The sequence below is a fragment of the Pleurodeles waltl genome, chromosome 6 (genome assembly GCF_031143425.1).
Source record: "Pleurodeles waltl isolate 20211129_DDA chromosome 6, aPleWal1.hap1.20221129, whole genome shotgun sequence".
Classification (NCBI taxonomy): Eukaryota; Metazoa; Chordata; class Amphibia; order Caudata; family Salamandridae; genus Pleurodeles; species Pleurodeles waltl.
In genome coordinates, this window is record NC_090445.1 from 486,186,935 (window position 1) to 486,259,023 (window position 72,089).

The 72,089-nt window shown below is 47.2% G+C and overlaps 1 protein-coding gene across 1 annotated transcript; it reads left to right on the plus strand.

The window, feature by feature from the left end:
* Positions 1–4,873: 4,873 nt before the first annotated feature.
* LOC138301630 (adenosine receptor A3-like) lies at positions 4,874–48,329 on the plus strand. The gene is made up of 4 exons (XM_069242144.1): positions 4,874–4,901; positions 7,477–7,789; positions 46,327–47,027; positions 48,208–48,329. Exons 1-4 carry the CDS (start codon positions 4,874–4,876, stop codon positions 48,327–48,329), a joined length of 1,164 nt encoding a protein of 387 aa, XP_069098245.1.
* The last annotated feature ends 23,760 nt before the right edge of the window (positions 48,330–72,089 follow it).

Genomic DNA, 72,089 nt, shown 5'->3' on the forward strand with positions numbered 1-72,089 from the left:
CTCTGGGCATGTGCACTTCTGCAGCATCACTGGATATACAATTGTTGCTGCCACCATTCCAGCTGGACTCAGCCCTCATGACTTCCAGCTCTTTCAATTTAAGCTCGTAAGCATAAATCATTTTTTTAATCTCTAAGTTCCTCCTCCTTTCTTCCAACTCTTCCCACTCCCAATCGAGCTTTTTCAGCTCCCATTGGTACTCCCTCTCTGCCTGTCTGTCCTGTAACTCTTCAGGAGTCAGACCCTTGGGTGACACCCTGCCATCCCTCCTGGGGACCCTCCCCCCAGGCGTAACAGGTTCCTCCACTACACCACTGTGTATCCTCTGCACTTCCCCCCCCATATTCTCCTCCTCTGTGTGCCTTCCAGCCTTCTTGATTGTCACCCAGGCCCTCTGTGCCTGTTGCAGCTCCCCCTCCCTGGTGGAGCTCTCAGTGGGACAGTCAAGATCTTTAAGGAACTGTTTCAATTGAGCAACTGAGTACTCCTTCAGTTTCTCCATTTCAAACACAGCTCCAGCTGTTGCATCTCCAGATTGAGACATGATGGTCACAAGTGCAAAGTTCCAAAAGGCAGAAAAAAATAATTTCCCAATGAAGTAAAAAGAATCAGTCAAGGGATCAGCAAAATCATGGAAGTAGAATAAAAAGAGTCCTTAAGAGAAAAATCAAAAGATCACCAAACAAGTAGTATGTGGTCACGTAGTGGTCTGAGATCAAAACAGTAGTGTACACTTAATTACTGTATGTCAAGCACAAATACAAGTCCAATCCCGACCGCTGGTCACCAATGTTAGAAATGGGGTCTCTGGTTGACAGTCAGGTTACCCCCTGTTCAAGCAAGGACCCTCACTCTAGTTAGGATAAAAGAGAATCACCCTCAGCTAACCCCTGCTTACCCCCTTGGTAGCTTGGCAGAGCAGTAGGCTTAACCTCAGAGTGCTGGGCGTAAAGTATTTGTACCAACACACACAGTAACTTAATGAAAACACTACAAAATGACACAACACCAGTTTAGAAAAATAGGAAATATTTATCTAGACAAAACAAGACCAAAACGACAAAAATCCAACATACACAAGTCAAGTTATGATTTTTAAAAGGTTTAAAATAAAAAGAGTCTTTAGGTAGTTGTAACAACACACTAGCGCTGCTAGAGTGTAAATGTACCTGGTTTGCGTCAAAAATAACCCCGCACGGACGGTGTGCGTCGAAAATAACCCTGCACGGTTATATGCGTCGAAAACAGCTCGGCACGGCGATGCGCGTCGAAAAAGCCAGCCCCGCGACGGTCCGAAAGTCCCGCGGCGCAGGTTGCGATCTCTCAGCCTTCGTCAGCGATGCTGCGCGTCGTTTCTCCTGCTCCGGGCGTCGCTTCTTCGGTCGCGTTTCCTGCGGCGTCGTTTCTCAGCTGCGGAGCCGGCGTCGCGTCGTTTTCTCAGCCGCGATCGGATTTGCGTCGATCTTTTCTCCGCACGGCGCTCGGTGCGTGTATTTTTGTCCTTAGGCTGCCAGCCTCTCCTTTCAGGGTCCCAGGAACTGGAAGGGCACCACAGAGCAGAGTAGGGGTCTCTCCAGAGACTCCAGGTGCTGGCAGGAAGAAGTCTTTGCTATCCCTGAGACTTCAACAACAGGAGGCAAGCTCTACATCAAGCCCTTGGAGATTTCTTCTTCAAGATGGAAGGCACACAAAGTCCAGTCTTTGCCCTCTTACTCAGGCAGAAGCAGCACTGCAGGAAAGCTCCACAAAGCACAGTCACAGGCAGGGCAGCACTTGTTCCTCAGCGATCAGCTCTTCTCCAGGCAGAGGTTCCCCTTGATTCCAGAAGTGTTTCTAAAGTTTGTAAGTTTGGGTGCCCTTCTTATACCCATTTTAGTCTTTGAAGTCACCTTCCTTCAAAGGGGACTCACACCTTCTTGTGAAATCCGGCCTTGCCCAGGCAAGGCCTCAGACACACACCAGGGGGTTGGAGACAGCATTGTCAGAGGCAGGCACAGTCCTTTCAGATGAGAGTGACCACTCCACCCCTCCCTCCTAGCAGAGATGGCTAATCAGGAATGCAGATCCCACCCCAGCTCCCTTTGTGTCACTGTCTGGTGTGAGGTGAAAAACAACCCAACTGTCAAACTGACCCAGACAGGGAATCCACAAACAAGGCAGAGTCACAGAATGGTTTAAGCAAGAAAATGCTCACTTTCTAAAAGTGGCATTTCCAAACTCACAATCTCAAAATCAACTTTACTAAAAGATGTATTTTTAAATTGTGAGTTCAGGGATCCCAAACTCCACATGTCCATCTACTCTCTAGGGGAATCTACACTTTAATCATATTTAAAGGTAGCCCCCATATTATCCTATGAGAGAGAGACAGACCTTGCAACAGTGAAAACGAAATTGGCAGTATTTCACTGTCAGGACATATAAACCACATTACCATATGTCCTACCTTATCCATACACTGCACCCTGCCCTTGGGGCTACCTAGGGCCTACCTTAGGGGTGCCTTATATGTAAGGAAAGGGAAGGTTTAGGCCTGGCAAGTGGGTACACTTGCCAAGTCGAATTTACAGTGTAAAAATACACATACAGACACTGCAGGGGCAGGTCTGAGACATGATTACAGAGCTACTTATGTGGGTGGCACAACCAGTGCTGCAGGCCCACTAGTAGCATTTGATTTACAGGCCCTGGCACCTCTAGTGCACATTACTAGGGACTTACTAGTAATTCAAATATGCCAATCATGGATGAACCACTTACATACAATTTAAACAGGAGAGCATATGCACTTTAGCACTGGTTAGCAGTGGTAAAGTGCTCAGAGTTGAAAAGCCAACAGCAACAGAGGAGAAAAATATAGGAGGCAGGAGGCAAAAAAGTCTGGGGATGACCCTGCATAAGCAAAAGTCCAACATTCACCCTGAAAAGTGTTGTGATTATGACTTGAAGTAAGTGTTCATCAACTCATCTTCATTCCCCTTGCAGGAAGATCAGTTAGGGAGGTCCCATGAAGTTAAATAACTTCCAAAGCACCTCAGCTGTCACAAGCAAATGCTTGGTGACATTTGGAAAGGCCCATCCTTGTCAACATAGACAGGCTGGCATCAAATCCAGTGAGAGGTATACTACCCCAGAACTGGCTTGGATGACCACAGAGGAGTGGGATGCTCATTTCCCTGGCCACACCTCTGGCTGGGTGCACAGGCTCTACACAATAGAAGAAGGGTTTCGCCTGCTTGCATTTTGAAAGTTAGTGGAACTGTTTACAGAAGGAAAAGAGGAACTGCTGGAGAAGTGGGTAGGGTTGCCCCCAGGAACCTCTAACTTATTGGATAGTGAGTGCCCATGAGTCAACCTCACTCACCTGCTGGTGACAGGCATAAATGTAGCATTTCCAGGCACTATCCTTAAAACAATTACTAAAGCTGCAGAAGATGACTAGACCTGATATTTGTGACCCAAAAGGAGTCTTGAAGGACTGGACCTGCTCCCTTTTTACCTAGGTGAAGAAGTAGACTCTGAGGGTCATTCATCTGACCTTGTGTGTGTTTACAGGAATACAATAAGCTGCAAGAGACCTTTTCTGTGAAGTATCCAGTTGACCACTGGCAACTGGACCTGAACTAGACTTTGTTGATGTCCTCTGTCTGGCCCTCTGAGAATGTCTAAGTTCCTCCCCACCCTCAAGGTTTGAGAAGCCTTTGAACTATACGACTCTAGTTTTCTGAGCAGCTGAAGAACGCTTGAAAACATTTAAAAACATTCACTCCAGAGGTTCAGGGGGACCCCCTGGAAAAAGTACCCAAGCCAACAGTTCCACAACATCGAAATGAATTTTAGCTTCAGCCCAGTCAAATCTCTGAGCGGTTCCAAAAAACAACTAAGCCCCACATGCATCAATACATATTGACACAAACAGCTTGGGGAAAACCCTTTCTTACATCAGACCCTTCAAACATTGTTCGCAAGAAATCAGCAAAGCTCCAGGGCCCCACAGGTACCAACTTAGTTCAAGTATCCTACTCTCTGAAATGTTAGCAGCAGCCCACTAAATGCCCTTTCTGCACTGGGAATTAGAAGAAATGTTAAAGCCTTTCTTTCTGAAGTGGGCGTAGCAACTTTTTCAAACTTTTGGACTTCAATTATTTTCTCTAGATCCAATCCACTGGTTTATATGACAAGAGTTCTGTCACGGGCCGGCCTCAAAATTGAACCTAGGTGCCAGCCTACTGCAACCATAAATTATTATTGGTGGTTTGGGATTTTTGGTGATATTTCGATTTAAAAAAGAATTCACATCTCCAGTTTTTCCTATTGGATTGTTTGTCATTTTGTTTATTACATTTTTCAATATTTTCCTAATTCATATTGGGATTTTCATTGCTTGGTGTTTTGACTTTATTGCATGAATATGTCAAACATTGCCCTACTTAAGAATTGCCCTACTTAAGCCTGTCGGCATTTTTCATAGTTACCAGGTGGGTGATTTCATGTTAATATAGTGACTGATCCTTCACCCTGACAAGAAGAGTTGCCACCTCAAAAAATAATCCACCTTCTTACAAAACCCATCTTGAAATATAAATGTTTCTACAAAACAACATTAAATATATAAAACATAAATACAGTAGTTGATAACAGACCAATGTTAGTAAAATGAGGCAAAATTAAAACAGGAGAAATCCAGCAACAAGTACAGAGTTTGTCAGATTTGGTGTGTCAGTTTTGACCGCATGAGAACTTTGTTCTTCAATGCTAACCACAGGTTGCATTGTATATGAATCATTTCCCATAGGCCCTCTTCAGGTGTCAGGATGATCAGGAGTGAAAGGGCTGACCTCATATAACTCACCAGAAAATGTGGCCGGAAAGAATGCAGAAAACACTTTCAGCGGCAGTAGGTTAGTAATCCAAGGAGGTCTCAGAACTGACAGCTTTCCCCACCACTGCACCCTCTTTAATGCTACCATCAACACGTGCATGCGTTTGAAATGAACTATTATGATTCATGCGAATGACAGAAACCTGGCTTCCTTTGAAAAGATTTTCCGGAAACCTATAAAGACTTAAAACGCATTGCCTCCCTTCTGAATCCAGTCTGAGCTCTGCTTGATCTGATCTGCTTATTACCAAAGAATTTGTGACAGAGTGTCTTTCTCCACAGCTTTTACCTCAATGCTCTGGGCCAATTAACTCCTTGACATTATGGTTCTGTCACCTATCCACTAAAAAAAATGTCAGCAGATCACCAATTTTCCACATTTAACACAAATGTCAAACCTTACTCCAGCAATCTTTACATACACAATCTCTCCACCTTTCATCACCAATAATATTGTTTCTTAGCATATGAACCATATAACTGCCCTCTGTCCTATTACAGTTTTCTCATAAAGCTCATCCCTGAACAGATGGTATCCCTTGCATTTAGCCAGGCTGTGCTATATATGGTGAACTCAAAAGCGAAACACCCCCAAACTCCTCTCCGGACTAGCTGCAATGTAGTCTGTCCCACCAGGACAATGATCTGCAATAAACTTCATCCTCAATTATTTTCTCCCTCTAAGTTACAAAACTATTTTCAAAATAAGACTGGCTAACAGAGTGGTAGGGGTTGATGTATTCTACGAGTTGAACCTAACTTCACAGAGCTACCTAAGATAGCATACTGTAAATGTAAATATGTTGTCATCCTATGAGTAATCAACCCTAACATTTCATTAACAGTAGTATTAGCCATTTACATCCAATTATACCATATATTAGATCACTCATTGGCAAATTCCACCCAACACAATTGTGATTGTGGAAGACATTAACCACTAGACTCACGAGACCATGTTGCCTTTGCCATCAGGTAGTGAGCAGCTCAAGACACATAGCTTTGGGGCTAACATTTACTAAAACAGTGATGCCTACAACTTGTATGTCGAACCAAAGATCTGGTCAGACTGCTCATTCTTGTTTTTTCTCTCATGTCTCTTGTTGACAGAGCCCTGCACCAAATTGCGAAAAGCACACACAGGAACCATCTTGATAGCAGTTCCTGCTAATGCTTTAAAAATGACCACCAGCTTGGAAGTATTTTCTAATTTTGGTGGACAGCATCTCTACTAGAGTGATGGAATAATTTACTCCATCACCATGTCGGAGAAAAAGGCCGTCATATAGAAATCGGCCCCTTTGTTCCGTATGCATTCTTCATGATTTAAATGAAAGGATACATGCCCCTTGTACTAGCTGATTTGAACATAGATAAAATTAAAATAAGAAACATGAAACAATGAAAAGTGTTTGTAATGTTTTTCAATGTTGTATTTACAAAATCGTGATATTCTGAAGGGACTATTGCAAAAGTGTGAGGGTTGGAAGACAGAAAAGGAGATGTGGCACTGGGGGCGGGCGGGGTCAAATGCAAATAAGTAAAATAGAAATTCTTTCTTTCCTTATAAAAAAAAAAAGGCGCAGTGAGAAGATACAAAGGGGCATAGTTATGAGCCCCTAGCACCACTGTAGTGTCACTTTACATGACGCTCCAGTGGCGCTAACCTCTGCTCCATATTTACAAGGAGGTGTACTGGCACTTTTTGTAGTGTTGCACCTCCTTGTAAATATAGGGCCCTCAATGCAGTTATCTGCGTCAGAGGGGCATTCAATGGGTGTTGCTGTGGGCGTGCCACAGCAAAACCCATTGCATTTTGATGCTGTCTCAGATTTACGAGATTTCGTAAACCTGGGGCAGCACCAAAATCTAACGCCACCCCCAGGGGTGAAATTAGCAAGGCACAATGAGGAGGAATACTGTTTTTTTGCTTTTTCTATGCATGCTGCATAATGTAGCACACATAGAAAGAGCAAAATGCCAGAAATGATTGTTTATGTGAGGGAAGGTGTCCCTTCCCGCATGTAAACAATCACACCCCTCAACACAGACATTCTTGCACGATGGTGCAAGGATGCCTGCGTTGGCACAGGCAGCTAAATTTAGCACCATTGCGGGGGACAACACAGGGGTAAGCCATGTTCACTTAAATATGGCGCATCCCTGCGTGGTGAAAATGACGTAGCGCGGCTCTGCCAATTTTTTTTGGGGGTGCAGTATCACACTCCGTCATTTTCCCATAAATATGGGCCAAAGTTCATAGTAAAATTAAATGTAACAAATATTTCAATATTTGTACAGCTATTTGTTAATTAATCTCTATAATTTTTAACTGTGCATTTCATAATATTATATTTATCGCATATCATCTATCAATATTGTTTTAAATTAACCATGTGTTTATTTTGCCTTTACAGTATACACCATCTGAATATGCATTCTTTGGATTCCATATGTATTTATATAACTTCGTAGCTCTTATTCATGGTTTTGTTGTCTCATTCAAGCCATTATTTTATTTCTTAAGACTTCATAGAGTATTGGAGTTCTTTCAAGAATGGTCAATGACACAATTTCTTTGACCAATTTGCAAGCAGTTTACATCATGATTGAATCGCTTATTGCAGTATTTGCTGTTATCGGAAATATACTGGTGATCTGGGCAGTAATGCTGACTCCCGGCTTTCAGAATACAACATTTTACTTCATTGTGTCCCTGTCCATAGCCGACGTGGCAGTGGGTTTCCTAGTTACTCCTCTGGCCATCGTTGTTAACCTTCAAGTCCGGATTCATTTCTACGGCTGTCTTTTTATGTGCTGCCTTCTGATCATATTCACACACGTATCAATTCTCTCTCTGCTGGCTATTGCAATTGACAGGTATCTGAGAATAAAAATCCCCACAAGGTAAGATACAGCAGTTTTATTTATAATCTTAAATAGATAAACATTGGTATTTTTCTCTTTCCCAGTGCACAAATGCTTTTGCTAATCGTAACTGATGGTAATGTTTAAAGTAGGTGAAAATGTGAACTGTTGCTTCAATTAAAATGTTGGACTACCCACTTAAAGTTTATCAAGTGTATGTCAGTGACAGAGATTTTAAAATGTATTAGCTGTTTCTTCTTGCTTGGCTTGTTTTGTTCCTAGGCAAACCATTATGCTTATTAAGCAGTGGCTAAATCACAAAGAAAAGCAAAAAAGATCCTGGCATGTTAAACATTACAAAAGATTAATAATGGAAAATAAAGTAAACATCAAGCACCTAGCCTACCAACTATTGATTATTGCTCCATCAACAAGACAAACACAAGGCAAACGTCTAAGATACCATTTTGGGGGTGTGGTAGTGGAAATATAGCCTCCAGTGGCTTAGCTGCTGTAGGACAGTATTAAATAAAGCAGAGTAAACGTGACAGATGACACATTAAAGGTAGGAAAGACCTTCAACTTTAGACAAGCTGCACATCACTATGGATACAAAAATAAAACACGCAACCGGGGACACTCACCTGGGACAACTAGAATTGTACACCCGATACCATCAAACCACAGTCCCCACAACCCATCAATGAAGCTGCACACAATGGACCTTGACGAAGCAGAGAGTCTGCAAGAAGACGTTACCCTTATAGAATTGCAGTTCTTATTGGCGCACACAGGATCACTGAAGGAGAAGGTGAGTGCAAAAGGGATGTTCAAGCTAAAGACAATTCACACCTACACGGATGAGAAATGCATTCAGAGTCCAACTCATCAAGAACACCATCATTGACATCCTGCAACTCATTGAAGGTCACATCACACCCAAAAGAAAATTGTCACGTGGTAGCCAAGCCATACTGTTCTACTAGGCTTTACACAGATTTATCTTAAACGCAATTGACATCAAACGACCACCCTTCTGCAAGGTTGTATTGTCAAAGGTGTAAATCTAATGCCCTAAATAGCCACTTCCTATTCACCAATAGAACACACTTTACACCTGACTCTTATACCCCACAGAAATTACAACAACCAAAGAGTTATGCATACAACATCAGTGGCCAGGTTCTCGCTGTAACAATGTAGGGAACAAAGATGACAGCGACAGCAATCAAGAAACCCACATGCACTCCTTCATGTACTTAACCACAATGGATGTACAAACCTTAACATTAATTCAGTATATGACACCATCGATGCTTCAGCATGTATTCTCAGGAATGATCAGACATACGTATGGGGTATCCACTTGCTAGAACAGACCACAAACGGGCATATTATTCTTGTGCACAATATTTCAATCACTCACAACTCTAACTGCCAACCACGATACCACCAGTAAACATGGCTGAGGACACTCTAATACAAACTGGCTACTAGGGAATACAGAAGATGCAAAACAGCAAGGCAGATGAGCATGCCAACGTTACCTGCTAACCTGGCATGCCAGCTAACCACACCTGAGTGTTTTCATGAGGTTTCAGCTATATTTCATATTGTATTTTAAGTTGGGTTTTATAAGTGAAATTCAGGTTTTTTAACATACAATAAGGTGTTATGAACAAATTGAACCATAACTTCATATTTACTGTGGTTTTAGATGATACAATGGCTATTTAGATACATGTGGTGGGTGGGTGATAGGTGTGGTGTTTAATGATAATTCCTCTATATTATGTTGAAGCCTACCCATTGTTTAACATCGAGTTCAGCCTGGATTTGATTTCACTTGATATTATAAAGTGCCTAAACATGTAAACGTGTCTTGGCACTAAGCTGTAAAGGAAGACGGGGAGGAACATATTGCTGGAATACGTGATTTTTTTTTAAGTATGTGAAATTTCATAAAATTAGATTCAGATCGGATAGTCAGAGGGAAACCATTCAAGGCCTGTGCTGTTCTATTAGTGAAGGAGCGATCCCCAATTTTTATTTTATGACACTTAGGTAAGACTACGAGATGAGAAAAGGAGAAAAGGAGAAATGCAGTGGTATGGTCAGGAATGTCTACAGAGCAACTGGGACATCGAACTATTGGATGGGACACCATGAAGGATCTTGTGCAAAAACAGAGTGCCTTGAATACACATCTTTAGCAAAGAGGAAGCTAGTGAAGGTTGGTTAAATGAGAAGAAATCCTGGCAGATTTAGGAAGGTGCTAAATGGGCACCCAAAGGTGGGTGGAGAGGCTTTTGAATAACACATTGCAGTAATATAGTTTGCCCATTACGAGGGACTAGACAAGAGTTTTCTTAGACAGACTAGAAATAAGATGCAAGAGTTTCCTCAGAGCCTCCATGGTGAAGAAGGAAGTGGCTATAAGTTTGTTAACTACTTCAAAGAAAAGTTTGGAATCAAAAAATACTCCTAAATTGCAGAAACTGAGGTTGTGAGATGGACAAATGCTCGGAGACTGACTCCACTAGTAAGAACCACAGTCCTATCAGTATTAAGCCTCAAAGAATTGGCAATTATCCAACTAACTCGGGGAAGCATTTACAATTGTCCTGGACTGAATTCTGCCCACCTTCCGGGAATACAATGCTTTTGGTGTAATCTTTACAGGAGTAAAATTGAAAGTCATAAAAGGTTATTAAATCAGTCAGAGGTGACACATACAGATTGAAAAGCGTGGGGCTCAGGACAGAGTCCTATTGGTCCCAGCAGCTAATCTTTTTCAAAGTGGTAAGGTACGGTGGCAGATAAATGGCCTGAATGCATGAGCTGGGGAAAGATTTAAACCAAACTACAATATTACCTTGAAGGTCCCTCATAGTGAGACTATTCAGGTGCATTTTGAAGGAAATACTGCCAAATACTACTTTCAGATCAAGAGAATGAGGGCAACAGAACCACCAGAATCTAAGATTATGCGAATGTGAATGCAGGTGGCCTTACCTTGGTTCTAGCGCGTAAGGTAGGGTGCAAAACTGATTGGTAAGTATTGAGTAAAATATTTTCTACAATGTAACAAGAGAGCTGGCAATTGACACAGCTCTTGTGCAGCGAGGGGTTACTGCAGGTCCTGACCACAGAACAGGCCCTACGCAAACCCTACTTGTTCTAACCACCAGACCCATTTGCTTCAATCTTGTACAACTGTGGTTTTGCCGTAGGCAACCAACCTCTCGTTTATCCAACCGCCAGATGCCCATTCAGCTTGCAAGTTAAAACCAATTCTGGTATTGCAACTTTCATGCAAATCCAGCAAATGATGCAACAGTTATTAGCAACTCAAAGCTTATAGATCATCCTTTAACTTCACCTCTCATTTTATATCGGCATGAGTACGGTGATCTTGTCACTGAGCTCAAAGTCACATACGACCAGAAAACAAATAAGATACAGACTGCAATTTTCCTAGATGCGTTAACTGGTAGCAAAGTTAATAGCAAACAAACAATTTTTTACACCGCCATTTATATATGACCTGTTTGAAAGGTCTGCATTCAATAAAATATGTAAATAAGTGAAACGTGGCAAGTGTGTGTCTAATTTTGTGCAGGTCTATGGAATGGCACCAATCTTATGGGCGAATTAAAGACTATTTGACCCTCCTTTTAACTATGCCTCCCCTTAAATCGGATTGAAACCTGTAGTCCCCGCACTGCGCTTAATTTGCAACTAGCCTGTAAACCTTCATGCAGAGTCATTAAAAAGTTTTCATCAAATGAAAACTCTTATAATTACCCCTTTTAACCATGTTCCCTTGCTAGATTTCCACGAAACTCAAAATATAAAGAATAAGCTAAACATGCCTGCCAAGTGGGGTATGGTTTCATAATAATGTGCCATAGTATAAGAATTTTAGCATTACCCTTCCCCCGTTGGTCATTTTCAGTGGTGCTAACATTTTGCTTGGAAACTGTAACTGCACTTTAACTGTGCTTTATTCAGTGTGTTTCTGAAATGTGTATTAAACATATGTTATGGTTTTATACAATACTAACAATAACTTTTCTTTTCTTTTCTTTTTTAATAGAGAAAATGTGTAGTTATTTCTGATCAAATGCACGGTCTTTGGCCAAACATTGCATGGATTGGTCCATGTGTCAGCCATCAAAGAAAGATCTAGTGGTGACTGGGCTCCTGATCATGACAGACAGTACTTTAAGGGTAAGTATTGGTGGGACTGAAATCGTGGATCAAAAGAACTTTCTGAATCCTACACCAATACCTACCCTTCAAAGAACTCACATAATAACGGTGAGCCCGTTCACCACTGGAATTGTTTGTGGTGAATGAGGCCTAGCAAGTGACGAAGCATAACACCCTGGCGGAGGCAGGGGAGGATAGGGGTGAAGTCAGGCTTTCCAATTTTTTGTGAATCTCTTTGGTCCTATTCATTGCGCGAGACATAACGTGGATCCCAGATGATGGGCAATACTCTATTAAATCTCTTTGAGACTAGTCACTTTTGCATTTGGTGCTTTTGGAGTATCGATAGGAAGAGCACAAACGTCGAGAGCCCTCTTTCTTCTTGTTCCCCCTAGACCCCTCTTCCTGTCCCCCCGTACCCCTCTCCTTATTTGGGAAATCATGTCCATTTTTTGTATGACAATTAAATCACCCCTAAACAAAAATGCAGCTTTCTACTGAAGAGTAGGGAATCACACTATCGAAAGCAGCCTAGATGACTGCCCTCATGAAGTCTGTAATTTTATTGATCTTTCAAGCAATATAACTATATAATGATGCAGAGAAAATTAACTGAAAGTTTTTAAGATCATGAGGGTACAGAGACAGTTTCATAAGGAACGGACTAACTGGTGTTGCTTTCCATTCCACTGAGATAATACATATTTCTAGAGGGCCTGCCAACATATCAGTCAAAGCTTCTGCCTAGATACCAGCCCCCTTCTTAAGAAATTGGGCAGGGCTGATATCAAATGCTATCCTAATAGTCTGTAAGCAATTTTAAAGTCTTTTGAAGGAGAGGAGCTCAACACTGGCTAGAGTGGACCTATGACACGACTGTAGTTGAAGGGATGGTATCACATTGTGTTGGACCTGGCCCTTTTGCAGGGTCATCCCCAAACTTCTTGCATCCTTTATCCTATTTTTCTGACCTCCTGCTGTTGACTATAGGACTCTGAGCATTTTATCACTGCTGATCAGTGCTAAAGTGCAGGTGGTCTCTCTTTTAAAGTTGGTATGACTGACTTACACATAATTGGCACATTTGATTTACATTTATTTCCCTTGTACTGTGGTATCACCCACAGAAGTAGCCTTTCAAACCTGTCTGTCTCAGGCCTGCTAGTACAGGGCCTGCATGCACAGTCCACTGCCACAGGGACCTGTCATCTAAATTTAATTGCCAGGCTTGGAACTCACGATTTACTGCATATAAGTCGCCCCTAATGTAGGCCCTAGCTAACCCTATGGGCATGGTGCTATGTATGTAGGAGGCAGGACATGTGCCTGGTTGTGTGGCTGTACTAGTAGTGACAAACAGCCTATGTGGTTTCTCACTGTGTGAGTGCTGCCTTGCTCATAGAATTGAATTGGAAATGCCCTGCCTTATAGCTAGGGGATGTTGTCTGATCTATGAAGGGTAGTGTAGGCATGTTTGGTATGGTTGTAATGGAAGTGGAAAATGCTGCTTACTGGTGTAGGTGGATTTTTTATTGCCATTATAGAAATGCCACTTCTAGAATGTGAGCATTTCTCTGTGCTTATGAGTCTGGTGTTTTGCAGCTTGACTCCGGTCTGTGTTTGGGGCAGAGTGACAGCTGGGCTTTGTGCATACGTTTCAGACAACCTGTACACAGGGAATGGATGGAGGTGTCACAGAGGTGCATCAGCATATTGAATGGTCTCCCTGGGCTGAGAGAAGGAGTGGCGGGGCACACCTGCATTTGTAAAGGCTGGGCCCTGGCCTCATTCAAAGGGCTCATTTACCCCCAAATGATGTCTGGAGCCAGTGCTGGAGGAGAGAGGAGACACTCCTACAACCAGTTGTAACTGGATGGAACCACCTCTCACCCTCTTTGAAAGTGTTGTGAAAAAACGGAGTACAGGGGATTTTCTTCATGTTGAAAGACACTCTGGAACAACTGAAATGGACACAGAATGCTGCTAGAGGGACCCCCCAGGAACCGCCTTAGACTGCTACTGTGCTGACCTGTGACCTGCTGGGTCACTTGGAGGAATTGTCTGACTGCATCCTACTTGTGCTAGCCTGCTTTTGGGCCCTACCGGCTTGTGTTCCACTTGTGTCCCCAGGGACTAGGTGCTGTCTCCCCTGTCCCTCTAAAAATACTTGTTTTGCAGCGTGAGGACAGCGCTGTTCGTGAAGGCTCCTGTAATGGAGCAAAGTGCATGAGGAGCTCTTTCTTTTAGTTGGTGGAATGCATGGAGTAGGTGTGAGAAAGTAGCCTCTTTCTAGCCTTGTTACCCCCACTTTTCGTCTGTTTGTGAGTATATGTCAGGGTGTTTTCACTGTCTCACTGGGGTCCTGCTAGCCAGGGTCCACTGCTCACAGTGAAAACCCTATGTTTTCAGTATGTTTGTTATGTGTCACTGGGACCCTGCTAGCCAGGACCCCAGTGCTCATAAGTTTGTGGCCTATATGTATGTGTTCCCTGTGTGATGCCTAACTGTCTCACTGAGGCTCTGCTAACCAGAACCTCAGTGGTTATGCTCTCTCTTCTTTACAAATTGTCACTAACAGGCTAGTGACCAATTTTACCAATTCACATTGGCATACTGGAACACCCTTATAATTCCCTAGTATACGGTACTGAGGTACCCAGGGTATTGGGGTTCCAGGAGATCCCTATGGGCAGCAGCATTTCTTTTGCCACCCATAGGGAGCTCTGACAATTCTTACACAGGCCTGCCACTGCAGCCTGAGTGAAATAATGCCCACATTATTTCACATCCATTTTACACGGCACTTAAGTAACTTATAAGTCATCTATATGACTAACCTTCACCTGGTGAAGGTTGGGTGCAAAATTAATTAGTGTGTGGGCACCCTGGCACTAGCCAAGGTGCCCCCACATCGTTCAGGGCAAATTCCCCAGACGTTGAGAGTGCGGGGACACCATTATACGCGTGCACTAAACATAGGTCACTACCCATGTATAGCGTCACAATGGTAACTCCGCACATGGCCATGTAACATGTCTAAGATCATGGAATTCTCACCCCAGGGCCATTCTGGCATTGGGGGGACAATTCCATAATCCCCCAGGTCTCTAGCACAGAACCCGGGTACTGCCAAACTGCCTTTTCAGGGTTTGCACTGCAGCTGCTGCCAACCCCTCAGACAGGTTTCTGCCCCCCTGGGGTCCAGGCAGCTGTGGCCCAGGAAGGCAGAACAAAGGATTTCCTCTGAGAGAGGGTGTGACACCCTCTCCCTTTGGAAATAGGTGTGAAGGCTGGGGAGGAGTAGCCTCCCCCAGGCTCTGGAAATGCTTTGATGGGCACAGATGCTGCCCATCTCTGCATAAGCCAGTCTACACCAGTTTAGGGATCCCCCAGCCCTGCTCTGGCGCAAAACTGGACAAAGGAAAGGGGAGTGACCACTCCCCTGACCTGCACCTCCCAGGGGAGGTGCCCAGAGCTCCTCCAGCGTGCCCCAGACCTCTGCCATCTTGGATTCAGAGGTGTGCTGGCACACTGGACTGCTCTGAGTGGCCAGGGCCAGCAGGCGACGTCAGAGACTCCTTCTGATAGGCTCTTACCTGTGTTACTAGCCTATCCTCCTTCCTACGTAGCCAAACCTCCTTTTCTGGCTATTTAGGGTCTCTGCTTTGGGGAATTCTTCAGATACCGAATGCAGGAGCTCATCAGAGTTCCTCTGCATCTCCCTCTTCACCTTCTGCCAAAGGATCGACCGCTGACTGCTCAGGACGCCTGCAAAACCGCAACAAAGTAGCAAAGACGACTACTGCAACCTTGTATCGCTTCATCCTGTCAGCTTTCACGCCTATTTCCTGGTGGTGCATGCTCTGGGGGTAGCCTGCCTCCTTCTTGCTCCAGGAGCTCTGAAGAAATCTCCCGTGGGTCGACGGAATCTTCCCCCTGCAACCGCAGGCAACAAAAGACTGCATCACCAGTCTTCTGGGTCCCCTCTCAGCATGACGAGCGTGGTCCCTGGAACTCAGCAACTCTGCCCAAGTGACTCCCACAGTCCAGTGCCTCTTTAGTCCAGGTTTGGTGGAGGTAAGTCCTTGCCTCCCCACGCTAGACTGCATTGGTGGGTACCGCGTGATTTGCAGCTGCTCCGGCTCCTGTGCACTCTTCCAGGATTTTCTTCGTGCACAGCCAAGCCTGGGTCCCCGACACTCTAACCTGCAGTGCACAACCTTCTGAGTTGTCCTCCGGCGTCGTGGGACTCCCTTTTCTGACTTTGGGTGGACTCCAGTTCACTCCTCTTCTAAGTGCCTGATCCGGTACTTCTGCGGGTGCTGATTGCTTCTGTGAGGGCTCCCTGACTTGCTGGGCACCCCCTCTGTCGCCTCATCCAAGTGGCGACATCCTGGTCCCTCCTGGGCCACAGCAGCATCCAAAAACCCTAACTGCGACCCTTGCAGCTAGCAAGGCTTGTTTGTGGTCTTTCTGTATGGGAACACCTCTGCAAGCTTCTTCATGACGTGGGACATCCATCCTCCAAAGAGGAAGTTTCTAGCCCTCTTGGTTCTTGCAGAAACCAAAGCTTCTTCCATCCTGTGGCAGTTTCTTTGCACCCTCAGCTGGCATTTCCTGGGCATCTGCCCACTCTCGACATTGTCGCGACTCTTGGACTTGGTCCCCTTGTCTTACAGGTACTCAGGTCCGGAAATCCACTGATGTTGTTTTGCTGGTGTTGGTCTTCCTTGCAGAAACCCCCTATCACAACTTCTGTGCTCTCTGGGGGTTATAGGTGCACTTTACACCTACTTTTCAGGGTCTTGGGGTGGGCTACTTTTCTAACCCTCACTGTTTTCTTACAGTCCCAGCGACCCTCTACAAGCTCACATAGGTTTGGGGTCCATTCGTGGTTCGCATTCCACTTTTGGAGTATATGGTTTGTGTTGCCCCTATACCTATGTGCTCCTATTGCAATCTACTGTAACTTTACATTGCTTGCATTACTTCCTTTTGCTATTACTGCATATTTTTGGTATTGTGTACATATATCTTGTGTATATTTGGCATCCTCATACTGAGGGTACTCACTGAGATACTTTTGGCATATTGTCATAAAAATAAAGTACCTTTATTTTTAGTATATCTGTGTATTGTGTTTTCTTATGATATTGTGCATATGACACCAGTGGTATAGTAGGAGCTTTGCATGTCTCCTAGTTCAGCCTAAGCTGCTCTGCTATAGCTACCTTCTATCAGCCTAAGCTGCTAGAAACACCTCTTCTACTCTAATAAGGGATAACTGGACCTGGTACAGAGTGTAAGTACCCCTTGGTATCCACCACAAGCCAGGCCAGCCTCCTACAGTAGGGCTCTACGCTTCAAGATCGCTTTTTCGTGTCTCCCCAATGGAGAAATCACCGCCATGACCTGGGGAGCCTGAGATGTCGGAGTGTGTCCAAAACGTGCTCAGTAAGGTAGCCCCAGGGCTCGAGAAGAGTGAAATCCAGAGTCAGTGTGCTTCTGGTGGTGCCCCCAGGGTTAGGTTTTAAGGGGAGAGCACCCCCGAGGCACGAGTGGGTCCCTCATCTTGTCTTCACTTCTGCAGCCCGGGAGGGTCTGACAAGGAGGCTTGCACACCGTGTCAGATGCGGACTCATTGCAGGTAGGGTGAAAGCCTCATCTGAGGCCCCCAGCTCCACCAGCTTCCCTATCTAGATTGTGAGAGTCGCGGGTGGGGTGGAAGCCTTATCAGAGGTCCCCCTTTCCACCGGGCCCCCATCTAGATTGTGAGATTCGCAGGCAGGCTGGAAGCCTAATCGGAGGCCCCCGCTCCAGTGAGCCCCATCTATATTATCAAAAGTACAGAGTGACGATTGGAGCACTCATGCCCACACCAGCAGCCAGGGGAGCCGCCACCTGGCTGTGAGCCAATGAGACGAGGTGGCCCCCGAGTGTGGAGTGGGGTCACCCATCCCCACCCCCTGTTTTACCCCTGAGAGGAACGTCAGAGCTCCCTGGGAGACAGGGTAGACTGCATCTTGTGATACTGTTTCTACATTTTGTAAACAAATGTTTCCCTGGCATGTGCAGCTCTATTGTTATTTTCTGCGCCATATGAAGTTGCTGGCATACATTCCTGATGCTGTGTGACCTGGTAGGTGACCTATGGTTATTTAGGATATGTACCTTTATGGGGATATGTTTTCATGATTTGACATGTGTTCACTGATGTTCCTTTCATGGGCATTTATGATGAGATGTATATTATGATGTGCATTTTTCGAGTAATATTTACCTGACTACTGCTTATGTTGCAGAATAACCAGTAACATGTGTGTTGTATGTGACTACTGCTGGCTTTCACAGAGTAATATTACTGTGTAATGTTCTGACAACTGCTTGGGTAGAAGGGTATTACTGGCATAGTGTGTTTGGTCTAATAATGTGTGCAATACAGTTTATTTTTATATAACTTGGTGTTGTGTTTCCTTTGTGATGAAGATAGTGTGTCATGTGTTTGTGTTGTGCAAAAGTGTGGGACATGGCCCTTTTTGCAGGGTCATCCACAATCTTTTTGCCTCCTTCCTCCTACTTTTTCTGACTAGTTTTTGTTGGCTTTAGGGCTCTGGGCACTTTACCATTGCTAACCAGTGCTAAAGTGTGTATACTCTCTTTGTAAATTGTATAGGTGATTGGCTAACCCTGATTAGTATATTTGGTTTACTAGTGAGTCCCTAGTAAAGAACACTAGAGGTGCCCATGGCCTGCAAATCAAATGCTACTAGTGGGCCTGCATCACCAATTTTGCCACCCACATGAGTAGCCCTGTGAACACGGCTCAGACCTGCCACTGCAATGTCTGTGTGTGCAGGCTTGCACTGTCAATTAGACCTGGCAAGTGTACCCACTTGCCAGGCCCATACCTTCTCTTTTTATACATGCAAGGCACCCCTAAGGTAGGCCATAGGTAGCCCCATGGGCAGGGTGCAGTGTATGTTAAAGGTGGGAAACGTACTGATGTGTTTTACAGATACTATCAATGAAATACTGATGAATTTGTTTTTTACTGTTGCAAGGCCTATTTCTCTCTCAGGTTAACATGGGGGCTGCCTTTAAATAACATTAAAGTGCAGATTCACTTTGGGATCAGATGGAAATATGGAGTGTGGTGTCTCTGAACTCACAATTTAAAAATACATATTTTAGTAAAATTGTTTTTTAGATTGTTAGTTTGAAAATACAACTTTTAGAAAGTGGGCATTTTCTTGCTTTAATCATTCTGTGACTGTGCCTGTTTGTGGATTTACTGTCTGGGTCAGTTTGACAGTTGGGCTGTTTGTGAGTCCCCTCTAGACAGTGTGACAAAGGGTGCAGGGGAGTAGCCTGCATATCCTGATGGGCCATCTAAGCTAGAGTGGAGGGAGGAGTGGTCACTTACACCTGAATGGGCTGTGCCTACCCTCATACAATGCAGTCACCGACCCACTGGTGAGAGTCTGGATCCTGGCTTGGGCAAATCAGGATCTTGTGAACAAAAGAGACTTTCCTTTGAAGTCTGCCTACTTCAAATGCAGAAAGGGGTATAAGTAGTGGACCCAAAACCCCATACTTTGTATTTCTTCAAGATTACTTCTGGATTCAAGAGGAACTTCTGCCAAAGAGAAGAGTTGAAGACCTGAGGAGAAGTGCTGCCCTTGCCCGTGACTGTGCTTTATTGGGCTATCCTGAAGTTCTGCTTCTGACTGTAAACAGGGACAAAGACAGGACTTTGTTGGGCATTCCTGCTTGAGAAGAATCTCCGAGGTCTTGAATTGAGCTTGCCTCCTGTTTTGAAGTCTCAGGACCATCAAAGACTCTGCCAGCACCTGGACTCTCTGCTGAGACTCCTGCCCTGCCAAGTGGTGTCCTATCCAGTCCCTGGGACCTTGAAAGTTGAAGTTGGCAGAAAAAAGGCTGAAAATCCACTCAAAATTTTTGATGCACCATCTGCAATACGGCTAATAAGTAACACACCGCCAGCTTTGTGGCTGAAATCAACTCTCCACCTGCATTGCGACTGGGAGATTGACGCATCACGGCTGGAGAAACAACATGCAACACCTTCTTGCGGCTGCTGATAATGACACAAACCCCGTGAAGTGTGATTTTCTAACACTGTACGACCAATCGTCCCTGAGCATCAAAGTCATCCTAACTCTGCACGGATCTGAGGTGCCTCTTCTGGAAATCGACTCATCACTCTCTTGAGAGGGAGAAAAACGATGCATCGCCAACCCGACCAGAGACTGAAACGATGCATGGCCTCCCCTGCAAGGAAGGACTCGATGCATCACTGACTTTTCCGATGCACGCTCGCCCGTGCGGCTTTATTTTTTATGCATACCAGGTACTTTGTGCAAAACCAAAGTTTCCATTACTTTCTATGTAATAGGCTCTTACTCTTTTGAAAATTCATACCTTGACTTGTGTATGATGGATTTTTGTCATTTCGGTCTTGTTTGATTTAGATAAATATTACCTATTTTGTAAACTGGTGTGGTGTCCATTTTGTAGTGATGTAATTGTAATACTTTGCACATTGCTTCTGAGTTAAGCCTGCCTGCTCAAGCCAAGTTACCAAGGGGGGGAATGGGGGTTAACCAGGTGTATTTCTCCTTTGCCCTGACTTGAGTGAGGGTCCTTAATTGGACAGGGGGTTACTTTGCTGCCAACCAAAAACCCCATTTCTAACAAAATGCTTTACATATTGCCTCTGGGATAGGCCTGACTGCTCGTGCCAAGCTATCAAGGGGATGAGCCGGGGTTATCTTGGGTGTATAACTCCCTCACCCTGATTATAGTGGTGGGTTCTGTCTGGCTTTGGTGCATACCGTAGCCAACCAGACACCCCATTTCTAACACCTTGGATTTAGCAAACATCTTCTTTTCATTCACAGAAGAGATCTCAGAAAACTTCTGACTGAAGAAGATAAACGTTTATCAACATGTTTGGGAGGACTAGAGAGAGGAATAAAATGCCACTGGGTGGTTTAGCTCATCCACAATCTGGAACAGTTTTGGTCCTAGGTTATCTGTCCATTAAGATACTGTGATTTAGCATTTTTTACTGTTTTAATATTCTTTAGATCAGCCTTATTGATACATTTCATGTCTGATGAGCAATTTCTTATTCATGTATTTTAGCTTGTGTATGCCTTCCCCTCATCGATATTAAGGGCCTGATTTAGACGACAAAGTACCCTGCCTACCAATCCCTCAAACTGCCTGACTCGTTAGGAGATGGTCAGCCTTTAAGAAGAGAGAACACTTCCTTTGGTGGCCTGACAGTGAAGGAGTCTTTCAAGGGCATATAACTGCAGGACATTGAGGAACAGGAAAAAAAACACATAATAACTGCACCACCCTGGGAGGAAAGTCCCAGGGTGAGGTGGCCATTTTTTTTTGTTTTTCAAAAAAAATTCCCACTTCAGGATTTGTTTTTGAAAAATTAAAGTTTGACACATTTGAAGGCTAGTCATCATGGCTGATGGTATCATCCATCAAACATTTCCCACATTGACAGGAACCATCATAACAGTCTTCCTGTCCATTTAGGGACATGTCCATGGGGCTGGCAGGAATGTATGTTGGAACAATAAACATTGGAACCATGCACGCCTTTACAACGCAGTTGGAACAACGGCCACGTTGTTACCGTGAATGCCTTTACCACTCATGCCTTTACAATGATTTTTCATTGTAAAAACATGCCTAGTAAAGGCATGTGTGGGAACGGCATGCGTGGTTCTAGCGTGCGACCCAACACCTGCCCTAATGCCCAGAAGTACCCCGCCCCTAATACTAAAACTACCCTGACCCCCCACCCCAAAACAAAACTACCCTGGATACCTACCACTCACCCTGAGCCATAAACCCACCTGAAAAACCAAACTACCCCGATCCCCCTGCCCCACCCCTAAAAACAAAAGTACCTACCCCGCCCCCCAGCTCTGAAAACCTAACTACCCCGATACCCCACCCCAAAAACCAAACTACACCAACCGCCAAAACAAAACTACCCCAACCCACCCCCTCCCTAAAAATCGAACTTCCTGATCCCTGCCCCTAAACCCAACCCACCTTTAAAAAACAAAACTACCCTGACCCCCGCCCCAAGCCCTTAATCCACCCCACCCCTAAGAAGTACCCCCAACCGTGCCCCTGCCCCACTTACCTGACTGAGTCCTCTCCAGATGCACTCTCCCTTTTTCTCTGCCTTAACCACCCATGTGCGTTGTTCAGCACATGCATGGTTATGGCAAAAAAAAGGGAGTCGTTGTTGACGCAAGCATGGTTCCACTTGCGATAACAGTGTAATCTTTGTTCCGGAGTTGTTGTTCCAGACTTTTCCCGGCTGGCAGACACCTCTCAATTCACCAGCCGGAGGCCCTTTCGGATGGAGAAGGAAATGTCCACCACAATCTCGACAAAGTAAACGTCTTAAACCCAATTCTAAATCAGCCCCATAATCCTTGTTTCAATACTTGTTATGGTGGTGTATGGAACTGCATTTTGTTTATTACTTGTAGAGACTAATACATCTTACCTGACCTTAGTGTCTTGGCTAAAACTAGGAGCAATGACCTTCAAACACCCTATCACGAGTGCAGATAGGTCCTCATCATGGATCCCATGAAAGTCCTGATTGGGCCAGAAATGGTTATGTATTGCCAAACTGGAAATTAAAAAGAATTCAGAAATACTGCATTCCCTGTAAGCTTCCCAGACATTTTAAGATTAAAAAGATGGCATTAACAACGTAATCATTGTTCCGGAGACGTTGTTCCTGAGTGATCCAGGCCGAAAACATCAAGAAGGGTGATAGCACTATGCAGGACATTAATTGATCTGGACACTCCCCACCTTCCTGGGATCCATATGCGGGGGTCTGTGCCATAGTGGTGTGGTGGAGTGAGAGGTGTATACGGGGGGAGGACACCTGCTTGCTTGATTTAGTCCTCAAATTCCCCTGGAGGTTGGATTGCACAGACTAAGATATCCTGTAACTGAGTCGGATCTACAAATAATTGTCATGGCCTTTGAAAAGACATCCCAGCCACAAAGTAGGCTCTTGGCCTATCTTTAAGGTAGGCATCTGAGCATAGCACAACACACAAGCTGATACTTCTGAACATGACATGGCAATGACTAATGAGGACCTGGACAGCCTTTGGGTATTTAAAATGGAACTCAGAAACAAGCTTCAGCAGGACTTCACAAAAGGCATAGCAGAACTTCAAAAGAACCTGGCCAACCAAATGGCAGTCCTCAGGGGAGATGATGACGCAGTGGGCAACAAGTGATTTCCACCAAGGTAGCCTAGTGACAGTGGCCCGGCTCAGACTGCCACAGCAGCAACATGCTCTACCAGTGAGGACCAACATAAGTCGGCCCTGGAGAAGCTTAGAAAATTGCTTACAAAAAGTAAACCTCTGTCTCAGAGGCCTGAGTGAGGAGATCACAGCCAATCTAGTGACCTTTGTGGTGGTGATGTTCTTGTCATTACAGGGGGACAACCACGGTGCATCAAACGGGTCCCAAGAGACGGTCACAGCAACAAAGCCCCCAGGATGTACTTCTAAATTTAATTATTTCTCAAAAAAGGAGAAAGGCATATAGCAGTCGAAGAAAGCTGGCAACGTGACCTTTTGGAATTTCACCTGCACTGTCATTCAGAACTTGTCCCAGAAACCACTTCAAAAGCAGGTGACATTTCGACCTAGCATTAAAAACTCAGAGAGGACAGCATCCACTGAAGGTGGACATATCCCTTCAGTGTCTCCTTCAAGTTGGGTGACAAACATAACACGGTCATGGAGACACACCAAACAGGGGTAATATTGGGCATTAGTAGAGACACCCACTCAAATATTCCCCAACTCCGCAGCATGGTACTGCCATAATTGGGGCAATGTAGAGAGGAGACCGAACATAAATGGCTGATGGCCCGATGTGCCCTCATGGACTCGATGTAGCACCCTGATGCTAGAAACACTCCCGGGACATCTTTTGGCTGATATTCACAAAGGCCTTTTGGAGCCTGGAGCCGCCCTACAGAAGGCTGAGGATATAATGAGAGGACTGGCCCTGAGAGATCGAGAACAGCTCCAGTCAGTGTGGGATTAGCCTGCAGGTCCCTTTCTCAGCAGAGGAATACTCTTGGGACATCTCTCAATTGACATTTTTAAATGGTTCCCAGAGCCTGAAGCCATCCACTAGACAGTCAGACAAGACAGGTGGAATAGTCCTAGGGGAAGAGGAATGGCTCTGGGCTGCCAGGGTCTGGCCAGTGGGTCCCCTGCCAGGCAGTGACTTTCATTGAGTCAGGGAGGCTTGTCCCTGCAGTCTGATGCTGTGCAAATGGGTGAGGGCTGGAAAAGGGGACCCTCACACGTGTGGGTTCCATTGAGAGCTCTGCAGCACATCTCTGTGGTGGGCTATGTTCCTCAATGGGCGGAGAAAGGTGGTGAACCCTTTTCGGTTGAGATCCTGTTAAGGGCTCTGTACATCGGTGTTATTTATTCAGTGCTTGAAACTGACTGGCATAGGCAGGAGTAACACCAACAAACGCTCAGTGGTGGATTGACTCCGACAGATTGGAGATTCTCTGATCGACAGGGCAGGGTTGAGCCATGGATAGGGGACTCCTGCCTCTGCAGATGATATAATAGGGGTTGTAGGCCCCCTCCCCAAACCAACTTGGTAGGGTGTGAGAGTACTTTCATTCACATGTACCTTATAGTACCTGTTGGTCACTGTTTGACACACATTTTTTTTCTTTTCTTGTTTTTATTTACTGTTGGGTACATAGGGAGGGAGGTGGGAGGAGAGATGGTTTCACCATATCCAGAACATTGACTACCCATTGTTATTCAACACCCGCATATCTCTCATTGACACGTAACAATGACCCGGATTTTTTGACTCGATGACAGAGGACTGAATTCTCTGAACAAGCATGGAGCTGTCTAGCTCACTCTGGGGACTCAGATGCCTGACATTTATCTTCAGAAGACTCGTTTTCTCCCTCAAGACCAGGGGAAAATGAAACAGAAGGTGTGTCGCATAGGACTTTATGCCACAGCCACATTCAAGCAATGGAATATGGCAACATATATCTGACATAATTTACCTTACACAGTTTCACGGTGGAACATAAGCATCTCCACCATTTGCAAGTGTGGAAGCTATAAGCTGTGATCAAGGATCTGGAGACCAAAATGTTCCTACTCCTCTCTTGCTGAGTCACTAGACCCCTCACAATGGCCAGAGGCCATTTGCGAATCCATTAGACTAAAAAGGCAGAGTTTTCACTACTCCACCTTAAAAATTGATTCTATGTTGCAGATGATAAAGATTCCTATGGGGTGAATGAAAGAGAGAATACATTAAAGATATCACAACTTTGTAGGGCACCTCAATACTGGAGGATGCAGGTAAGGTGGTTGAATTTCGCTCCTATTGTGAGACTCCTTATGGAGACTCGGACCAGCTGGGTGGGGCGGGGGAGTCATTAATGCACAGCAAGACTCTTTGGAGGGCCAGATGCTCCAGGAAGAAGTAAAACGTGCCATCAACACCCTAAATCTAAATAAAACTGACAAGATTGCCTTACTACCAAGTTTTACCAAATATTCACCTCCCAACTGATTCTAAGAATCCTCAAATGACCACTGGATGCTGGTTAGCTGGGATCTTCTTGCAGGACTTGATGCAGAGGATGTTGGGCAGCTCCTTTGTACCTGTAGCAAACAGGGAGTCCCTTGCTGAAGCAGTAGAAGATAGGTAAAGTCCTTTTAGTGGTGAATCCCAAGTGTGCAGCTGGTGCAGTCCGGAGTACATTGTCTAGGTGCAGGTCAGGGTTCCAGCAAGGCAGTCCTTCTTCTTTGTCTTGTTGCTTGTAGGGACCTGAGGTGTGGGTACAGCTCTGACATATTTATCCTTGTTCCTGGGAGGAAAGCACAGGGGTACTGTTTATCCAATTACAGGCAGACTCCTTCCCACTTTGATGACCACTTCATGGGAAGTGTGGCAAAAATCATTTTTAGGCTACAACATTCTTCAAAAATCCAACTTGGCTGAAAGTGATTTTTGGAGGTTATATCTGGCTGATCCCACCCACTGGTGTGAGTAAAAATCCTAAACACCCCCCTCTCCTGCCCTCTCTTATCTAATCAAGAGGGTACCTACTTTTCTGGGGTTGTAGGAAGTGTGGGAGGCCCTGAGCCGCTCCAAATGTCCTTCCCTGCCTTTGAAGATCAGTTTAGCTTCTCTCCCCCATCCTGTTTCACCATCTGCTGAGGTAGTTCTCCTCCCCCAGGCACTACCTGTGTGTTCAGCTCAGGCCACTTCACACCTCAGCAAGCAGCCTGGCCAAGCTGCCAGAGGTTGGCCAATCAGAGAAGGGCACTACAGAGCTGAAGTTGGCAACTTTCAGGCAGAGTTTTAAAACACTTTACTAGAACTAGTTATATTAAATCCAACAATTGTAAGCTGTGGTATTTATTATAACAATTAATTTGATACCAAACCCAAGGTATCTGGCACTTATGGGGACTTTAGCCTACGGAGGCCATTCACTACAGTGAGGGAAAACAAATTTGACTATTTGACCTCACCAGCGCTTATAAACTACTTTTATATGGTCCCTTCTTAAAGTTGCATGGCCCCCAACCCTAGGGGGACATAGTGCACACCTTATGGGTGACTTATGTGTAACAATAAGGTAGTTTAAGACTTTGGAAGTACTTTTAATTCAAAATTTGAATTTGTATATAACTTTAATTTAAAAGCAGCCAGCAAGACAAGCCTGCCTTTACAATGACCCTGGGTACCTCAGCAGTGCACCTATGGGTGCACTACCTATGCTGGGGTCCCTACACCTACATGCCCTACCATATACTAGGGACTTATAGGTATGGTGACATAACAAATTTTAATTAGCCTCATTTGCATACTCATTTTACACAGAACACAGGCCCTGGGACTGTTTAGCAGTACCCATGGCACCATCAGTCAGGAAAACACCAGCAACTCACAACATGGGAGGAGCAAGTCTTGGCAATACTGCATCCTGAGGGCCTCGCAGGAGTAACAGGAAGAATGGACTCTGTTAAGGCAACTCTTAACTATAATATCCTCCACCCTACCTGCATCCCATCACATACCTCCACCCTCACCCTCACCCCCATCACTCCAACACCTCACATATGTCCCACTATCACAACCCACACATCCCAACACCAAGCCCTCCATGCAACACCAAAGCATGGACACCCATCACCAAAGCATGTCCATAACAGATACCCATACAGACCCCAAACCAAATATCACACAAGGACCTAGACAAGAATGCAAGGGTCACTCACCCATTGCACACAATGGCACACACTGATGCAATAATCATGCCTTTACACCCCTGCAGGGCCCCTACCCAACGTCACCAGACAGGAGGTTCCAGACATATCCAGTCCCCCCACAGAAGAGGCCCACAGTGATGAGAGCATCTCTGCACAACTGGATCAAGATGACCAGCCCGGCCCATCAGGGACCTCAGGACAGTCAGTTCCCCTGACACTGGCACAAGCCACCACAGAGCCTCTCCCCTCAGGAAACACCAGCACAGCACCTACCCAGTGGGCCCATCCCTCTGACCCCAGGACACGTCAAGCAGCACTGTGTCCACCACTACAGGGAACCCAGGCAAACCTACCACCCCAAGAAAATCAGGGACCTGTCGGCAGTAGGCACACGGTTCAGGGGACAGAGGAACAGGTAAACAGGGGAACTAGGAGGACTGCTGTGTGACAGGGGGAGGACAGGCCCAGGGAATCCACTCTCCATGAGGCCCTCTCCAACATCATGGGTGCGTACCTTCATTCCCAGGAGACGATGGCAACGGTACCGGCCAAACCTAGCGGCTGCAGGAAGAACACTATCAGGGGATCAGGGAGGAACTGAAGTCCATCAACACCACTGTGGTCACCATTGTAGGGGTGCTGCAGGACCTTGTCAACACCAAGAGGGACACTGTGGCACAACAAGGGGCCCCTGACACTAGCCGGGATGAGGAACAGCCCACCAACTCCGCCGGCGCTAGTGGACAGGAGACACCACCCCAGGAGCACAACAACAGCACCCCACCCCCTGCAGATGGAGAGCCACCCCACAAACGGTACCTGAGATCCAGGAACAAGACAGAGAACATTGCCAAGACCCCCACCAGGAAATGAGACCCCTCTGAATGTCATCCTTCTGTCCCACTTTGTCACCCTGTCCATCCTTCAACTTCCCTTGCTCCACTTTCTATGCCCCTTTGGACAATGCACCTGTGAAACAAATAGACTGGACTCTGCCATGGACATTCCTCCATTTTACAACCCCCTTCACTTATTTGCACAAAAATAAACACACATCAATCACAAAACATTCTGGAGTCAGTCTGTGCTTTCACAAATGTGTAATTGCAATAACTCTGGAATACAGCACTGTCAATTTAAATGTCAACATACTGATGTAACACAGCTCTAGTCCATGAGGAAATATAGCAGAGGTCACAAAGTGGGACCCACATATGTTAAATGGAAAGGCAAAGTGACAAGTAAGGGTCCATACAATGGGTGAAAATGACAGACTAATGATAGGTCAAACAATAGTATGAGATGTGGGAGGCAGTGATATCTTCTTACCTATGTCTCACTGGAAGTATTGCTGGATAACGTTGTTTCTGTTGTCAATATCATCTTCTTCTGCCTCCTCTTCTTCACTGTCCACAGGTTCCACAGCTGCCACAAGACCTCCAGCTGGACCATCCTCCTGCAGAAAAGGCATCTGTCGTCGCACAGCCAGGTTGTGCAGCATACAGCAGACCACAATGATCTGGCACACCTTCTTTGGTGAGTAGTAGAGAGAACCACCTGTCATATGGAGGCACCGGAACCTGGCCTTCAGGAGGCCGAAGGTTCTTTCTATAATCCTCTTAGTACGCCCATGTGCCTCATTGTACCGTCCCTCTGCCCTTTTCCTGGGATTTCTCACTGGAGTCAGTACCTATGACAGGTTTGGGTAACCAGAGTCACCTGGAAATATTGAGGGACAACTGTTAGACACACACTAACCCGTAGGGACAACCCCAGACCCAGACAATTATTCACAGGGTATAGGGTCCTTGTCCTCACCTATTAGCCACACACAGTGCCTCTGGAGTTGCCCCATCACATAAGGGATGCTGATATTCCTCAGAATGTAAGCGTCATGCACTGAGCCAGGAAACTTGGCATTCACAAGGGAGATGTACTGGTCGGCCAAACACACCATCTGCACATTCATCGAATGATAGCTCTTCCGGTTTCTGTACACCTGTTCACTCCTGCGGGGGGGTACCAAGACCACATGCGTCCCATCAATGGCACCTATGATGTTGGGGATATGTCCCAGGGCATAGAAGTAACCTTTCACTGTAGGCAAATCCTCCACCTGAGGGAAAACAATGTAGCTGCGCATGTGTTTCAGCAGGGCAGACAACACTCTGGACAACACGTTAGAGAACATTGGCTCGGACATCCCTGATGCAATGGCCACTGTTGTTTGAAAAGACCCACTTGCCAGGAAATGGAGCACTGACAGGACCTGCACTAGAAGGGGGATCCCTGTGGGATGGCAGATAGCTGACATCAGGTCTGGCTCCAACTGGGCACACAGTTCATGTATTGTAGCACGATCGAGTCTATAGGTGACTATTACGTGTCTCTCTTCCATTGTCGACAGGTCCACCAGTGGTCTGTACAGCAGAGGATGCTGCCATCTCATCACCTGCCCCAGTGGACGTGCCCTATGGACGAGAACAGCTAGCAGAGAGTCAGCCAACACTGAGGTATTACAAAATGTAATTTGCACACGTTTATTAATCCGCAATGTCCCTGTTCTGGTGTGTGTGCAAGGCCTAGATATGTGTGACACAGTTATTATTAATGCCTTGTGCCACCCTGAAATGGAGCCTGCCTGACTTGTAAGGAGGGACAAGGGGATATGAGGTAACTGAGCTGGCGTTCAACACCGTCGCGGTAGGCGGTCGAAGACCGCTGCGCAATCCTGCATTGGTTAACATTGGACCCTATGGGTCCCAGGAGCCAATGACAATGTACGCCGGCGGTGACGGTACGCACCGCCGCAGACGTGACTGCCATTTTCTGTCTGTTCACTCACTTAATACCTGACCTTCGACAGGAGAGGACCTACACTGCAAGTGCTGCTGTGACCTGGGTCTGGAAGCGACAATGGCTCATGTGCCTGGGGAAAGGGCCCCTGCCTTCACTTTGGAGGAGTTGGAGAAGTTAGTGGATGGGGTCCTCCCCCAGTACACGCTACTCTACTCTCCTCCAGACAAACAGGTGAGTACACTGTGACCATGCTGCATGGGCAATGCCTGTTTGGAGTGGTGTGGATGGAAGATACATGGGGTGTGGGGGACTGAGGCCTGCATGAGCGGACGGTGAGTGTATGTGCATCCGGGCAAGGGTGGGAACGTGGGCCAATGAATATGACGGTCCGGACGGGTAAAGATTATCCTTTTCCCCCTGTACTATTCCTCTAGGTCAGCGCCCACCAGAAGAAGGATATTTGGCGTGCCATCGCCAAGGACGTCCAGACCCTGGGGGTCCACCACAGACAGAGCACCCACTGCTGGAAAAGATGGGAGGACATTCGACGCTGGAGCAAGAAGACGGTGGAGGCACAGCTGGGGATGGCTTCTCAACGTGGGAGGGGTGCCCGTCGCACCATGACCCCCCTGATGTTCCGGATCCCAGCGGTGGCGTATCCGGAGTTGGATGGACGCTTGAGGGCATCACAGCAGCCACAAGGGGGTGAGTACAGTCACAATCATCTGACTCTGCACGCATTACGAGGTGTCTGGGTAGGGGAGGTGGCCAGTGGGTTCCCCTAGGCCAGGGCGAGTTTGGTAGGCAAGGTCCCTTTTGAGGCAGGCTCAGTGGCACCCCAACCCCACTAGTGGTCAGTGCCATCTACACCTAGTCAGGATCCTGTGACTTCCATGTGTGCATCAAGCGGGCATAGGCCTTGTATCCCATGGCCCTGTGAATAATCTAGGAACTATAAGTGTATGGCATAGTGCAGAGGTCTGCTGTGTCTGTAGTGTCCGCCAACGGTAGTGGTTTTGCATGCACTGAACATGTCTTTCTTCTGTCTTTCACCCCCCCTTTTTGTGGTCACCCTGTTCTTGTGTGCAATAGCATCATCAGGTGGAGGAGCATTGGCACCGGAGCAGGAGGGAGCTGCATCCCACTTGGCCCTGGAGGGCTAAACAACAGAGACTATAGCCACCAGTGGGACAGAGGGTGACAGGAGCTCCAGGGTGGGGACAGGAGGTGACAGCAGTGACAGCGACTCCTCCTCTGATGGGAGCTCCCTTGCAGTGGCAAGCCCCTCTGTGCCCCCTGCATCAAGAGGTACATCCGCCACCCCCACTACCAGCACCGCCCTCCCAACAGCCCCTCAGCGTGTGTCCCATGCCTGCTCACCCAGGAGGGTGGGCATCTTCTTCACCCCAGGCACCTCAGGCCCTGCCCCAGTCAGCCCTGCTGCCATCAGTGAGGAGGCTATTGTCCTCCTGAGATCCCTCACTGTTGGACAGTCTACCATTCTGAATGCCATCCAGGGTGTTGAGAGGCATTTGCAACAAACAAATGCATACCTGGAGGCCATTCATTCTGGCCAGGCAGCCCAACAGAGAGCATTTCAGGCTCTGGCCTCAGTACTGATGTCAGCCATTGTCCCTGTGTCCAGCCTCCCCCTCCAACTTCCTCCACCCAGAACCAATCCCCTGTACCTCATCCTATCCCAAGCACACCATCAGACCAGCATGCACACACCTCAACACACAAGGGTGGCTCAGGCAAACATAAGTACCACACATCCCACAGGCACTCACACAAGCACCATACCCATGCACACATACCAACATCCACTGCCTCCACTGTGTCCCCCTCCTCCACGTCTCCCTCCTCCCTCCCAGTCTCATCTCCACTCACACCTGCATGCACTACATCTACAGCCACTACCTCCATCAGTAGCACGCCTGTCACCACACACCGCTCATGTGCACTCTGCACCCCACTACCATTCACACATTCCCTGTGTCCTCTCCCAGTGTGTCTGTGAGCCCACCTCCCAAAGTACACAAATGCAGGCACACACCCACCCAACAGCCATCCACCTCACAACAGCCTCCAGCCCATGCACCGTCACGCAAAATTCAGCAGAGGTACACCTCCTATTACCACTACCTCTTCCTCCACTCCCAAACCCCCTCCTTCAATTATCCGTCCCAGTGTGTCTAAAAATCTTTTCATGGCTAATATTGACCTCTTCCCCACACCTCCCCCCCCGTTCGTCCCCTAGGGCCAGGCTTTCCAGGTCCCAACCCAGCACCTCAGCCACCACATCCCCAGGCACAGTGATGCCAGCAAATGCGGGCTATTGGCGTGCCAACCATCAGGGCTGCCAGTGGGCCACGGAGCGAGGACAAGGACATTCCGGCATCTGCAAAACTAAAAAAGTTGCCCACATCCTGGAGGGAGAAGCAGAAAACACCTGCCACCAAGGGCCCAGGGAAAACGAAAGGCGATAGTGGCAAGACAGCTGCGCCACCATCCAGGGTGGGGAAGGGCAAGAAACTAAAGGGCAGGTCAGGAGAGGGCATAGTGGCACCGACTGAGGGACCAGTGTCACACCTGTCCACGTCGACGCCAACCTGTACTGTACAGTGGAGAAGATCGCCACCTGCACCGCCATCTGCACCGCTACACAGAGTCCGCCGCCAGCACTGCCGCCACAGAGCCCGCAGCCAGTACCGCTGCCACAGAGGCCCCCCACCAGCACTGCGCCACAGAGCCCGCCGCCAGCACCGCAACCACAGAGCCTTCAGCCAGCACCGCTGCCACAGAGCCCGCAGCCAGCACCGCTGCGACAGAGCCCGTAGCCAGCACCACCGCCATAGAGCCCGCAGCCAGCACTGCTGCCACAGAGCCCGCAGCCAGCACCGCCGCCACAGAGCCCGCAGCCAGCACCGCCACCACAGAGCCTGCAGCCAGCACCGCCACCACAGAGCCCGCAGCCAGCACCGCCGCCACAGAGCCCGCAGCCAGCACCACTGCCACAGAGCCCACAGCCAGCACCGCCGCCACAGAGCACGCCACCAGCACTGCCACGACTGACACCGCAGCAAGCACCGCCAGCAGCCCCGCGACATCCTGAGTCAGTGGCACCACTGCAGACATGGCTGCCATCCCCAGTGGTCATTCGTCAGATGAGGCACTCTGGGCACCAAGCCCCCTCCAGAACCAGTGGAGAGATACATCCACTACCTCTATCCTTGGCAGGATGAAGCCCTCTGGGCACAAAGCCCCCTCCAGAACCAGTGGAGAATGACATCCACTACCTCTGTCCTTGGCAGGATGAAGCACTCTGGGCACAAAGCCCCCTCCAGAACCAGTGGAGATACACATCCACTACCTCTGTCCTTGGCAGGATAAAGCACTTTGGGCACACAGCCCCCTCCAGAACCAGTGGAGAAACACATCCACTACCTCTGTCCTTGGCAGGGTGAAGCACTATGGGCACAAAGCCCCCTCCAGAACCAGTGGAGAATGACATCCACTACCTCTGTCCTTGGCAGGATGAAGCATTCTGGGCACAAAGCTCCCTCCAGAACCAGTGGAGAAAGCCATCCACTTGTGATACTGTGGCTTTGCACTCCCCAGGATAAAGCAGTGGGCAACCCACCCACTTGAGACACTTGAGAGACTGTGGCTTTGCACTCCCCAGGATAAAGCAGTGGGCAATACACCCACTGCAAAATACTTGAGAGACTGTGGCTTTGCACTTTCCAGGATACATCAATGGGCATGGAGCCCCCTCGTGGAGCAGTGGCGTCGTGCGTTCATCAGGCTGAGGTGCCGCCCCTCCCCCTGAGGTGCCTGTTTATTTTCGATCTGATGCCCCTCCAGTGTTCTCTCTGTTTGGAGTCAGGTATCTGGTGTGGGCCTTTCCCATGCATTTTTGGCTCAGTTGTCCACGGACAATGATTGGTGCACAATCCGGACTTGTGTAGTTAGTGTACATAATTGTATATACTGTATTTAGAGTTTTGAGTACTGGATTTTTATTGATTACAATTGTTCAGATCAATTCCTTTTGTCCTTGCCTTATTCAAGAGGGGGTGGGGGGTTGTATATGTAATGTTGCAGCATGTATTTGTGTGTATGGTGTTGTGGGTGAGGGTGGGGGTGGGTGTGTTGCGTGTTGCGTGTGTGTGTCACTCTCTTTTCCCTCCCCCTCCCCTGTGTTGTAGCTGCAGTACTCCGTGGTCATCGCCACCATCTCAGGAGCTCCTGATAGAGGAGCAGGAAGACCATTGCCGGCAGGATGTGAAGTTCTGCCTCCATGGTGTCCTGGTTCCTCGTGGGGTGTGGAGAGGTGAGTGATTTCCCCTTCTGTGTACTGTTTCCGCCGTCTTTTTGTTCGTGTTGGTTCCGCCCCGGAAAAAGTGGCAGATTGGCATCTTGTGATAGGGTGGGTGGTACATTGTCTTCCGCCTGTCTGTTGGCGGTTACCGCCACACTGTTTGTTTGTACTGCCGTGGCTGTCCGAGTGTTAAAGTGGCTGTCTATGTTGGCGGTTTCCGCCGTGGTCCTAATCCCATTTTTTTTTCTGCCGGCCTGTTGCCGGTATTACCGCCGCTTTAACACCGACCACCAGGGTTGTAATGAGGGCCTTAGTTTCCAATCCCATATCTGACAGTCTCAGAGATAAAGCCAGCTTTTCTCATCCATCAGGAAACCACACACAAATCTCTGGATCTAAGTGAAGGACCAGAACACACCCTTGTAGAGGAAAAAGTATGCGATTTCCCTTCAAATAAAGATTCACACTGAAGTAAAATGTTATGACTGAAGTGAAACAGTAATCCCCCTTCTAGCAGAGGTTAACTTCCAGGAAATGAATACGCTCAGTGACCACCCTTCTACAAACAATATTGACTCAGGTGAAAGATGTTAAGCCTCAGCAGACGGAAACAATAGAAACTCTTCTTAATACAGTTGAATTAATGAGGCGTATAACAATATATTGCATTCTAGAAAACCATTGTGGCAGAAACAATTCCTGCTAAATTGTAGTTTGCCCGGTTATAGAACAGTTCCGTTCATGTAGCAATGGTTTCTGTTTAGATATGCCTATATATTTTACAAATAGAAAGTTGTTCTTTTTTAATTTGTCAAAACTCTATACCATCCATGTAGAATACAGGACAGGGAATGCCACTGCATAACCATTTTTTTCTACTTGATGAAATATAATATTCAGAGAGTGCGAAGACCTACTGTTCAACTTTGAGCTTACTAAGAACAAATCCTTTAATAGTCTTCTAGTTTACAGGCCTGCTGGCCGCAAATGGCTGTTTATCTTGGCTCTCGAATCCTTGTTAGAATACTTTTCTCCTTTTCTTTAAAAAACAATTTTTCAATACTAGTTGATTTAAGTTTTCATCTGGAAAATGCTAGTGATCTCGACACTGAAGCTTTAACTGATTCTCCTTCTTGCCTGAGATTCTCCCAGTTAGTTGTGGATCCTACCCGACCCGGTGCAGGGTACACCTTATATGGCATTTTCAGTAACAATCCGAGTATATGCAATCTAACCACGCCGGCAGTAACCTGGTCCGATCATAAGGCTATGCTATTTGAGATTCCTACCTCCGATAAGATCGGAGTTTATGCGTCCACATGTATACATCACAAACCAGGCATAAAATTCAAGCCTCAGTTGTTAACTTGCTATTAAGAACCTCTCAATCGATTTTCTCTAATAACTCTGATCAAATGGCAGAGGACTATTCCTTATGGCTAAGAGCGGTGATTAATATCATAGCTTCCCCAAAAAACAGAATTTGTGGGAGGACTAGACCCTCAGGATCCTGGTTTAATGACAGTTTCAGAGCCCTTCAACAAGGTTGTCACAGGCAAGAGCTAGTTTGAAGGAAGGACTACAACCCCCTAGAAAAAACTAATATAAACATTTTAATGCAGAATATAAAAAACAGTCCTTGATTGAAAAGTCATCCTATTTTACTAATAATGCAGTCAAAAACTCTACAAAAAATCTTTTTCACACTATCACGAGGCTCAGCAATACTCGCACCACCATGTTGGATAGGGTCAGCCAGTCTTTATCTGACTCCTTGGCACTTTCTTTTCAGAAAAAAGTAGTAGATATCTTTGACAAGTTTTCATTGCTCAAACCAATTTGGGTTGGGATAACCCAACATTAGTTCCATCTTTGTCACTGCTGGAAGAATACTCTTTGCTCACAGAAGATCAAGTGAAACAGGCAATTCCTACCACCAAATCTGCTCAATCCCTGGCCTCATGTTGTGCTGCACCTGATCTCTGACTCAATTGCCACTCTTCTGATGAACAATGTCAACCAAATGTTTAAATCTGTCTCTTTTCCTGACATCTGGAAGTCCGCCTACATACTTCCCCTTTTATAAAAGCTAATCTTAACCCCTTGGATACCAGTAACTATTGTCCAATCTTACACCTGCCCTGGCCAGCCAAAATTATTGAGAAGGCTACGAATCAGCAATTGTCCACCTTAATTGAATATAACAACCTCCTGGATGATACCCAATTCGGGTTTAGGAGTTTTCATAGTACTGAGACTGCACTGATTATGGCTACAGATCATATCCGGACAATGGAGCAAGAACAGCTCTTATCCTCTTAGATTTGTCTGCCACCTTTGATACGGGATGCAATGATCTTTTTGCCAGACAATTAGACTCCCTAGGAATCATAGGAACAATGCTATCTCTGCTCTGCTCCTTTTTGATGGGATGTGTGCAAAGGGTGTCACTTGAAGAGTTTACCTCCAAACCACTTACATTGCCCTGTGGGGCCCCACTAGGGTCCTCTCTGAGCCCAACCTTGTTCAACCAGTATGTGACACCACTTGCTTCATTGAACAAATCGTTCGGGTTCTCATTGGTATCTTACACAGGTGACATTCAAACTGTGGTCTCTCTGTAGAGCATTCAAGGCATTGCATGGACAAGGTCTGGTCTTCCGACAACAACATTTTTTCTGGTACCATTTTTACCAGAACTATTCAGTCCAGCTATTTTAACAATCTTTCATTGCCATTCTTTACTTGCTCCTCATGGGGTGGCAGAGGATTTGTAAGATGCATGGCTCAGCAATGGAACAGCCTTTCTCATAAGCTCAAATCGGCAGCTTCTCCACTTAGTTTTAGAAGGATGCTAAACACTTTTCTTTTTTCACCTGGCTAGCATATGGACTCACTTTCTCTGTTAATCACCTTCTCTTCTCATCTCAGCACCAAGATGCCCAGTGGGCATTCACATGCTTTACTAAACTAGTCATCATCATCATCATCATCATATTTCACCAAAAGGGAAAAATACTTCCTTTGCCCAACATAAATTCTCAGGTATTATCAGATACCCTTGTTGCAGCTAAAGAGTTTCGAACTATCAAGAGCTCTTAGACAAAAATGAATTGATTTCTCTTGAAAAGCAGCTATAATTTATTTGTACAGAGTAATAAGTAGAATAGATGTATACCTCTTGGATTGTGCCATGCAAGGTATATGATGATCAGCCAGTCATCTTGGATATTACTTTAATTTTGAGACCAGAAGTCATTCAACTGTATTGGAATATGAACATTTCTAAAGTTCAGAATGCAATGTAACCAGACCTAATATGCCAGGCAAGACTGAACATCTTTCACCTGACATGGGACAGCATGATCGTTTGGTAGAACTCTGTACTCCTATGAATCTATATTCATCCTGCGCTATAGGTTCTAGTAGGCATATTTTATATCAATAGCATTCTCAGCTCCAAGCTGCTGCTTCAGGTGTCATATGTCTTTTTTTATTTAAAAAAAGTTAGGATTGTATGTAGATCCTTTAACGTCATTGCTTAACCTCGCTTACCAACAGTATTGCGTCATAACACAACAACAGTATTGCATCATAACTCTTTCTTTCAGATGAATGACATATTGGGGAAAGTCCCATCTTGAACTGCATATTGTAAAGATTCTGGGAATTTGTCTATTGTACATGAAAACTGTCAGGTATATGGTTATTCATTTGGCAGCTTGCCCCCCCATACCAATTCAATAAATCTACTCTGGTTTAATCAAATTGCAGTTCCGAACCCTTACTATCAATAGCACTAGCTCTCCACATGAAAGTGTGTGTTAAGTTCAAGCAGTACCAACAGTTTTAAAGTAAAGCTCAGAGCTAAGTAAACCCACCAAACCAAATGAGAAAAAAGGAAAAAATGCAATGGGTATAAAGACTCCAAGATAATTAAAGGTAAAGAGACATGACTTGGTGAAGTTTTAGGGTAAACAGTACACCAATTAAAGATCTGTGTTTGGGTTTGATGATGAGCTGTGCATAATTTGAGGCTGACCATGATGTGGTTGGATGCACCAAGTGGGTTGCTCTGATCGATGTTTGTACCTTCAGACTTTGTCCCTGAAATAGGTGGTAAAATCTTCCAGGGGGGAACCTAAGGCAGAAGGTTCCCAGAAGCCAGATATGTTGTTATCCAGCTCCAGCTGTAATCATTTGGTTTGGCACTAAAAGTTTGAAGCAAGGCAATATATATATTTTTTTTTTGCCAAGGTTGCTTCTTGAACCATAACAAATTGCCATTTTGTCCAAGTCGCCTTTTTGGAAGTCAAAATCCTCCAGGCTGGAAGTGCCAGACGGATGGGGATCCACGAGTCCAGACACTTTTGTTGCAAGGTGCCGCTGGCCCAGTTCTCAGTGTGACAAAATACTATAATTCAAACTGTGAGAAATTGGGTTGTTGGTTGACTGTGGTGTGTACCCTGGTCTGGAAGAAACCACAATTCTTGTCAGGATAAGTCACAAGCAAACCCAAAATTAACCTGTGCTCACCCCTGGTAACTTGGCACAGAGCAGTGAGCCTTAACTTGAAGGCAATGTTTAAAGAATGTGTGCACCACTTCAATCAGAAAAACAATGAAAACACCACACAAAAGGATCTTTAATAAATAAAACAAGACTGAAATGGTAAAAATACAATCAGTAGATCGTGAGTCATGAGTTTTTAAACAATAAACTGTAAAATAGTGCTTGAAACCAAAAAGCACAAAGTGGTGATATCTGGTCACAGTGGACTGGAACAAATTCAAACGTTCATGGCGACCGCAGTGGAGCACAAACCGGCTACAGGGATCCAGTAAGGTCCATGCATCAAAGTACCTTAAATCCTGGTTGTGGAGCGTTGCGTGGATCTGAGGCAAAGATGTGTTGTGCAGCTAATGCAATGTATTGGTCCCAAGATGCAACAAGGCTGCTATGTGAGGTCTTGTTGCATCGACTTTGAGAATTCTGTTTGTTAGACTTTTCATCCTTGGCATGGTCTCCATTAACTTTTTGCCTCTGTTTCTCAGGTTGTTGATGTGTGTTGGACTCTGTTTTTGCTGTTTTTTTTACTCTGGGCACTTTACCACTGCTAACCAGTGCTAAAGTGCAAGTGCTCTTATACAAAATGTGTATGTAATTGGCTTATCCATGATTAGCATATTTGTTTTACTAGTAAGTCCGTAGTATAGTGCACTAGATGTGCCCAGGGCGTGTAAATCAAATGCTACTAGTGGGCCTGCAGCACTGGTTGTGCCCCCCACATTAGTAGCTCTGTAATCATGTCCCAGACCTGCCACTGCAGTGTCTGTGTGTGCAGTTTTAACTGTAAATTCGACTTGGCAAGTGTACCCACTTGCCAGGCCTAAACCTTCCTTTTTCTTACAAGTAAGGCACCCCTAAGGTAGGCCCTAGGTAGTCCCAAGGCCAGGGTGCACTGTATGTTTAAGGTAGGACATATAGGGGGTCATTCCGACCCCGGCGGCCCTTGACCGCCGGGGCCGGGGTCGGCGGGAGCACCGCCAACAGGCTGGCTGTGCTCCGCAGGGCATTCTGACCGCGCGGTATGGCCGCGGTCAGAACAGGAAAACTGGCGGTGTCCCGACGGTTTTCCGCTGCCCTGAGGAATCCCCCATGGCGGCGCAGCTTGCTGCGCCGCCATGGGGGATTCCGACCCCCTCACCGCCATCCTGTTCCTGGCGGTTCCGACTGCCAGGAACAGGATGGCGGTGAGGGGTGTCGTGGGGCCCCTGGGGGCCCCTGCAGTGCCCATGCCAATGGCATGGGCACTGCAGGGGCCCCCGTAAGAGGGCCCCACTTTGAATTTCAGTGTCTGCTTAGCAGACACCGAAATTCGCGACGGGTGCTACTGCACCCGTCGCACCCTTCCCACTCCGCCGGCTCCATTCGGAGCCGGCTTCCTCGTGGGAAGGGGTTTCCCGCTGGGCTGGCGGGCGGCCTTCTGGCGGTCGCCCGCCAGCCCAGCGGGAAAGCCAGAATGGCCTCCACGGTCTTTCGACCGCGGAGCGGCCATATGGCGGTTCCCGCCGGGCGGGCGGCGACAACCGCCCGCCGGCCTCAGAATGAGGCCCATAGTAATGTGTTTTATATATCCTGACAGTGAAATATTGCTAAATTATTTTTTTCACTGTTGAAAGACCTGTCCCTCTCCTAGGTTAACATGGGGGCTACCTTTAAATATGATTAAAGTGTAAATTCCCTTTGGGAGCGGATAGACGTGTGGAGTTTAGGGTCTCTGAGCTCACAATTTAAAAATACATCTTTTAGTAAAGTAGATTTTAAGATTGTGTGTTTGAAAATACCACTTTTACAAAGTGAGCATTTTCTTGCTTAAACCATTTCTGTGACACTGCCTGTTTGTAGATTCCCTGTCTGGGTGAGTTTGACAGTTGGGCTGGTTGCACCTCACACTAGACAGTGACACAAAGGGAGCTGGGGTATAGTCTGCATTTCCTGATGAGCCATCTGTGCTAGGAGGGAGGGGAGGAGTTGTCACTCACACCTGGAAGGGCTGTGCCTTTCCTCACAAAATGCAGTCTCTAAACCCCTGGTGAGTGTCTGGGGCCTGGCAGGCGAGGCAGGCTTTTACAATCAAGAGAGACTTTGCTTTGAAGTAGGCCTACTTCAAAGGAGAAAATGGGTATAAGAACAGCACCCAAAACCACAGACTTTAGAACACTTCTGGAAAACAAGATTAACCTCTGACTGGAGAAGAGCTCAAGAGCCGAGGAAGAAGAGCTCCCTGCCTGTGATTGTGCTTTGTGAAGCTATCCTGCAGTTGCTGCTTCTGCGAGTGTAAGAGGACAAAGAATGGACTTTGTGTTGCCTTCCTTCTTGTGAAGAACTCTCCAAGGGCTTGATTTAGATCTTGCCTCCTGTTGTTTGAAGTCTGAGGGACAGCAAAGACTTCTGTCTGCCAGCACCTGGAGTCTCTGGAGAGACTCCTACTCTGCCAAGTGGTGTCGATCAGCTTCCTGGGACCCTGAAAGGAGAAGCTGGCACCCCAAGAGTGAGAAATCGACGCACTGACTGCCGTACGGGGAAAAGATCAACGCGATTCTGATCTGCGGCTGAAAAGTTGACTTGCCTCCGGCTTCACGGCTGTAAATCGATGCTCGCCTGCAACGCGACCCAAAGATCGATGCCTGGGGCCGGAGAAGTGACGCACAGCATCGCTGATGAAGGCTGGTGAGATCGCGACCCGTGCTGCGTGGTTTTTGGATCATCGTGCGGCTGGATTTCTGACACAAACACCGCAGGGCATGTATAAAATGACACAATGCCAGCCCGGACCTGAGAGTGCTGACCGGATTGACGCATCGCTCTGCTGTGGAGAGAAGAAACGCCACACGCTGACCCGACTAAAGAAGAAATGACGTAAGCCCTTTTTGATGCACATTCCCCCGAGCAGGGTGATTTTTGACGCGCCCAAGGTACATTTCGACGCTAACAGCATTAGTGTGTGTTTAAAATTACATGAAGCTCTTTTTGCTATTTAATTGATCACTTGACTTGTGTATTGTGGATTTTTGTTGTTTTGTTCTTGTTTTGTTTAGATAAATATTTTTAATTTTTCTAAACCTGTGTTGTGTTATTTTATAGTGTTTTCATTAAGTTACTGTGTGATTGGTACAAATACTTTACACCTAGCACTCTGATGTTAAGCCTACTGCTCGTGCCTGGCTACCAAGGGGGTAAGCAGGGCTTAGCTGAGGGTGATTCTCTTTTACCCTGACTAGAGTGAGGGTCCTTGCTTGGACAGAGGGTAACCTGACTGCCAAGCAAAGACCCCATCTCTAACACCGTTGATGAGATTTTAGATGTGAAGGCCAATGTCGGGGATGCATTGTGCAGCTGAGGTGATGCGATGCACTTGTTCTCTTGCAGCCTTTTCATGGCGGTTCAGTCTTTTCATGGCTGATTACAACTAGGGTCGTTGTCAGCCTGTCGGGATCACTGATCCTGGCGGGGATGGCGGTACGTTGGCAGGTGTGCCCGCCAACCTCGTAATGTGGTGGTCAGACCCCCCCAGCTGCAGCAGTTCGACTGGCACCACGAGGCTGGCAGTCTACAGACCGTCAGCCTAGTAATAAGGCCCTAAATGTAAAATTAAGTTCCCAGTATAATCTTATGAGAGGGGTAGACTTCATAGTATTAAACAATGAATGAGAGTTTTTCACTACCAGGATGTGTAAAACTTAAAGGTACATGTCCTGCCTTTTAAAAACATAGCACCCTGCCCTATGGGCTTCTTTAGGGGTGACTTATTTGTAATAAAAGGGGAGTTTAAGGCTTGGAAGGTGTTTTAAATGACACCCTGATAAGGCACTGTAACACTGAATTCAGGCTACAATGGTAGGCCTGGGACATGTTGCTTAAGTGTGTGTGTGTGTGCACAAGCAGTGCTGCAGGCCCACTAGGAGCATGTAGGTCCATATTTATACTTTTTATATGCTGCATTTGCGTCACTTTGACGCAAAAGTGGCACAAACTTACAAAATACAATGATATTTTGTGAGTTTAGCCACTTTGGCGACAAACAATGACGTAATGTGGCACAAAAAAAGTATAAATATGGACCTTAGTTTGCAAGCCCTGGGCATATGTAGTGCACTTTACTAAAGACATGTAAGTAAATTAAATTTGCCAATTAGGTCTATACCAATCAACCCACGTTTTATGGAGGGAGCACGTGCTCTATAGCACTGTTCAGCAGTGGTAAAATGCTCAGAGACCCAATGTCAACAAAAAGAATAAACAAAAATGTGAGGCAAGCAGGCAAAAGGTTTGGGGAAAGACCATGCTAAAGGTATCATGTCTAACATGTCCTAAACCAAAAAATCCTAAGTAAGTGAGCTAGTCACTGTGTGGTGACGACATCAACATTATTAACACAGCAAGGAAATAAATGAACTCAAACTACTTAGACATCATATGCATACAGAGATAAACTCCTGAGACTCTGTAATCATCTGTACCCGAGCAAAAACCCTTTGTCTAATCTTTGTACAAATACATGGTGCTCCTGAAATCTGTGCAGATTGGAAAAGCTAGCTGAAAAAAACTGAGTCAACCTCTGGGGTTACCATTCACTGGCCGGTGAAAGCATGATTAAAGGCTTCCCTGGTTCACTTACTGCTGTGAATTTAACTAGCACACAAATGCATGTAAATAAACAAATGCCTACTCTGTGCTCTACTTCTATTCTGTGATTGGGCACTGATATCACAGGTGTCTATTCTTTCAGTACCAGACTTAGTAACCCTTTCCAACCCGAAAAGACAGCCACAAAAAGATACAATACATACCAAAGGTTGCAAAAAATAAAACACATTATTTTAAACATTTGCTGTGACAACAAGTTTTCTCAAGTTGAGTCATACTTAAATGTTCATTGTATTTACATTTTTGGGGAACCTCAAAACCTTAGGAGCTACAAATATTCCACTTAAACTGGGTCAATCGCGAGTTTCACATAATCTAGGAGTTGTGTAAAGAAAGCCTCATCACTAGATAACGTGCCAACGTATGATATTGATAGGCACATATGGTGACTCAGTAAATTGTGCAGGTCAAGAAAGGGACCCAGTTTAGTAAAAAACAAATAGCAGTACAGCATCCATTTTAGGGCATCCTCATTCCTGACTCCTCATCCCTACTTCTCATCCCTGCTTCTCATCCATCATCCCTCCTTCTCATCCATCATACATCATCCCTACTTCTCATCCATCATCCATACTTCTCAGCCATCATCCCTGCTTCTCATCCATCATACATCATCCCTACTTCTCATCCATCATCCCTGCTTCTCATCCATCATCCCTACTTCTCATCCCTGCTTCTCATCCCTACTTCTCTTCCATCATCCCCACTTCTCTTCCATCATCCCTACTTCTCATTCCTCATCCCTGCTTCTCATCCCTACTTCTCATCCATCTTCCATCATTCCTACTTCTCATGCCTCAGCCATCATCCCTACTCCTCATCCATCATCCCTACTCCTCATTCCTCATCCCTCAGTCATACAAAAACATTTTCAGTTTTGCGAAACACACCTTCATAATGATTGGTTGGGAACAGCCAATCAGAGTTATGAGAGAGAGCTGCATTCTATTGCAATGAAAATCAGCCTCCTCATTGCACATGGTGGGTGATGAGGGAGGAGAGGAAATACAACTGTGTGTTTGTTTCCAGTGAATTCAAGGCTGCTAAATATTTCATTTTATTTAACACAGTGTTTTTCTGTTTGCATAGGCCTCAGCAGAAGGCTCTGCTGATTTGGGAAATACAAGGAGCCCACAGCTGAGCCATAAATCAGCTCTTGGAGAAAGGGTTACACAGGTCATCTATAGTTCAACCGAAAACCTTTCTGGTTTCAGTTTCATATGTAGAAAGAAAATGTTTAAAATCAACTCTGGTGACAGTGCAATCCAATTCATCCAAGCCTTTTTTGGTTTCATTTTTATTGGTAACAAATAAAATGTTTAAATCTGACCTTGCTTTATATTTGTAACAAATACAATGTTTACATCTGAGGCTGCTTTTATCTCTGAGAGCTGTTTTTTTTCTTTTCTGGAACCAGAAAGATTTTCAATGAACTGTAGATAAACTGTTTAACCATTTCTCCAATAGCAGATCTATGTCCCAAGTAATGGGCTCCTTGTATTTCCCAAACCAGCAGAGCTTTCTGCAGAGGCCTGTATAAACAGAAAATCTATTAGTTAAATAAAGTGAAATGTTGTACAGCCTTGAATTCACTGGAAACAAACACAGTTGCATTTCCTCTCCTCTGTCTTCACCCAGCACATGCAATGGGAAGGCTGTTTTCAGTGAACTAGAATGCAGGCCTCTCTCATAACTCTGATTGGCTGTTGCCAGCCAATCAGTGTTAAGGTGTGTTTCACAAAACTGAAAATGTATTGGAATGACTGAGGGATGAGGAATGAGGAGTAGGGATGAAGGATGAGGAGTAGGTATAATGGCTGAGGCATGAGAAGTAGGAATGATGGAAGATGGATGAGAAACAGGGATGAGGGATGAGAAGTAGGAATGATGGAAGAGAAGTAGGGATGATGGAAGAGAAGTAGGGATGAGAAGCAGGCACGAGGGATGAGAAGTAGGAATGATGGAAGAGAAGCAGGGATGATGGATGAGAAGAAGGGATGATGTATGGTGGATGAGAAGCAGGGATGAGGGATGAGAAGTAGGGATGATGGAAGAAAAACAGGGATGATGGATGAGAAGTAGGGATGATGTATGATGGATGAGAAGTAGGGATGATGGAAGAGAAGCAGGGATGATGGATGAGACGTGGGAATGATGTATGATGGATTAGAAGCAAGGATGTTGGAGGAGAATTAGGGATGATGTATGATGGATGAGAAGTAGGAATGATGAAATAGAAGCAGGCGTGATGGATGAGACTTAGGGATGATGTATGATGGATGAGAAGTAGGGATGATGGATGAGAAGCAGGGATGAGAAGCAAAGATGAGAAGTAGGGATGAGGAGTGAGGAATGAGGATGTCCTAAAATGGATGCTGTACAAAACCAAATAGAAGAGTTGATTGTTTTATATATTATGGGAAACTTGTCATTTCAGAGTATGACCCTGTAGGCACAATATTATCTATGCAATTTATTATAGTTCAGTACAGTACAAACAGGGCACCAAGTTATCTTACAGTCATTTGCAGAATGCTAGCTAAGATTTTGACAATGTTTGCCTTCTATGAAGCCTACACTGACTTCAGCTTATTATCTTCATCTTATCTGTTGTTAACTGCATCAGTCAAATGCTTTGTTGACAGGTACAAGTTTGTAGTGACCCAGAGAAGAATTTGGATGGCAGTCACTGTCTGCTGGTTGGTCTCATCCCTTATGGGGCTTTTGCCAATGTTCGGCTGGAACCAAGAAAGACAACTTGCAGCTGGAGGGAGTGACACCAGTTACCTGCCTTGCGCTTTCACCTCAGTTGTGAGCATGGATTTCATGGTTTATTTCAGCTCTTTCGGGTGGATCCTTGTCCCATTAATTCTCATGTTTATTCTGTACACAGAGATATTTTACAGGATTCGTCAGCTCCTGAATCAAAATGTCTCGAACAGCAAAGACACGAGTAAATATTACAATAAGGAGAAGAAGACTGCCCAGTCTTTGGCCCTGGTTCTGCTCCTGTTTGCCTTATGTTGGTTGCCACTCTGCATTATGAACTGTATGCTTTTCTTTTGCCCAAGGTGTGAAATATCAGAAGCCTTTGCTTATATTGCTATCTTGCTGTCCCATTCAAACTCAGTCATGAATCCCATTGTTTACGCTTTCAAAATAGAGACTTTCAAAGTAACCTATGTTCACATTGTGAAAACCTACATCCTACGAGATGCGGCTGTTTCTCGGGGTGGGCAAGAATCAAATGAACAATCTCAGAGCACAGTCACTCAGTCGGAAGATGGTGACTTTCCAGTGGAACGGGGGATGGCTGGTGCCATAGGTCAATGGAACAGAAAGGACGGTAGGGGATGAGCCAACAATTTTAAGAATGAGAAGCCACCTAATATTGAGTAGGCCTCAGATGTTTCCAATAGGGTGTGTTTGGACCCAATAGCTGTTTGAAAAGACCCGGTTACAGATGAAACTCTGCTAGAGATAGGTAGGGATCTAGATAATAGTTGTGATCTTGCAATGTAAGATCTGGAAGCCAGTCGCCATGTTACCCCAGAGATACATCTTCCAGTCTTCCATTATGGACTAGTTTAATTGCTGATTTGAGTACTCTCCACTCAGTGCTCAGTTCCTCAACTAGGTTAGCAGAAAAGTTCACATGGACATGAAAAGAGTCACAACACAAAGGAAATTAACGTCTTTTGAAACTAGAGTCGTCTCTTGTAAACTCTTGTCTATGTGCTAGCATTTGTTTGATTGAATGTGGTGTCTTGGTGAGTGGTGGCCTCATTTTCAATCCCTGTAGGAGCAGGATGCGCCTGAGGATTTACAATGTAGAGGACGTGGATTGCTTTATATGGCATATATAGAGGTTCTTACGAATGTATCAATGTGTCATGCTATTTATCTGTCTGTGGTAACTTTATTACTTCTGTGATTGTCCAGAGTCACATTGTGTTGAGTGTGTACCCACCCTAAAGGCAGCTGCCCTTGTATGCCGTGTACCCTGGTTGCCCAACAGCCCTACAGCTTTAGTGTAGTCCATGTGAATATTTTCCTCATATTCATTGATACACCTCAGCTATGACCATACATCTTGCTGGATCGGCGGCAGAAGGGCAATCCAAGGGCACAGACAATAACTCCAGCAGTTCACTTACTCACCAATAATCTACTCCATCATTAACTCTCAGAAACAAGCCTTAGACAGGATGTATTAATCGCCGGATCTCCAAGCACAACAGAGTTAGGCAGATTTAAAAAGATTCTCTCCTAGCAGGGGTATTGTTAGGCAACTGCAATAAAATTCTTCATTCAATGTGGGATTCTGGATGGAGGGAGCTGGTGACATCAAACTATCGGTAGGACTCAACATGCTGGTTTCCCCACTGAAAAAGATTTTTACTTTCAGAAACGTTTTTAAGTCTGAACTTCTAGGACTTTTTAGGGACCAATGCCAAATAGCACCCGATGATGCCTTCACTTTCCTTGGCCCCGAATTCAGACTTTACCTTCTCTGTGCTTTCCAGCCTTCTTCCTCAAGAGCTTTGAACTTCCCACCGGACCCAAGGCTCTCAGTGTGGACCTGTGCTTCAGTCAGCTGCCATCAACAGGCTCCTCATCAGATACAGCCGGCAACCGGACCCGCTGAGGACCTCCACCATCTCACTCGACCTTCACTTTAGACTTTGACACAGTTTAGCGTGATCAGATACCTGCAGTCATAGTTTTGTGCTTTTTGGTGCGAGAGTTATCTAATACTTTGAAAAATCATATCTCCAGTTTTTTGCATTGATTTGTGTTGGGTTTGTGCCTATTTGTTCATTAAATTTACTATATTTATCTAAATTGAAGTGGGATTTTTATTGTGTTGTGTTTATTACTTTTTCATTGTTTTGGCACTGATAAACATTTTTCTTACGTTCAGCCTGCCTGCTCTGTGCTACAACTACCAAGGGCTGAGCTCAGGTTTAATTTTGTGAGACTTAACTGGACCTAGTAACAGATAGTGCCATTTTTACTTGAAGAGCACTACCATCCACTTAAACTGATAATCCATTCCTTGCACTTACTTACAAGGGTTTCTCGTCAGTCCTGTTCTTCCATTAGTCTGTTGTGTCATTCACAGTGTTTTGCCACCCACTATGGCATTTATCATGGGATCAGCCCACTGCAGTCCCCAGTTACCTAGGATACGAGTGACAACATTCTGCTCTTTCAGAAGGAGTATATGGACCTCCAAACTAGTTAATTTCAGTGCTAGAAACTCATGTGCCAATGTGACTCTCTTTCTCCTTTACCCAAAACTGAATATTATCAGTCATCCCAGCGTTATGACAGCATACATACTAAGCCTCCTGATTCAGTTGGGAGACTACTGATTGCAAAGCTAGTCTCCCACCTCACGATTCCTGCATTCAGAAACCTGATTTAGATTGCTGAATCATGATCTGTTGGAAACAAGGCAAAAGTGAAATACTGATGCCCATTTCCCCATCCAAGAATTAGCTCTGACATCAATGGTTAATGCATGTGACAAGCCTTGACATTTTAGTTTTGGCAGTTTTACATTGCGCCAAAAACAGAGTTTATAACTTTGTTTGCATTATGTTATTAAACTGCCAAAAATGAAATGCAGATTGCATATCACCATACGTGTTAATAGGTCTGATTCAAGCAGATTTCCTCTGCAGTGCAGAATGTGGTGGAAAAAAACTTGCAACCTCGAATTTCGGACTGATGCTAGAGGAAGAGCTCCTGTCAGGATCTTAAGCAGGACCAGCTGTAGTCTCAACTTGAAACAAGAAAGTAGCCCACATTTGATGTGCAACAGACAAGTTGAGCAGGGTAGTCCTAATTCCTGGTGTATCAGTTCTTGGCCAGCTATATGGGCCTCCTTTCCACCTGCCACATTGCAGAGGTATCAAAGCAGGTGCAATGCATTCTTATACCAGTGGGCTGGTAGCGTGTTGGCAATTGTGGTTTCCTGGGGATGGGATATTCCCTGACGCTTGCTCAACACTGGCAGCTGGAGATTCCTACAGCAGGTGTCAAGGTGGCATCAGGCACTCATCCTGCCCTTGGCCCCATTGACGTTATGTGATTTTACCTGAGTGTTCCACAGTGTCTGGAGGACTACACTGAGCTCTGGCCAGATACTGGATGTGAGAAGACACTAACACTGAGCCCACATGATCTTTTGGTGTTCTGGAGGCCCTACTCTGGAACACTGCCCCCCCACCAAAACACTGGACCTAGTAAATAAAGATAAGCCCTTCTTTTCTAACATGATATTTTTGGAGTGAATAGTGAGCCCAAAAAGGAAAAAATTGACCAACATAAATGGAACAGCATTGTGCTACAGTGTTGGGCAGTGAGTGATTAAAACAAAATTGCTGCCTGCAGATGAAGACTGGAGAAGGCATAACCACTACTGGCTGCTCATGCTTTGACTCCTACCAGGACATTTACTGAATTATTGTGATGTTGGGGTGGCTGGCGTAGCGCAGGTAAATCTTTGCCACCAGGGAAAATATCTCAGATATTTGTAGGAAAGTACCATCTTGCCAGGCATGTTACCCCCATATTTCACTGTATATATGTTGTTTTAGTCTATGTGTCACTGGGACCCTGCCAGGCAGGGTCCCAGTGCTCAATAGTATGTGCCCTGTATGTGTTCCCTGTGTGATGCCTAACTGTCTCACTGAGGCTCTGCTAACCAGAACCTCAGTGGTTATGCTCTCTCTGCTTTCCAAATTTGTCACTAACAGGCTAGGGACTAAGTTTACCAATTCACATTGACATACTGGTACACCCATATAATTCCCTAGTATATGGTACTGAGGTACCCAGGGTATTGGGGTTCCAGGAGATCCCTATGGGCTGCAGCATTTCTTTTGCCACCCATAGGGAGCTCTGACAATTCTTACACAGGCCTGCCACTTCAGCCTGCATGAAATAACGTCCACGTTATTTCACAGCCATTTACTACTGCACTTAAGTAACTTATAAGTCACCTATGTGTCTAACCTTCACCTGGTGAAGGTGGGGTGCAAAGTTACTTAGTGTGTGGGCACCCTGGCACTAGCCAATGTGCCCCCACATTGTTCAGGGTAAATTCCCTGGACTTTGTGAGTGCGGGGACACCATTACACGCGTGCACGATACATAGGTCACTACCTATGTATAGCGTCACAATGGTAACTCCGAACATGGCCATGTAACATGTCTAAGATCATGGAATTGAACCCCCAATGCCATTCTGACATTGGGGGGACAATTCCATGATCCCCGGGTCTCTAGCACAGTACCTGGGTACTTCCAAACTGCCTTTCTGGGGTCTCCACTGCAGCTGCTGCTGCTGCCAACCCCTCAGACAGGTTTCTGCCCTCCTGGGGTCCAGGCAGCCCTGGCACAGGAAGGCAGAACAAAGGACTTCCTCTGAGAGAGGGTGTAATACCCTCTCTCTTTAGAAATTGGTGCGAGGGCTGGGGAGGAGTAGCCTCCCCCAGCCTCTGGAAATGTTTTGATGGGCACAGATGGTGCCCATCTCTGCATAAGACAGTCTACACCGGTTCAGGGATCCCCCAGCCCTGCTCTGGCGCGAAACTGGACAAAGGAAAGCGGAGTGACCACTCCCCTGACCTGCACCTCCCAGGGGAGGTGCCCAGAGCTCCTCCAGTGTGTCCCAGACCTCTGCCATCTTGGAAACAGAGGTGTTGGGGGCACACTGGACTGCTCTGAGTGGCCAGTGCCAGAAGGTGACGTCAGAGGCTCCTTCTGATAGGCTCTTACCTCTCTTGGTAGCCAATCCTCCTAACCTGGTAGCCAAACCTCCTTTTTTGGCTATTTAGGGTCTCTGCTTTGGGGAATTCTTCAGATAACGAATACAAGAGCTCACCAGAGTTCCTCTGCATCTCCCTCATCACCTTCTGCCAAAGGATTGACCGCTGACTGCTCAGGACGCCTGCAAACCCGCAACAAAGTAGCAAGATGACTACTAGAAACCTTGTATCGCCTCATCCTGCCGGCTTTCTCGACTGTTTCCAGGTGGTGCATGCTCTGGGGGTAGCCTGCCTCCTCCCTGCACCAGGAGCTCTGAAGAAATCTCCCGTGGGTCAACGGAATCTTCCCCCTGCTAACGCAGGCACCAAAAGACTGCATCACTGGTCCTCTGGGTACCCTCTCAGCCTGATGAGCGTGGTCCCTGGAACTAAGCAACTCTGTCCAAGTGACTCCCACAGTCCAGTGACTCTTCAGTCCAAGTTTAGTGGAGGTAAGTCCTTGCCTCCCCACGCTAGACTGCATTGCTTTGTACTGCGTGATTTGCAGCTGCTTCAGCTCCTGTGCACTCTTCCAGGATTTCCTTTGTGCACAGCCAAGCCTGGGTCCCCTACACTCTATCCTGCAGTGCACAACCTTCTGAGTTGTCCTCTGGTGTCGTGCGACTCCCTTTTGTGACTTCACATGGACTCTAGTTCACTTTCCTTCCAAGTGCCTGTTCAGGTACTTTTGCGGGTGCTGCCTGCTTTTGTGAGGGCTCCCTGAGTTGATGAATGCCCCCTCTCTCTCCTCTTCCAAGTGGCGACATCCTGGTCCCTCCTGGGCCACAGCAGCACCCAAAAACCTCTACTGCGACCCATGCAGCTAGCAAGGCTTGTTTGCAGTCTTTCTGCGTGGGAACACCTCTGCGAGCTTCATCTCGACATGGGACATCCGTCTTCCAAAGGAGAAGCCCGTAGCTCTCTTCTTTCTTGCAGAACTCCAAGCTTCTTCCATCCAGTGGCTGCTTCCTTGCACCCTTAGCTGGCATTTCCTGGGCTCCTGCCCACTCTCGACACTGTTGCGACTATTGGACTTGGTCCCCTTGTCTTACAGGTACTCAGGTCTGGAAATCCACTATTGTTGCATTGCTGGTGTTTGTTCTTCCTGCAGAATCCCCCTATCACGACTTCTGTGCTCTCTGGGGGTAGTAGGTGCACTTTACACCTACTTTTCAGGGTCTTGGGGTGGGCTATTTTTCTAACCCTTACTGTTTTCTTATAGTCCCAGTGACCCTCTACAAGCTCATATAGGTCTGGGGTCCATTCGTGGTTCGCTTTCCACTTTTGGAGTATATGGTTTGTGTTGCCCCTATACCTATGTGCTCCTATTGCAATCTATTGTAATTCTACACTGTTTGCATTACTTTTCTTGCTATTACTTACCTAATTTTGGTTTGTGTACATATATCTTGTGTATATAACCTATCCTCATACTGAGGGTACTCACTGAGATACTTTTGGCATATTGACATAAAAATAAAGTACCTTTATTTTTAGTACTTCTGTGTATTGTGTTTTCTTATGATATTGTGCATATGACACCAGTGGTATAGTAGGAGCTTTACATGTCTCCTAGTTCAGCCTAAGCTGCTTTGCCATAGCTACCTTCTATCAGCCTAAGCTGCTAGAAACACCTCTTCTACACTAATAAGGGATAACTGGACCTGGCACCAGGTGTAAGTACCTCTGGTACCCACTACAAGCCAGGCCAGCCTCCTACATTGGTTGTGCAGAGGTGGGATAAGTACTTGTAACTACTTACCACTTTGTCATTGTGTACTTTTCATAGGAGAATAATATACAAAACAGTTCAGTGTATGTACACCTAACCAAAATGTTTTGCTTTTTTCCTCTTAAACTTTTTACAAAGTTCTGAAAAGTTTTCTAAAACTTCTAAAAGTTTTCTAAAGTTAGAAAAAGTTTTTTTCTCTGTTCTTTAAGAAGTTTTGAAACTTTTTCTTCCTTCGCACTATTTCTAAACCTTTTACTATCATGTCTGTAGAAGATTCTACTCTTAACCGGTTCTGTGCCTTGGACGAGATGATCTCGTCCATGGCTACAGTTCCCCTGTGCCTTGGACGAGATCATCTCGTCCATGGCACAGGGGAACTTGGGGGCACGCTAGCGCGCCCCCGTGCACCCCCCTTTCCCCCCCAAGTCGGGATGGAAGGGGAAGACCTTCCCCTTCCACCCCCGACCCCCCCACCCCCCCTGTGACGTCAGCGCGTGAGCGCGCGCTGATTAGTCACAGGGGCCTCCCTAGTCGCGCTGGAAGCTCTGCTTCCAGAGCGATTGAAAAAGAAATGCAAAAGCATTTCTTTTTCAATCACTTGGGAGGCCCGGAGGGGCTTCAAAGGGAAGGAAAAGTATTTCCTTCCCTTTGAAGTCCCTCTGAGGGTTTCAAAAGCCGGATTGCTTGCAATCCGGCTTTTGAAACCCCACTAGACACCAGGGATTTTTTTTTTTTTATTGAAACTGACAAAAGGGAGCGACCCCTTGGGCCTTATTAGGCCGATCTGCCCCCAGGGGGGGCAGAAACCTCTAGGCACTAGGGACCATTTATTTTTTTTTTATTTTTTTTTATGTTTCATTTATTTTTTTTTGGGTGGGGAGCGACCCCTTAGGCAAGGGCCGCTCCCCTTGGGGGAAAATTATATTTTGGCCATTTCTGCCCCCCTTGGGGGCAGATTGGCCTATTTTGATGAGGCCAATCTGCCCCCAAGGGGGGTAGAAACCACTAGACACCAGGGATTTTTTTTTTTTTTTATTGTTATTGACAAAAGGGAGCGTCCCCTTGGGCAAGGGTCGCTCCCAGGGGGGGCATATTTTCGGGAAGGCCTTTTCTGCCCCCCCTGGGGGCAGATCGGCCTACTATTAGGCCGATCTGCCCCCAGGGGGGGCAGAAACCTCTAAGCACCAGGGACCATTTTTTTTTATTTATTTTTTATGTTTCATTTTTTTTTATTTTTTTGGTGGGGAGCGACCCCTTAGGCAAGGGTCGCTCCCCTTGGGGGAAAATTATATTTTGGCCATTTCTGCCTCCCTTGGGGGCAGATTGGCCTATTTTGATGAGGCCAATCTGCCCCCAAGGGGGGTAGAAACCACTAGACACCAGGGAGTTTTTTCTTTGCGTGAATTTCACGCAAAGGGAGTGACCCCTTAGGCAAGGGTCGCTCCCAGGGGGGGAGGGCAATTTATTTTAGCCCATTTCTGCCCCCCCGGGGGCAGAACCCTCTAGGCGCCAGGGCAAATTTTTTTTGGGTGTTTTTTTTTTTTGTTTTTTTTTTTTTAGAGATGGGGAGCGACCCATCAGGCAAGGGTCGCTCCCCTGGGGGGCAAATTGTATTTAGACCATTTCTGCCCCCCTGGGGGCAGATTGGCCGATTTTAGGTCAATCACTAGGCGCCTGGGATTTTTTTTGGGGCGCCAATGTCACGCAGGGGGAGCGACCCCGTAGGCAAGGGTCGCTCCCGGGGGAGGGGGTGGGGGGGCAAATTTATTTTAGGCCATTTCTGCCACCCCTGGGGACAGTTCGCCCTATTATTAGGCCGAACTGCCCCCAGGGGGGGGGGGGCAGAACCCTCAGGGCACCAGGGCAAATTTTTTTGTTGTGTTTTTTTTTTTGTTTGTTTGTTTTTTTCGAGATGGGGAGCGACCCATCAGGCAAGGGTCGCTCCCCTGGGGGGCAAATTGTATTTAGGCCATTTCTGCCCCCCTGGGGGCAGATTGGCCGATTTTAGGTCAATCTGCCCCCAAGGGGGCAGAAACCACTAGGCGCCTGGGATTTGTTTTTTGGCGCCAATGTCACGCAGGGGGAGCGACCCCATAGGCAAGGGTCGCTCCCGGGGGGGAGGGCCTGGGGGGGCAAATTTATTTTAGGCCATTTCTGCCCCCCCAGGGGGGGCAGAAACCTCTAGGCGCCAGGGCAAATTTTTTTTTTCTGTTTTTTTTTTTTTTGTTCTTTCTGTTTTTTAGAGATGGGAAGCGACCCATCAGGCAAGGGTCGCTCCCCTGGGGGGCAAATTGTATTTAGGCCATTTCTGCCCCCCTGGGGGCAGATTGGCCGATTTCAGGTCAATCTGCCCCCAAGGGGGCAGAAACCACTAGGCACCGGGGATTTGTTTTTTGGCGCCAATGTCACGCAGGGAGAGCGACCCCGTAGGCAAGGGTCGCTCCGGGGGGGGGGGGTTGGGTTGTGGGGGCAAATTTATTTTAGGCCATTTCTGCCCCCCCGGGGGCAGATCGGCCTAATATTAGGCCGATCTGCCCCCGGGGTGGGGGGCAGAAACCTCTAGGCGCCAGGGCCAATTTTTTTTTTTTGTTTGTTTGTTTTTTTAGAGATGGGGAGCAACCTATCAGGCAAGGGTCGCTCCCCTTGGGGGGCAAATTGTATTTAGGCCATTTCTGCCCCCCTTGGGGGCAGATTGGCCGATTTTAGGTCAATCTGCCCCCAAGGGGGCAGAAACCACTAGGCACCTGGGATTTGTTTTTTGACGCCAATGTCACGCAGGGGGAGCGACCCCGTAGGCAAGGGTCGCTCCCGGGGGCGGGGGTGGGGGCTGGGGGGGGGGCAAATTTATTTTAGGCCATTTCTGCCCCCCTTGGGGGCAGTTCGGCCTATTATTAGGACGAACTACCCCCAGGGGGGGGGCAGAACCCTCAGGGCACCAGGGCAAATTTTTGCCCCCCCGCCTCCCGGGGCCGGCTGAGCTAGAGGCCAAACTCCACAGGTAGGCACTTTGCAAAAAACGCCTCTGTTTTCTGTGAAAAAATATGTTCTGTCCACGTTGTGTTTTGGGCCATTTCCTTTCGTGGGCGCTAGGCCTACCCACAGAAGTGAGGTACCATTTTTATTAAGAGACTTAGGGGAATGCTGGATGGAATTTGTGACTCCTCTCAGATTCCAGAACTTTCTGCCACAGAAATGTTAGGAACATGTGTTTTTTTAGCCAAATTTTGAGGTTTGCAAAGGATTCTGGGTAACAGAACCTGGTCCGAGCCCCGCAAGTCACCCCATCTTGGATTCCCCTAGGTCTCTAGTTTTCAGAAATGCACAGGTTTGGTAGGTTTCCCTAGGTGCCGGCTGAGCTAGAGGCCAAAATCTACAGGTAGGCACTTCGCAAAAAACACCTCTGTTTTCTTCAAAATTTTTTGATGTGTCCACGTTGCGCTTTGGGGTGTTTCCTGTCGCGGGCGCTAGGCCTACCCACACAAGTGAGGTATCATTTTTATCGGGAGACTTGGGGGAACGCTGGGTGGAAGGAAATTTGTGGCTCCTCTCAGATTCCAGAACTTTCTGCCACAGAAATGTGAGGAACATGTGTTTTTTTAGCCAAATTTTGAGGTTTGCAAAGGATTCTGGGTAACAGAACCTGGTCCGAGCCCCGCAAGTCACCCCATCTTGGATTCCCCTAGGTCTCTAGTTTTCAGAAATGCACAGGTTTGGTAGGTTTCCCTAGGTGCCGGCTGAGCTAGAGGCCAAAATCTACAGGTAGGCACTTCGCAAAAAACACCTCTATTTTCTTCCAAAATTTTTGATGTGTCCACGTTGCGCTTTGGGGTGTTTCCTGTCGCGGGCGCTAGGCCTACCCACACAAGTGAGGTATCATTTTTATCGGGAGACTTGGGGGAACGCTGGGTGGAAGGAAATTTGTGGCTCCTCTCAGATTCCAGAAATTTCTGCCACAGAAATGTGAGGAACATGTGTTTTTTTAGCCAAATTTTGAGGTTTGCAAAGGATTCTGGGTAACAGAACCTGGTCCGAGCCCCGCAAGTCACCCCTCCTTGGATTCCCCTAGGTCTCTAATTTTCAGAAATGCACAGGTTTGGTAGGTTTCGCTAGGTGCCGGCTGAGCTAGAGGCCAAACTCTACAGGTAGGCACTTCTCAAAAAACACCTCTGTTTTCTTCCAAAACTTTTGATGTGTCCACGTTGCGCTTTGGGGTGTTTCCTGTCGCGGGCGCTAGGCCTACCCACGCAAGTGAGGTATCATTTTTATCGGGAGACTTGGGGGAACGCTGGGTGGAAGGAAATTCGTGGCTCCTCTCAGATTCCAGAACTTTCTGCCACAGAAATGTGAGGAACATGTGTTTTTTTAGCCAAATTTTGAGGTTTGCAAAGGATTCTGGGTAACAGAACCTGGTCCGAGCCCCGCAAGTCACCCCATCTTGGATTCCCCTAGGTCTCTAGTTTTCAGAAATGCACAGGTTTGGTAGGTTTCCCTAGGTGCCGGCTGAGCTAGAGGCCAAAATCTACAGGTAGGCACTTCGCAAAAAACACCTCTGTTTTCTTCCAAACTTTTTGATGTGTCCATGTTGCGCTTTGGGGTGTTTCCAGTCACGGGCGCTAGGCCTACCCACACAAGTGAGGTATCATTTTTATCGGGAGACTTGGGGGAATGCTGGGTTGAAGGAAATTTGTGGCTCCTCTCAGATTCCAGAACTTTCTGCCACAGAAATGTGAGGAACATGTGTTTTTTTAGCCAAATTTTGAGGTTTGCAAAGGATTCTGGGTAACAGAACCTGGTCCGAGCCCCGCAAGTCACCCCTCCTTGGATTCCCCTAGGTCTCTAGTTTTCAGAAATGCACAGGTATGGTAGGTTTCCCTAGGTGCCGACTGAGCTAGAGGCCAAAATCTACAGGTAGACACTTCGCAAAAAACACCTCTGCTTTCTTTCAAAAAAATGGGATGTGTCCACGTTGCGTTTTAGGGCGTTTCCTGTCGCGGGCGCTAGGCCAACCCACACAAGTGAGGTATCATTTTTATCGGGAGACTTGGGGGAACATATATTAGCAAAACAAGTGCTATTGCCCCTTGTCTTTCTCTACATTTTTTCCTTCCAAATATAGGAGAGTGTGTAAAAAAGACATCTATTTGAGAAATTCCCTATAATTCACATGCTAGTATGGTCACCCCGGAATTCAGAGATGTGCAAATAACCACTGCCCCTCAGCACCTTATCTTGTGCCCTTTTTGGAAATGCAAAGGTTTTCTTGATAGCAATTTTTTACTCTTTATATTTCAGCAAATGAATTGCTGTATACCCGGTATAGAATGAAAACGCACTGCAGGGTGCAGCTCATTTATTGGCTCTGGGTTCCTCGGGTTCTTGATGAACTTACAAGCCCTATATATCCCCGCAACCAGAGGAGTCCAGCAGACGTAACAGTATATTGCTTTCCATAATCTGACATTGCAGGGAAAAGTTACAGAGTAAAACGTAGAGAAAAATTGATGTTTTTTTCACCTCAATTTCAATATCTTTCTTTTTCAGCTGTTATTTTCTGTAGGAAACCCTTGTAGGATCTACACAAATGACCCCTTGCTGAATTCAGAATTTTGTCTACTTTTCAGAAATGGTTAGGTTTCTGGGATCCAGTATTGGTTTCATGCCTATTCCTGTCACTGACTGGAAGGAGGCTGAAAGCACAAAACATTGCAAAAATGGGGTATGCCCCAGTAAAATGCCAAAATTGTGTTGAAAAATTGGGTTTTCTGATTCAAGTCTGCCTGTTCCTGAAAGCTAGTAAGCTGCTGAGTTTAGCACTGCAAACCCTTTGTTGATGCCATTTTCAGGGGGAAATCCACAAGCCTTCTTCTGCAGCCACTTTTTCCAATTTTTTTGAAAAAAACGAAATTGTCACTGTATTTTGGCCAATTTCTTGGCCTCCTTCAAGGAACCCACAAAGTCTGGGTACCTCTAGAATCCCTAGGATGTTGGAAAAAAAGGACGCAAATTTGGCTTGGTTAGCTTATGTGGACAAAAAGTTATGAGGGCCTAAGTGCGAACTGCCCCAAATAGGCAAAAAAAGGCCTGGCACAGGAGGGGGAAAAGGCCTGGCAGCGAAGGGGTTAAAATGGTCAATACTACTTATGACAATTTGAATTACAAGAGCCTAAAGAGTCTCTGCTTAGATAGAGGTTTAGTGATGGCAAAGAACCCTACAAAAGAGTTTCTATTTAACATGCTCATTGTGAATGATGAGTCCCAAGCAAGCACATCAAATGAGAGGTTAATAGAAGGTTCCAATTCCTACTCAGGGGATCTCCTTGAGGGAGGTGGGGAGGGTTCTGAACCAGATCTGCCCCCTAGCAGAACACCTAGTAATGTTGGTAGTAATGGAGGTTCCCATCACAGTAGGGAAGTCTTTATTCCTAGAGGCCAAGTTGCTAGGGTCCAGTCAGTTAGAGACAGATCCCCCTCTGTTGTTTCAAACTTGTCTTCTGTGTCCAAGCATTCCCAACCCACCCACCCTGAGGATAACTTGTTAGAAAGGGAACTCAAAAAGTTGGGGGTTGAAGAGACCAGAATGAAGCTTAAACAGTGACAGCTGGCCTTAGATAGAGAATCCCTAAACATTGAGAAGGAGAGACAGAGGTTGGGGTTAGGACCCCTTGGTGGCAGCAGCAGTATTCCTGATAGTAATCCTGTTAGAGAGCATGATTCCAGGAATCTGCACAAGATAGTCCCCCCTTAAAAGTAGGGGGATGACATCAACAAGTGGTTTGCTGCACTTGAGAGGGCCTGTATGGTACAGGGGGTCCCTCAAAGGCAGTGGCCTGCTATATTGTGGCATTCTTTCACTGGAAAGGGTAGGGATAGGCTCCTTACTGTTAGAGAAAGTGATGCTAACAATTTTTCAGTTTTGAAGGACGCACTCTTGGATGGATTTGGCTCAACCACTGAACAATACAGGATTAAGTTCAGAGACACCAGAAAAGAGTCCTCACAAGACTGGACAGACTTTGTAGACTGTTCAGTGAAGGCCTTGGAGGGGTGGTTACATGGCAGTAGAGTTTCTGACTATGAAAGCCTGTATAATCTTATTCTGAGAGAGCATATTCTGAATAACTGTGTGTCTGACTTGTTACACCAATATCTAGTGGACTCAGATCTGACCTCTCCTCAAGAATTGGGAAAGAAGGCAGACAAATGGGTCACAACAAGAGTGAAAAGAAAAGTTTATAAAGGGGGTGACAAGGATGGCAAGAAGGATGGTAAGTCTTCTGACAAGGGTGGGGACAAAAGTAAAAGTGAGTCTTCATCAGACCCACAAAAATCCTCTGGTGGGGGGGGGGGGTGGACCCAAATCCTCTTCCAATAATCAACCTAAAAAGCCTTGGTGTTATTTGTGTAAAGTCAAAGGCCATTGGACAACTGATGCCAGTTGTCCAAAGAAAAACACCAAACCTCCCACTACCACAACCCCTACTGCAAATTCTAGTGCCCCTAGTAATAACAGTGGTGGTGGGAGCAAATAGCCAATCCAAAGGAGTGGCTGGGCTCACTTTTGGTAATTTAGTTGGGGTTGGTCTTGTTAGGGAGACCACAGAGGCTGTGTTAGTCTCTGAAGGTGCCATTGATTTGGCCTGGCCACCTTGGTTGCTTGTCCCCTTAATATGGATAAGTACAAGCAACTTCCCTTAATAAATGGTGTTGAGGTCCAGGCCTACAGGGACACAGGTGCCAGTGTTACCATGGTGATAGATAAACTGGTGCACCCTGAACAACACCTACTTGGTCAGCAGTACCAAATGGCAGACGCTCATAACAACACTCTTAGCCACCCAATGGCTGTTGTGAATCTCAACTGGGGGGGTTACTGGTCCAAAGAAAGTTGTGGTTGCCTCAGATTTACCTGTAGACTGTCTACTAGGGAACGATTTAGAGACATCAGCTTGGGCAGAAGTGGAGTTGGAGGCTCATGCAGCAATGCTGGGCATTCCTGGGCATATTTTTGCTTTGACATGGGCTCAGGCCAAAAACCAAAAAGGACAGGGTAATTTGGATCCTGGAACAATGGACCAAGTGCTCCCTAAAGCTAGGGGTAGCAAGGGTAAACCCCAACCCACTATCCCTCCCTCTACAGATGATTCTCCTTCTGAGGAAGAATAATTTCCTCCCTGTGCAGAACCTTCACCAGATGAGCTGGCAGCAGACACTGCTGAGCTTTTGGGTGGAGGGGGCCTGCCAGGGAAGAGCTGAGTGTGGCACAGCAAACCTGTCCCACATTAGAGGGTCTCAGACAGTAAGCTGTCAAACAGCAAAATGGGGATGTCAGTGACTCACATAGAGTTTACTGGGAGGACAACCTCTTGTACACCGAGGCAAGGGACCCAAAACCTGGAGCAGCTAGGAAATTGGTCATTTCCCTGAGGTACAGAGAATTCCTCCTAACTCTTGCACATGACATTCCTTTGGCTGGGCATTTGGGCCAGATCCAAACATGGGAAAGGCTTGTCCCCCTGTTTCACTGGCCTAGGATGTCAGAGGACACTAAAGATTTTTGCAAGTCTTGTGTGACCTGCCAAGCCAGTGGCAAGACTGGTGGCACTACAAAGGCTCCCCTTATTCTACTACCTGTGGTTGGGGTGCCCTTTGAAAGGGTAGGGGTTGACATAGTTGGCCCCTTTGACCCTCCTACTGCTTCAGCAATAGGTTTATCTTGGTGGTTGTGGACCATGCCACAAGATATCCTGGAGCAATTCCTCTAAGGACCACTACAGCTCCTGCAGTGGCAAAGGCCATCCTGGGAATCGTTTCCAGGGTGGGTTTCCCTAAAGAGGTTGTATCAGACAGGGGTAGCAACTTCATGTCTGCATACTTGAAAGCAATGTGGAAGGAATGTGGTGTAACCTACAAATTCACCACTCCTTATCACCCAGAGACTAATGGACTGGTAGAGGGGTTTAATAAAACTCTCAAAGGTATGATAATGGGACTCCCAGAAAAACTCAGGAGGAGATGGGATGTCCTGTTACCTTGCCTCCTTTTTGCTTACAGGGAGGAACCCCAAAAAGGAGTGGGCTTCAGCCCCTTTGAACTCATCTTTGGACACCCTGTAAGAGGTCCACTAACACTTGTGAAGGACGGTTGGGAACAACCTTTAAAAGCTCCCAAACAGGACATAGTGGACTATGTACTTGGCCTAAGAGCCAGAATGGCAAGAGTACATGAAAAAGGCAGGTAAAAACCTTTAGGCCAGCCAAGAGCTCCAGAAGCAATGGCATGACCAGAAGGCTGTTCTGATCCAGTACCAACCAGGACAGAAGGTGTGGGTATTTGAGCCTGTGGCCCCAAGAGCACTCCAGGACAAATGGAGTGGACCCCATCTAATTGTTGAGAAAAAGGGTGAGGTTACCTATCTGGTAGACCTGGGCACTGCCAGGAGTCCCCTTAGGGTGATTCATGTCAACCGCCTAAAACCCTACTATGACAGGGCTGATCTCACCCTGCTCATGGCAACAGATGAAGGACAGGAATAAGAGAGTGACCCTCTCCCTGATCTCTTTTCCACCACTGAAAATTATGCTTTAGTGGAGGGAGTAGTTTTGGCAGATTGTCTGAGTGCAGAACAGAAAGACAACTGCATAAATCTCCTTGGACAGTTTTCTGAACTCTTTTCAACTGTGCCAGGCACCACATCTTGGTGTGAACACACAATTGATACTGGAGACAGCTTGCCTGTCAAAAGTAAAATCTATAGGCAGCCTGACCATGTCAGAGACTGCATAAAACAAGAGGTTCAGAAAATGCTTGATCTAGGAGTGGTTGAACCTTCTGAAAGCCCATGAGCGAGTCCTGTGGTGCTTGTACCAAAGCCTCACTCAAAAGATGGAAAAAGGGAGATGAGGTTTTGTGTAGACTACAGACGTCTCAATCAGGTAACAGAAACTGATGCTCACCCTATACCCAGGGCAGATGAGCTCATAGATACACTGGCATCTGCCAAGTATCTAAGCACCTTTGATTTGACTGCAGGGTATTGGCAGATCAAATTGGCTGAGGATGCTAAACCTAAAACTGCATTTTCAACTATAGGAGGGCAATACCAATTTACAGTGATGCCCTTTGGTTTGAAAAATGCACCTGCCACTTTTCAGAGGTTGGTGAACACAGTCCTGCAAGGGGTGGAGGCTTTTAGTGCAGCATATCTAGATGATATACCTGTCTTTAGCTCCACCTGGGATGAGCACCTGGTCCACCTTTGGAAAGTTTTAGAGGCCCTGCAAAAGGCAGGCCTCACTATCAAGGCCTCAAGGTGCCAGATAGGGCAGGGTAAGGTGGTTTATCTGGGACATCTGGTATGTGGAGAACAGATTGCACCACTTCAGGGGAAAATCCAGACAATTATGGATTGGGTTCCCCCTACAGCACAGACCCAGGTGAGAGCCTTCTTAGGCCTCACTGGGTATTAAAGGAGATTCGTTAAAAACTATGGGTCCATAGCAGCCCCTCTTAATGATCTCACAAGTAAAAAGATGCCTAAAAAGGTATTATGGACAGCTAACTGTCAGAAAGCTTTTGAGGAGCTCAAACAGGCCATGTGCTCTGTACCTGTCCTAAAAAGTCCATGTTACTCCAAGAAATTAATTGTTCAAACTGATGCATCTGAATTAGGGGTAGGGGCAGTCTAATCACAAATGAATTCTGAGGGCCAGGATCAACCAGTTGCTTTTATCAGCAGAAGGTTGACCCCTGGAGAAAAGCATTGGTCTGCCATAGAGAGGGAGGCCTTTGCTGTGGTCTGGGCACTGAAAAGGTTGAGGCCATACCTGTTTGGCACTCACTTTATTGTTTAGACAGACCACAAACCTCTACTTTGGCTAAAACAAATGAAAGGTGAAAACCCTAAATTGTTGAAGTGGTCCATATCTCTACAGGGAATGGACTGTACAGTGGAACATAGACCTGGGAAAACCCACTCCAACGCAGATGGACTCTCCAGATATTTCCACTTAGAGAATGAAAACTCATCAGGTCATGGCTAGCCTTTTTGTCCTTTATTTGGGGGGGTTGTGTAGGAAAGTACCATCTTGCCTGGCATGTTACCCCCATATTTCACTGTATATATGTTGTTGTAGTCTATGTGTCACTGGGCCCCTGCCAGGCAGGGCCCCAGTGCTCATAAGTATGTGCCCTGTATGTGTTCCCTGTGTGATGCCTAACTGTCTCACTGAGGCTCTGCTAACCAGAACCTCAGTGGTTATGCTCTCTCTGCTTTCCAAATTTGTCACTAACAGGCTAGTGACTAAGTTTGCCAATTCACATTGGCATACTGGTACACTCATATAATTCCCTAGTAGATGGTACTGAGGTACCCAGGGTATTGGGGTTCCAGGAGATCCCTATGGGCTGCAGCATTTCTTTTGCCACCCATAGGGAGCTCTGACAATTCTTACACAGGCCTGCCAGTGCAGCCTGAGTGAAATAACGTTCACGTTATTTCACAGCCATTTACCACTGCACTTAAGTATCTTATAAGTCACATATATGTCTAACCTTCACCTGGTGAAGGTGGGGTGCAAAGTTACTTAGTGTGTAGGCACCCTGGCACTAGCCAAGGTGCCCCCACATCGTTCAGGGCAAATTCCCCGGACTTTGTGAGTGCGGGGACACCATTACATGCGTGCACTATACATAGGTCACTACCTATGTATAGCGTCACAATGGTAACTCCGAACATGGCCATGTAACATGTCTAAGATCATGGAACTGCCACCCCAATGCCATTCTGGCATTGGGGGTGACAATTCCATGATCCCCCGGGTCTCTAGCTTAGTACCCGGGTACTGACAAACTGCCTTTCTGGGGTCTCCACTGCAGCTGCAGCTGCTGCTGCTGCCAACCCCTCAGACAGGTTTCTGCCCTCCTAGGGTCCAGGCAGCCCTGGCCCAGGAAGGCAGAACAAAGGACTTCCTCTGAGAGAGGGTGTAACACCCTCTCCCTTTGGAAATAGGTGTGAGGGCTGGGGAGGAGTAGCCTCCCCCAGCCTCTGGAAATGCTTTGATGGGCACAGATGGTGCCCATCTCTGCATAAGCCAGTCTACACCAATTCAGGGATCCCCTAGCCCTGCTCTGGTGCGAAACTGGACAAAGGAAAGGGGAGTGACCACTCCCCTGACCTGCACCTCCCAGGGGAGGTGCCCAGAGCCCCTCCAGTGTGTCCCAGACCGCTGCCATCTTGGAAACAGAGGTGTTGGCGGCACACTGGACTGCCCTGAGTGGCCAGTGCCAGCAGGTGACGTCAGAAGCTCCTTCTGATAGGCTCTCACCTCTCTTGGTAGCCAATCCTCCTAACCTGGTAGCCAAACCTCCTTTCTTGGCTATTTAGGGTCTCTGCTTTGGGGAATTCTTCAGATAACGAATGCAACAGCTCACCAGAGTTCCTCTGCATTTCCCTCTTCACCTTCTGCCAAAGGATCGACCGCTGACTGCTCAGGATGCCTGCAAAACCGCAACAAAGTAGCAAGACGACTACTAGCAACCTTCTATCGCCTCATCCTGCCGGCTTTCTCGACTGTTTCCAGGTGGTGCATGCTCTGGGGGTAGCCTGCCTCCTCCCTACACCAGGAGCTCTGAAGAAATCTCCAGTGGGTCGACGGAATCTTCCCCCTGCTAACGCAGGCACCAAAAGACTGCATCACTTGTCCTCTGGGTCACCTCTCAGCCGAGCGTGGTCCCTGGAACTCAGCAACTCTGTCCAAGTGACTCTCACAGTCCAGTGACTCTTCAGTCCAAGTTTGGTGGAAGTATGTCCTTGCCTCCCCACGCTAGACTGCATTGCTGGGTACCGCGTGATTTGAAGCTGCTTCGGCTCCTGTGCACTCTTCCAGGATTTCCTTTGTGCACAGCCAAGCCTGGGTCCCCGACACTCTATCCTGCAGTGCACAGCCTTCTGAGTTGTCCTCCGGCGTCGTGGGACTCCCTTTTGTGACTTCGCATGGCTCCGGTTCACTTTCCTTCCAAATGCCTGTTCAGGTACTTTTGCGGGTGCTGCCTGCTTTTGTGAGGGCTCCCTGAGTTGGTGGACACTCCCTCTATCTCCTCTTCCGATTGGCGATATCCTGGTCCCTCCTGGGCTACAGTAGCACCCAAAAAACCCTACTACAACCCTTGCAGCTAGCAAGGCTTGTTTGCGGTCTTTCTGTGTGGGAACACCTCTGCAAGCTTCAGTGTGACGTGGGACATCAATCTTCCAAATGAGAAGTCCCTAGCTCTCTTCTTTCTTGCAGAACTCCAAGCTTCTTCCATCTGGTGGCAGCTTCCTTGCACCCTCAGCTGGCATTTCCTGGGCTCCTGCCCACTCTCGATACTGTCACGACTATTGGACTTAGTCCCCTTGTCTTACATGTACTCAGGTCCAGAAATCCACTGTTGTTGCATTGCTGGTGTTTGTTCTTCCTGCAGAATCCCCCTATCACGACTTCTGTGCTCTCTGGGGGTAGTAGGTGCACTTTACACCTACTTTTCAGGGTCTTGGGGTGGGCTATTTTTCTAACCCTTACTGTTTTCTTACAGTACAAGCGACCCTGTACAAGCTCACATAGGTTTGGGGTCCATTCGTGGTTTGCATTCCACTTTTGGAGTATATGGTTTGTGTTGCCCCCATACCTATGTGCTCCTATTGCAATCTATTGTAATTCTACACTGTTTGCATTACTTTTCTTGCTATTACTTACCTAATTTTGGTTTGTGTACATATATCTTGTGTTATATAACTTATCCTCATACTGAGGGTACTCACTGAGATACTTTTGGCATATTGTCATAAAAATAAAGTACCTTTATTTTTAGTACTTCTGTGTATTGTGTTTTCTTATGATATTGTGCATATGACACCAGTGGTATGTTAGGAGCTTTACATGTCTCCTAGTTCAGCTTAAGCTGCTTTGCCATAGCTACCTTCTATCAGCCTAAGCTACTAGAAACACCTCTTCTACACTAATAAAGGATAACTGGACCTGGCACAAGGTGTAAGTACCTCTGGTACCCACTACAAGCCAGGCCAGCCTCCTAAAATATTTCCAATGATCTTCTACGTCCTTCTCCACCACGAACACCAACGATGGCGAAGACGACCACGGTGAGTAAGCCGCCTAGCACACAGGGAAGCAGGGGAGGAAAAAGAAGGTGACACACACACACAAGCAACACCCACCCCCCCCCACCTCCAACACCATACACACAATCAGCTGCAGTAATAAAACCTATTTACCCCGTGCCCCTGAGGAATTATGCAAGGACAACAGGAATTTGATAAAGTGAGTGTAATAGGATCAATACAGTAGAAATGAAAATGCTATGCAACTGATATATACATATGTACAGTTCAAGAGACACTGCCCAGTCCTCATTGTGCGTGTGCCACATGGCCACAGGCCAAAGTCCAAGGCCCCACTCATCACCTGCATCAACATGGGGATAACACTGCAGGGGCATCAGTTGGAAAATAGGCAGGCACCTCAGGGGGACGGGGAACAGTGGAGGGCACCTCAGCCGGCAGATGACAGAAGAACACTGGTTCTGGAAGGGGCAACATGCCCCATGCTTGATTCAGGGGAGTACATGGCCACAGTCTCTCAAGTGAGTGATTTGCCCACTGCTTGGTCCTGGAGAATGCAAGGCCACAGTCTCACAAGTGGGTGATTTGCCCCCTGCTTGGTCCTTGGGAGTGCAAGGCCACAGTCTCACAAGTGGGTGATTTGCCCACTGCTTGGTCCTGGGGAGTACAATGCCACAGTCTCTCATGTGGGTGATTTGCCCACTGCTTGGTCCTGGGGAGTGCAAGGTCACAGTCTCTCAAGTGGGTGACTTGCCCACTGGCTCTGGAGGGGGCACCGTGCCCTGTGCTCTTCATCCTGGGGAGGCTGGGATTGGTGGGTGTCTTCCCCACTGGTTCTGGAGGGGTCATTGTGCCCTGTGCTCTGTATCCTGGGGAGGCTGGGGTTGATGGGTGTCTGACCGACTGGTTTTGGAGAGGGCATAGTGCCCCGTGCTCTTCATCCAGGGGAGGCTGGGGTTGGTGGGTGTCTGACACACTGGTGCCAGAGGGCGCATCATGCCTTGTGCTATTGATCCTTGGGGGTCTGGGATTGGTGGGTGTCTGAGACACTGGTCCTGGAGGGGGCATTGTGCCCTGTACTCTTGATCCTGGGGAGGCTGGGGTTGGTGGGTGTCTGACACACTGGTTCTGGAGGGGGCATCATGCCCTGTGCTCTTGATCCTGGGGAGTGCAATGTCACAGTCTCACAGGTGGATGTCATACCCACGGGATTTGCAGGGGGCAGGCCGCACAGCAGTCCATGGAGGCATGACTACATACTGTCTGCCGGCATTGACGGCTGCTCAGTGGTGGTAGTGGTGCTGCTGCTGCTGGTGGGGGGAAACTCCAGCCCATCCCCTGCAGCCTCGGATGGCTGCCCACTGGTGGTGGTAGTGCTGCTGCTGGTGGTGGGGGTGAGGCTCCAGCCCATCCCCTGCAGCCTCAGACGGCTTCCCACTGGTGGTGGTGGTGCTGGTGCTGCTGCTGCTGGGGGGGGAGGGTCCAGCCCATCCCCTGCAGCCTGGGATGGCTGCCCACTGGTGGTGGTGGTGCTGCTGCTGCTGCTGCTGCTGGGGGGGAGGCTCCAGCCCATCCCCTGCAGCCTCAGACGGCCCCTTGTCCTTCTGCCCAGCTGGTGCTGGCTCCTTGCCCTTCCTGGCAGCAGCTGGTGCCGGCTTCTTGCCTTACCTAACAGCAGCTGGGGCTGGCTCCTTGCCTTTCCTGGCAGAAGCTGGGGCTGGCTCCTTGGTCTTCCGGCTAGCAGCTGGCAGCTGGAGCTGGGTCCTTGGTCTTCCGGCGCCAGCTGGGACCGGCATCCTTTCCTTGAGGCTGCCTGGTGCAGGCTCCTTCAACCTCTGCACAGGTGCCCTGGATCCATTCCCACCACAAGTGGGTGTGGAGACTATTGGGCCCATGGACTGTGTGGCCGAGGAGCTTGCCTGGGCTATTGCCACCCTGACCAGACGTGAAGGACGGGGGTAGGGAAGAGGTCAATGGTGAAGAGGAAAAGCTTCTTCGGGACATATGGGTGGGAAGAGGAAGAAGGTTTGGGTGTGGAAGAAGATGGAGTGTTTTAGGTGGTGTCTGTCTGTTGATTTTGGGTGCAGGTGCATGGGCTGGATGCTGTTGTGAGGTGGATGGCTGTTAGGTATCTGAGTGCTTGCGTTTGTGTACCTTTGGAGGGGTGGTAACAGGCACAGTGGGATAGGATACAGGGGAAGTGTGCATGGCTGTTGTCGAGGTGTCTGCCAGTGAGGTGTGTGTTCTGCTTGGTGTGCTGGTGATGCTGCTAGGGGATGAGGATGTAGTGCATGCAGTTGTGAGTGTAGACGCAACTGTGAGGGAGGTGGAGGGGGACAGAGTGGAAATAATGGATTTTGGTATGTCTGCATCTGGATGGTGTTTGTGTGAGTGCCTGTGGGATGATGTTTGGTGCTTGTGTTTGCCTGTGCCACTTGTGTGTGTTGTCTTGTGTGCATGCTCATCTGCCTGTGTGCTTGGGATAGGTTGGGGTTGAGGGAAGCGGGATTAGGAAGAGGAAGTTGTCCGTGTCCGAACTGTCCCCTCCAGCCTCCACTGTGGTGCTCCCCTTGCCCTCTGTCCCACTGGTGCCCTCACCGTCAGAGGACTCTACCTCCTTGGTCCTGTGGGATGCCTCTCCCTCAGTCGCCGGTGCCTCTGCTCCTCCGCCAGATGATGCTAAGGCACATAAAGACAGGGTGACAAAACAAAAGGGTGGGAAGAGACAAAGGATACACTGGGTCAATGGCTACATCAGCACCACCATTGGCGTACACAGCACACTCACACACAGGGAACAGCTCAAGGCACTATGCATTGCACTACCAGTTATAATGCTAGTCACCAAGGCATGGGGAGGGGCACACAACGCCAAATGCAGCACACCTGGCACTCAGACAGCTCTGATCAGTTGTGGATGCCTACGAGCGAGGTAGAGGAATTATCACTTTAGAACCCTGGCCAACATGGGGTCTACTCTGCAATGTCAGGCCTGGCCTAGGGGCACCCACTGCCACACATCCCCTACCCAGATACCACCCTACCATGCGTAAGTTGTGATGATGGGCACTGTACTCGCCCTCTTGTGGCTGCTGTGATGCCCTCAAGCCCCCATCCAGCTCCGGATAAGTCACCGCCACCGCCAGTATGCAAGCCATCGGGGGGTCAGGGTTCGATGGGCACCCCTTCCTCATTGGGAGGCCATCCCCAGCTGGGCCTCCGTCGTCTTCCGTGCCCAGCGTCTCAGGTCCTTCCACAGTTTCCGACAGTGGGTGCTCTGCCTGCCATAGACCCCAGGGTCCGCATCTCCTTGGCGATGGCACACCATATACCCTTCTTTTGATGGACGCTGACCTGCAGAGGAAACACACACATGAAATAGTATAAGTCAGACAGTCCTGCCTGTTACACTTATGGCCCACCATACCCATTTCACTCAACATTTACACATACATGGCCCAGCACACAAGCTGTACGCCGCCCAGGGGACATCCACCCAACCCACACGAGGCCTTTACACACACCACTCAATGCATTCATGCCACATGCATCATACCCACAGTGTACTCACCTGTTGGTCTGGAGGCCCATACAGCAGTCCATACTGGGGAAGGACATCATCCGCAAGTCTCTCCAACTCCGCTGAGGTGAAGGCAGGGGCCCTATCCCCAGTCACACAGGCCATGGAAGGTTCTAGACACAGGTCACAGCAGCACATGCAGTGTAGGTCCTCTCCTGTTGAAGGTGAGGTAGCAAGTGAGGAATCAGAAAGAAAATCGCAGCCAGTCCCCGGTGGTGCATACCGTCACCGCCGGCGTAGAGCACCATTGCCCACGGTACCCCTTAGGGCCCAATGTTAGCCAATGAGGAGTTGCACGGCTGTTCCCGATCACCTACCGCAACTGCACACAACGTCAGCGGAATTACCTCACTTCCACCTGTCCCTACACACAGGACAGGTGGACGCCATTTTGTAGGGCAGGCCCTGGATAATACATGCATCACGGTTAAAAATTAGACATACAGGACAAATCACACTTAACCATTACTAGTTAACATCATGCATTGTACTGTTGTGTCTCCAATGTTCAGTTTGTGACCGGCTCCTCACTTTTTTGTCCCTTAGACTGCAACCGCTGTGGATGAATAGGAGATGGAGACAGACCCCCGTGTACAGACCCCTGGTGGACTTGGAAAAAATGGAGGAGAGGCAAATTATCCTCACCTATAGACTGGACAGGGCCACAATCACAGAGCTGTGTGCCCAACTGGAGCCGGCCCTGATATCTGCTATCCGTCACCCCACTGGGATCCCCCCTCTTGTGCAAGTCCTATCTGTGCTCCATTTCTTGGCAACAGGTACTTTCCAAGTGACAGTGGGCTTGGCAGCAGGAATGGCACAGCCAATGTTCTCAATAGTGCTGACAAGAGTGCTGTCTGCCCTGATTCAACACATGTGCAGCTACATTGTTTTCCCCCAAGTGGAGGATTTGGCCACAGCAAAAGCTGTCTTCTATGCAACGGGACATATCGCCAACATTATTGGGGCAATTTATGGAACTCATTTTGCATTTGTTCCCCCTCGGCAAAATGAACAGGTGTACAGAAATCATAAGAGTTTTCACTCTATGAATGTTCAGATGGTGTGTTTGGTGGACCAGTACATCTCCCATGTCAATGCTAAGTATCCTGGGTCTGTGCATGTTGTCTTTAACCTGAGGAATAGCAGCATTCCAAATTTGA

Coding starts and splice junctions, on each gene's coding strand:
- LOC138301630 (XM_069242144.1), top strand. CDS start 4,874: ATGCAGAAAACACTTTCAGCGGCAGTAG. Junction 7,790..46,326: donor AGAATAAAAATCCCCACAAG/GTAAGATACAGC, acceptor CTTTGTTGACAG/GTACAAGTTTGTAGTGACCC. Junction 47,028..48,207: donor TCAATGGAACAGAAAGGACG/GTAGGGGATGAG, acceptor TGTGCTTTCCAG/CCTTCTTCCTCAAGAGCTTT.